Genomic DNA, 68,885 nt, shown 5'->3' on the forward strand with positions numbered 1-68,885 from the left:
TGGGGCTGCTTGCTTGTCTTGCCCCCTCAAACTTCAAACGTATCTTAGGTGGTCTGTGCCGGGCGCCTCCGTCAGCCCTGCTCCGAAAATGCGAACGTCTGCAGATAGTTCGCAGCCAGAAAGAGCTAGCCTGGAAAGCTGTTGCTCAGCCTCATCTGCCCATGGAACTGCTCGCACAGAGGTACAGAGACTGGTGCTGCTTGCTTGTCTTGTCCCCTCAAACTTCAAACGTATCTTTTGGCTCTTTGTGACGGGCGCCTTTGGCAGCCCTTCTCCGAAAATGCGAACGTCTGCAGATAGCTCTCAGGCAGAAAGAGCTAGCCTGGAAAGCTGTTGCTCAGCCTCATCTGCCCATGGCGCTGCTCGCACAGAGGCACAGAGACTGCGGCTGCTTGCTTGTCTTGCCCCCTCAAACTTCAAACGTAGATTAGGTGGTCCGTGCCGGGCGCTTCCAGCAGCCCTGCTAAGAAAATGCGAACGTCTGCAGATAGCTCGCAGGCAGAAAGTGCTATCCTGGAAAGCTGTTGCTCAGCCTCATCTGCCTATGGCACTGCTCGCACAGAGGCACAGAGACTGGGGCTGCTTGCTTGTCTTGTCCCCTCAAACTTCAAACGTAGCTTAGGTGGTCTGTGCCGGGTGTTTCCGGCAGTCCTGCTCCGAAAATGCGAACGTCTGCAGATAGCTCGCAGCCAGAAAGAGCTAGCCTGGAAAGCTGTTGCTCAGCCTCATATGCCCATGGCACTGCTCGCACAGAGGCACAGAGACTGGGGCTGCTTGCTTGTCTTGTCCCCTCAAACTTCAAACGTATCTTAGGTGGTCCGTGCCGGGCGCCTCCGGCAGCCCTGCTCCGAAAATGCGAATGTCTGCAGATAGCTCGCAGGCAGAAAGAGCTAGCCTGGAAAGCTGTTGCTCAGCCTCATCTGCCCATGACACTGCTCGCACAGAGGCACAGAGACTGGGGCTGCTTGCTTGTCTTGCCACCTCAAACTTCAAACGTATCTTAGGTGGTCTGTGCCGGGCGATTCCGGCAGCCCTGCTCTGAAAATGCGAACGTCTGCAGATAGCTCGCAGGCAGAAAGAGCTAGCCTGGAAAGCTGTTGCTCAACCTCATCTGGCCATGGCACTGCTCGCACAGAGGCACAGAGACTGGGGTGCTTGCTTGTCTTGCCCCCTCAAACTTCAAACGTAGCTTAGGTGGTCCGTGCCTGGCGCCTCCGGCAGCCATGCTCCGAAAATGCGAACGTCTGCAGATAGCTCGCAGGCAGAAAGAGCTAGCCTGGAAAGCTGTTGCTCAGCCTCATCTGCCCATGGTATTGCTCGCACAGAGGTACAGAGACTGGGGCTGCTTTCTTGTCTTGCTCCCTCAAACTTCAAACGTATCTTTTGGCTGTTTGTGCCGGGCGCCTTTGGCAGCCCTGCTCCGAAAATGCGAACGTCTGCAGATAGCTCTTAGGCAGAAAGAGCTAGCCTGGAAAGCTGTTGCTCAGCCTCATCTGCCCATGGCACTGCTCACACAGAGGCACAGAGACTGGGGCTGCTTGCTTGTCTTCCCCCTCAAACTTCAAACGTAGCTTAAGTGGTCCGTTTCGGGAGCCTTCGGCAGCCCTGCTCCGAAAATGCGAACGTCTGCAGATAGCTCGCAGGCAGAAAGAGCTAGCCTGGAAAGCTGTTGCTCAGCCTCATCTGCCCATGGCACTGCTCACACAGAGGCACAGAGACTGGGGCTGCTTGCTTGTCTTGTCCCCTCAAACTTCAAACGTATCTTTTTGGGCTGTTTGTGCCGGGCGCCCCCGGCAGCCCTGCTCTGAAAATGCGAACGTCTGCAGATATTTCGCAGCCAGAAAGAGCTAGCCTGGAAAGCTGTTGCTCAGCCTCATCTGCCCATGGCACTGCTCGCACAGAGGCACAGAGACTGGGGCTGCTTGCTTGTCTTGCCCCCTCAAACTTCAAACGTAGCTTAGGTGGTCCGTGCCGGGCGCCTCCGGCAGCCCTGCTCCGAAAATGCGAACGTCTGCAGATAGCTCGCAGGCAGAAAGAGCTAGCCTGGAAAGCTGTTGCTCAGCCTCATCTGCCCATGGCACTGCTCGCACAGAGGCACAGAGACTGGGGCTGCTTGCTTGTCTTGCCCCCTCAAACTTCAAACGTAGCTTAGGTGGTCTGTGCCGGGCGCCTCCGGCAGCCCTGCTCCGAAAATGCGAACGTCTGCAGATAGCTCTTAGGCAGAAAGAGCTAGCCTGGAAAGCTGTTGCTCAGCCTCATCTGCCCATGGCACTGCTCGCACAGAGGCACAGAGACTGGGGCTGCTTGCTTGTCTTCCCCCTCAAACTTCAAACGTAGATTAAGTGGCCCGTTTCGGGAGCCTTCGGCAGCCCTGCTCCGAAAATGCGAACGTCTGCAGATAGCTCGCAGGCAGAAAGAGCTAGCCTGGAAAGCTGTTGCTCAGCCTCATCTGCCCATGGCACTGCTCGCACAGAGGCACAGAGACTCGGGCTGCTTGCTTGTATTGTTCCATCAAACTTCAAACGTATCTTTTGGCTGTTTGTACCGGGCGACCCCGGCAACCCTGCTCTGAAAATGCGAACGTCTGCAGATAGTTCGCAGCCAGAAAGAGCTAGCCTGGAAAGCTGTTGCTCAGCCTCATCTGCCCATGGCACTGCTCGCACAGAGGCACAGAGACTGGGGCTGCTTGCTTGTCTTGCCCCCTCAAACTTCAAAAGTATCTTAGGTGGTCTGTGCCGGGCGCCTCCGGCAGCCCTGCTCCGAAAATGCGAACGTCTGCAGATAGCTCGCAGCCAGAAAGAGCTAGCCTGGAAAGCTGTTGCTCAGCCTCATCTGCCCATGGCACTGCTCGCACAGAGGCACAGAGACTGGGGCTGCTTGCTTTTCTTGCCCCCTCAAACTTCAAACGTAGCTTAGGTGGTCTGTGCCGGGCGCCTCCGGCAGCCCTACTCCGAAAATGCGAACGTCTGCAGATAGGTCTTAGGCAGAAAGAGCTAGCCTGGAAAGCTGTTGCTCAGCCTCATCTGCCCATGGCACTGCTCGCACAGAGGCACAGAGACTGGGGCTGCTTGCTTGTCTTGTTACCTCAAACTTCAAACGTATCTTTTGGCTGTTTGTGCCGGGCGCCTTTGGCAGCCCTGCTCCGAAAATGCGAACGTCTGCAGATAGCTCTTAGGCAGAAAGAGCTAGCCTGGAAAGCTGTTGCTCAGCCTCATCTGCCCATGGCACTGCTCACACAGAGGCACAGAGACTGGGGCTGCTTGCTTGTCTTGTCCCCTCAAACTTCAAACGTAGCTTAGGTGGTCCGTGCCGGGCGACTCCGGCAGCCCTGCTCTGAAAATGCGAACATCTGCAGATAGCTCTCAGGCAAAAAGAGCTAGCCTGGAGAGCTATTGCTCAGCCTCATCTGCACATGGCACTGCTCGCACAGAGGCACAGAGACTGGGGCTGCTTGCTTGTCTTGTCCCCTCAAACTTCAAACGTAGCTTAGGTGGTCCGTGCCGGGGGCTTGCGGCAGCCCTGCTCTGAAAATGCGAACGTCTGCAGACAGCTTGCAGCCAGAAAGAGCTAGCCTGGAAAGCTCTTGCTCAGCCTCATCTGCCCATGGCACTGCTCGCACAGAGGCACAGAGAATGGGGCTTCTTGCTTGTCTTGCCCCCTCAAACTCCAAATATAGTTTAGGTGGTACGTGCCAGGCGCTTCCAGCAGCCCTGCTCCGAAAATGCGAACGTCTGCAGATAGCTCGCAGGCAGAAAGAGCTAGCCTGGAAAGCTGTTGCTCAGCCTCATCTGCCCATGGCACTGCTCGCATAGAGGCACAGAGACTGGGGCTGCTTGCTTGTCTTGCCCCATCAAAATTCAAACGTAGCTTAGGTGGTCCGTGCTGGGCGCTTGCGGCAGACCTGCTCTGAAAATGCGAACGTCTGCAGACAGCTTGCAGCCAGAAAGAGCTAGCCTGGAAAGCTGTTGCTCAGCCTCATCTGCCCATGGCACTGCTCGCACAGAGGCACAGAGACTGGGGGTTCTTGCTTGTCTTGCCTCCTCAAACTTCAAACGTATCTTAGGTGTTCCATGCCGGGCGCTTCCGGCAGCCCTGCTTCGAAAATGCGAATGTCTGCAGATAGCTCGCAGGCAGAAAGAGCTAGCCTGGAAAGCTGTTGCTCAGCCTCATCTGCCCATGGCACTGCTCGCACAGAGGCACAGAGACTGGGGCTGCTTGCTTGTCTTGTCCCTTCAAACTTCAAATATATCTTAGGTGGTCCGTGCCGGGTGCTTACGGCAGCGCTTCTCCGAAAATGCGAACATCTGCAGATAGCTCGCAGGCAGAAAGAGCTAGCCTGGAAAGCTGTTGCTCAGCCTCATCTGCCCATGGCACTGCTCGCACAGAGGCACAGAGACTGGGGGTGCTTGCTTGTCTTGCCCCCTCAAACTTCAAACGTAGCTTAGGTGGTCTGTGCCGGGCGCCTCCGGCAGCCCTGCTCCGAAAATGCGAACGTCTGCAGATAGCTCGCAGGCAGAAAGAGCTAGCCTGGAAAGCTGTTGCTCAGCCTCATCTGCCCATGGCACTGCTTGCACAGAGGCACAGAGACTGGGGCTGCTTGCTTGTCTTGCTCCCTCAAACTTCAAACGTATCTTTTGGCTGTTTGTGCCGGGCGCCTTTGGCAGCCCTGCTCCGAAAATGCGAACGTCTGCAGATAGCTCTTAGGCAGAAAGAGCTAGCCTGGAAAGCTGTTGCTCAGCCTCATCTGCCCATGGCACTGCTCACACAGAGGCACAGAGACTGGGGCTGCTTGCTTGTCTTCCCCCTCAAACTTCAAACGTAGATTAGGTGGTCCGTTTCGGGAGCCTTCGGCAGCCCTGCTCCGAAAATGCGAACGTCTGCAGATAGCTCGCAGGCAGAAAGAGCTAGCCTGGAAAGCTGTTGCTCAGCCTCATCTGCCCATGGCACTGCTCGCACAGAGGCACAGAGACTGGGGCTGCTTGCTTGTCTTGTCCCCTCAAACTTCAAACGTAGCTTAGGTGGTCCGTGCCAGGCGCCTCCGGCAGCCCTGCTCTGAAAATGCGAACATCTGCAGATAGCTCTCAGGCAAAAAGAGCTAGCCTGGAGAGCTATTGCTCAGCCTCATCTGCACATGGCACTGCTCGCACAGAGGCACAGAGACTGGGGCTGCTTGCTTGTCTTGTCCCCTCAAACTTCAAACGTAGCTTAGGTGGTCCGTGCCGGGGGCTTGCGGCAGCCCTGCTCCGAAAATGCGAACGTCTGCAGACAGCTTGCAGCCAGAAAGAGCTAGCCTGGAAAGCTCTTGCTCAGCCTCATCTGCCCATGGCACTGCTCGCACAGAGGCACAGAGAATGGGGCTTCTTGCTTGTCTTGCCCCCTCAAACTCCAAATGTAGTTTAGGTGGTCCGTGCCGGGCGCTTCCAGCAGCCCTGCTCCGAAAATGCGAACGTCTGCAGATAGCTCGCAGGCAGAAAGAGCTAGCCTGGAAAGCTGTTGCTCAGCCTCATCTGCCCATGGCACTGCTCGCACAGAGGCACAGAGACTGGGGCTGCTTGCTTGTCTTGCCCCATCAAAATTCAAACGTAGCTTAGGTGGTCCGTGCCGGGCGCTTGCGGCAGCCCTGCTCTGAAAATGCGAACGTCTGCAGACAGCTTGCAGCCAGAAAGAGCTAGCCTGGAAAGCTGTTGCTCAGCCTCATCTGCCCATGGCACTGCTCGCACAGAGGCACAGAGACTGGGGCTTCTTGCTTGTCTTGCCCCCTCAAACTTCAAACGTATCTTAGGTGTTCCATGCCGGGCGCTTCCGGCAGCCCTGCTTCGAAAATGCGAATGTCTGCAGATAGCTCGCAGGCAGAAAGAGCTAGCCTGGAAAGCTGTTGCTCAGCCTCATCTGCCCATGGCACTGCTCGCACAGAGGCACAGAGACTGGGGCTGCTTGCTTGTCTTGTCCCCTCAAACTTCAAATATATCTTAGGTGGTCCGTGCCGGGTGCTTACGGCAGCGCTTCTGCGAAAATGCGAACATCTGCAGATAGCTCGCAGGCAGAAAGAGCTAGCCTGGAAAGCTGTTGCTCAGCCTCATCTGCCCATGGCACTGCTCGCACAGAGGCACAGAGACTGGGGCTGCTTGCTTGTCTTGCACCCTCAAACTTCAAACGTAGCTTAGGTGGTTCGTGCCGGGTGCTTGCGGCAGCCCTGCTAAGAAAATGCGAACGTCTGCAGATAGCTCGCAGGCAGAAAGTGCTATCCTGGAAAGCTGCTGCTCAGCCTCATCTGCCCATGGCACTGCTCGCACAGAGGCACAGAGACTGGGGCTGCTTGCTTGTCTTGCCCCCTCAAACTTCAAACGTAGCTTAGGTGGTCTGTGCCGGGCGCCTCCGGCAGCCCTGCTCCGAAAATGCGAACGTCTGCAGATAGCTCGCAGGCAGAAAGAGCTAGCCTGGAAAGCTGTTGCTCAGCCTCATCTGCCCATGGCACTGCTCGCACAGAGGCACAGAGACTGGGGGTGCTTGCTTGTCTTGCCCCCTCAAACTTCAAACGTAGCTTAGGTGGTCTGTGCCGGGCGCCTCCGGCAGCCCTGCTCCGAAAATGCGAACGTCTGCAGATAGCTCGCAGGCAGAAAGAGCTAGCCTGGAAAGCTGTTGCTCAGCCTCATCTGCCCATGGCACTGCTCGCACAGAGGCACAGAGACTGGGGCTGCTTGCTTGTCTTGTCCCCTCAAACTTCAAACGTAGCTTAGGTGGTCCGTGTCGGGGGCTTGCGGCAGCCCTGCTCCGAAAATGCGAACGTCTGCAGACAGCTTGCAGCCAGAAAGAGCTAGCCTGGAAAGCTCTTGCTCAGCCTCATCTGCCCATGGCACTGCTCGCACAGAGGCACAGAGAATGGGGCTTCTTGCTTGTCTTGCCCCTCAAACTCCAAATGTAGTTTAGGTGGTCCGTGCCGGGCGCTTCCAGCAGCCCTGCTCCGAAAATGCGAACGTCTGCAGATAGCTCGCAGGCAGAAAGAGCTAGCCTGGAAAGCTGTTGCTCAGCCTCATCTGCCCATGGCACTGCTCGCACAGAGGCACAGAGACTGGGGCTGCTTGCTTGTCTTGCCCCATCAAAATTCAAACGTAGCTTAGGTGGTCCGTGCCGGGCGCTTGCGGCAGCCCTGCTCTGAAAATGCGAACGTCTGCAGACAGCTTGCAGCCAGAAAGAGCTAGCCTGGAAAGCTGTTGCTCAGCCTCATCTGCCCATGGCACTGCTCGCACAGAGGCACAGAGACTGGGGCTTCTTGCTTGTCTTGCCCCCTCAAACTTCAAACGTATCTTAGGTGTTCCATGCCGGGCGCTTCCGGCAGCCCTGCTTCGAAAATGCGAATGTCTGCAGATAGCTCGCAGGCAGAAAGAGCTAGCCTGGAAAGCTGTTGCTCAGCCTCATCTGCCCATGGCACTGCTCGCACAGAGGCACAGAGACTGGGGCTGCTTGCTTGTCTTGTCCCCTCAAACTTCAAATATATCTTAGGTGGTCCGTGCCGGGTGCTTACGGCAGCGCTTCTGCGAAAATGCGAACATCTGCAGATAGCTCGCAGGCAGAAAGAGCTAGCCTGGAAAGCTGTTGCTCAGCCTCATCTGCCCATGGCACTGCTCGCACAGAGGCACAGAGACTGGGGCTGCTTGCTTGTCTTGCACCCTCAAACTTCAAACGTAGCTTAGGTGGTTCGTGCCGGGTGCTTGCGGCAGCCCTGCTAAGAAAATGCGAACGTCTGCAGATAGCTCGCAGGCAGAAAGTGCTATCCTGGAAAGCTGCTGCTCAGCCTCATCTGCCCATGGCACTGCTCGCACAGAGGCACAGAGACTGGGGCTGCTTGCTTGTCTTGCCCCCTCAAACTTCAAACGTAGCTTAGGTGGTCTGTGCCGGGCGCCTCCGGCAGCCCTGCTCCGAAAATGCGAACGTCTGCAGATAGCTCGCAGGCAGAAAGAGCTAGCCTGGAAAGCTGTTGCTCAGCCTCATCTGCCCATGGCACTGCTCGCACAGAGGCACAGAGACTGGGGCTGCTTGCTTGTCTTGCCCCCTCAAACTTCAAACGTAGCTTAGGTGGTCTGTGCCGGGCGCCTCCGGCAGCCCTGCTCCGAAAATGCGAACGTCTGCAGATAGCTCGCAGGCAGAAAGAGCTAGCCTGGAAAGCTGTTGCTCAGCCTCATCTGCCCATGGCACTGCTCGCACAGAGGCACAGAGACTGGGGCTGCTTGCTTGTCTTGCTCCCTCAAACTTCAAACGTATCTTTTGGCTGTTTGTGCCGGGCGCCTTTGGCAGCCCTGCTCCGAAAATGCGAACGTCTGCAGATAGCTCTTAGGCAGAAAGAGCTAGCCTGGAAAGCTGTTGCTCAGCCTCATCTGCCCATGGCACTGCTCACACAGAGGCACAGAGACTGGGGCTGCTTGCTTGTCTTGTCCCCTCAAACTTCAAACGTAGATTAGGTGGTCCGTGCCGGGCGCCTCCGGCAGCCCTGCTCTGAAAATGCGAACATCTGCAGATAGCTCTCAGGCAAAAAGAGCTAGCCTGGAGAGCTATTGCTCAGCCTCATCTGCACATGGCACTGCTCGCACAGAGGCACAGAGACTGGGGCTGCTTGCTTGTCTTGTCCCCTCAAACTTCAAACGTAGCTTAGGTGGTCCGTGCCGGGGGCTTGCGGCAGCCCTGCTCTGAAAATGCGAACGTCTGCAGACAGCTTGCAGCCAGAAAGAGCTAGCCTGGAAAGCTCTTGCTCAGCCTCATCTGCCCATGGCACTGCTCGCACAGAGGCACAGAGAATGGGGCTTCTTGCTTGTCTTGCCCCCTCAAACTCCAAATGTAGTTTAGGTGGTACGTGCCAGGCGCTTCCAGCAGCCCTGCTCCGAAAATGCGAACGTCTGCAGATAGCTCGCAGGCAGAAAGAGCTAGCCTGGAAAGCTGTTGCTCAGCCTCATCTGCCCATGGCACTGCTCGCATAGAGGCACAGAGACTGGGGCTGCTTGCTTGTCTTGCCCCATCAAAATTCAAACGTAGCTTAGGTGGTCCGTGCTGGGCGCTTGCGGCAGCCCTGCTCTGAAAATGCGAACGTCTGCAGACAGCTTGCAGCCAGAAAGAGCTAGCCTGGAAAGCTGTTGCTCAGCCTCATCTGCCCATGGCACTGCTCGCACAGAGGCACAGAGACTGGGGGTTCTTGCTTGTCTTGCCTCCTCAAACTTCAAACGTATCTTAGGTGTTCCATGCCGGGCGCTTCCGGCAGCCCTGCTTCGAAAATGCGAATGTCTGCAGATAGCTCGCAGGCAGAAAGAGCTAGCCTGGAAAGCTGTTGCTCAGCCTCATCTGCCCATGGCACTGCTCGCACAGAGGCACAGAGACTGGGGCTGCTTGCTTGTCTTGTCCCTTCAAACTTCAAATATATCTTAGGTGGTCCGTGCCGGGTGCTTGCGGCAGCGCTGCTCCGAAAATGCGAACATCTGCAGATAGCTCGCAGGCAGAAAGAGCTAGCCTGGAAAGCAGTTGCTCAGCCTCATCTGCCCATGGCACTGCTTGCACAGAGGCACAGAGACTGGGGCTGCTTGCTTGTCTTGCTCCCTCAAACTTCAAACGTATCTTTTGGCTGTTTGTGCCGGGCGCCTTTGGCAGCCCTGCTCCGAAAATGCGAACGTCTGCAGATAGCTCTTAGGCAGAAAGAGCTAGCCTGGAAAGCTGTTGCTCAGCCTCATCTGCCCATGGCACTGCTCACACAGAGGCACAGAGACTGGGGCTGCTTGCTTGTCTTCCCCCTCAAACTTCAAACGTAGATTAGGTGGTCCGTTTCGGGAGCCTTCGGCAGCCCTGCTCCGAAAATGCGAACGTCTGCAGATAGCTCGCAGGCAGAAAGAGCTAGCCTGGAAAGCTGTTGCTCAGCCTCATCTGCCCATGGCACTGCTCGCACAGAGGCACAGAGACTGGGGCTGCTTGCTTGTCTTGTCCCCTCAAACTTCAAACGTAGCTTAGGTGGTCCGTGCCAGGCGCCTCCGGCAGCCCTGCTCTGAAAATGCGAACATCTGCAGATAGCTCTCAGGCAAAAAGAGCTAGCCTGGAGAGCTATTGCTCAGCCTCATCTGCACATGGCACTGCTCGCACAGAGGCACAGAGACTGGGGCTGCTTGCTTGTCTTGTCCCCTCAAACTTCAAACGTAGCTTAGGTGGTCCGTGCCGGGGGCTTGCGGCAGCCCTGCTCCGAAAATGCGAACGTCTGCAGACAGCTTGCAGCCAGAAAGAGCTAGCCTGGAAAGCTCTTGCTCAGCCTCATCTGCCCATGGCACTGCTCGCACAGAGGCACAGAGAATGGGGCTTCTTGCTTGTCTTGCCCCCTCAAACTCCAAATGTAGTTTAGGTGGTCCGTGCCGGGCGCTTCCAGCAGCCCTGCTCCGAAAATGCGAACGTCTGCAGATAGCTCGCAGGCAGAAAGAGCTAGCCTGGAAAGCTGTTGCTCAGCCTCATCTGCCCATGGCACTGCTCGCACAGAGGCACAGAGACTGGGGGTGCTTGCTTGTCTTGCCTCATCAAAATTCAAACGTAGCTTAGGTGGTCCGTGCCGGGCGCTTGCGGCAACCCTGCTCTGAAAATGCGAACGTCTGCAGACAGCTTGCAGCCAGAAAGAGCTAGCCTGGAAAGCTGTTGCTCAGCCTCATCTGCCCATGGCACTGCTCGCATAGAGGCACAGAGACTGGGGCTGCTTGCTTGTCTTGCCCCATCAAAATTCAAACGTAGCTTAGGTGGTCCGTGCTGGGCGCTTGCGGCAGCCCTGCTCTGAAAATGCGAACGTCTGCAGACAGCTTGCAGCCAGAAAGAGCTAGCCTGGAAAGCTGTTGCTCAGCCTCATCTGCCCATGGCACTGCTCGCACAGAGGCACAGAGACTGGGGGTTCTTGCTTGTCTTGCCTCCTCAAACTTCAAACGTATCTTAGGTGTTCCATGCCGGGCGCTTCCGGCAGCCCTGCTTCGAAAATGCGAATGTCTGCAGATAGCTCGCAGGCAGAAAGAGCTAGCCTGGAAAGCTGTTGCTCAGCCTCATCTGCCCATGGCACTGCTCGCACAGAGGCACAGAGACTGGGGCTGCTTGCTTGTCTTGTCCCTTCAAACTTCAAATATATCTTAGGTGGTCCGTGCCGGGTGCTTGCGGCAGCGCTGCTCCGAAAATGCGAACATCTGCAGATAGCTCTTAGGCAGAAAGAGCTAGCCTGGAAAGCTGTTGCTCAGCCTCATCTGCCCATGGCACTGCTCACACAGAGGCACAGAGACTGGGGCTGCTTGCTTGTCTTGTCCCCTCAAACTTCAAACGTAGATTAGGTGGTCCGTGCCGGGCGCCTCCGGCAGCCCTGCTCTGAAAATGCGAACATCTGCAGATAGCTCTCAGGCAAAAAGAGCTAGCCTGGAGAGCTATTGCTCAGCCTCATCTGCACATGGCACTGCTCGCACAGAGGCACAGAGACTGGGGCTGCTTGCTTGTCTTGTCCCCTCAAACTTCAAACGTAGCTTAGGTGGTCCGTGCCGGGGGCTTGCGGCAGCCCTGCTCTGAAAATGCGAACGTCTGCAGACAGCTTGCAGCCAGAAAGAGCTAGCCTGGAAAGCTCTTGCTCAGCCTCATCTGCCCATGGCACTGCTCGCACAGAGGCACAGAGAATGGGGCTTCTTGCTTGTCTTGCCCCCTCAAACTCCAAATGTAGTTTAGGTGGTACGTGCCAGGCGCTTCCAGCAGCCCTGCTCCGAAAATGCGAACGTCTGCAGATAGCTCGCAGGCAGAAAGAGCTAGCCTGGAAAGCTGTTGCTCAGCCTCATCTGCCCATGGCACTGCTCGCATAGAGGCACAGAGACTGGGGCTGCTTGCTTGTCTTGCCCCATCAAAATTCAAACGTAGCTTAGGTGGTCCGTGCTGGGCGCTTGCGGCAGCCCTGCTCTGAAAATGCGAACGTCTGCAGACAGCTTGCAGCCAGAAAGAGCTAGCCTGGAAAGCTGTTGCTCAGCCTCATCTGCCCATGGCACTGCTCGCACAGAGGCACAGAGACTGGGGGTTCTTGCTTGTCTTGCCTCCTCAAACTTCAAACGTATCTTAGGTGTTCCATGCCGGGCGCTTCCGGCAGCCCTGCTTCGAAAATGCGAATGTCTGCAGATAGCTCGCAGGCAGAAAGAGCTAGCCTGGAAAGCTGTTGCTCAGCCTCATCTGCCCATGGCACTGCTCGCACAGAGGCACAGAGACTGGGGCTGCTTGCTTGTCTTGTCCCTTCAAACTTCAAATATATCTTAGGTGGTCCGTGCCGGGTGCTTGCGGCAGCGCTGCTCCGAAAATGCGAACATCTGCAGATAGCTCGCAGGCAGAAAGAGCTAGCCTGGAAAGCAGTTGCTCAGCCTCATCTGCCCATGGCACTGCTTGCACAGAGGCACAGAGACTGGGGCTGCTTGCTTGTCTTGCTCCCTCAAACTTCAAACGTATCTTTTGGCTGTTTGTGCCGGGCGCCTTTGGCAGCCCTGCTCCGAAAATGCGAACGTCTGCAGATAGCTCTTAGGCAGAAAGAGCTAGCCTGGAAAGCTGTTGCTCAGCCTCATCTGCCCATGGCACTGCTCACACAGAGGCACAGAGACTGGGGCTGCTTGCTTGTCTTCCCCCTCAAACTTCAAACGTAGATTAGGTGGTCCGTTTCGGGAGCCTTCGGCAGCCCTGCTCCGAAAATGCGAACGTCTGCAGATAGCTCGCAGGCAGAAAGAGCTAGCCTGGAAAGCTGTTGCTCAGCCTCATCTGCCCATGGCACTGCTCGCACAGAGGCACAGAGACTGGGGCTGCTTGCTTGTCTTGTCCCCTCAAACTTCAAACGTAGCTTAGGTGGTCCGTGCCAGGCGCCTCCGGCAGCCCTGCTCTGAAAATGCGAACATCTGCAGATAGCTCTCAGGCAAAAAGAGCTAGCCTGGAGAGCTATTGCTCAGCCTCATCTGCACATGGCACTGCTCGCACAGAGGCACAGAGACTGGGGCTGCTTGCTTGTCTTGTCCCCTCAAACTTCAAACGTAGCTTAGGTGGTCCGTGCCGGGGGCTTGCGGCAGCCCTGCTCCGAAAATGCGAACGTCTGCAGACAGCTTGCAGCCAGAAAGAGCTAGCCTGGAAAGCTCTTGCTCAGCCTCATCTGCCCATGGCACTGCTCGCACAGAGGCACAGAGAATGGGGCTTCTTGCTTGTCTTGCCCCCTCAAACTCCAAATGTAGTTTAGGTGGTCCGTGCCGGGCGCTTCCAGCAGCCCTGCTCCGAAAATGCGAACGTCTGCAGATAGCTCGCAGGCAGAAAGAGCTAGCCTGGAAAGCTGTTGCTCAGCCTCATCTGCCCATGGCACTGCTCGCACAGAGGCACAGAGACTGGGGGTGCTTGCTTGTCTTGCCTCATCAAAATTCAAACGTAGCTTAGGTGGTCCGTGCCGGGCGCTTGCGGCAACCCTGCTCTGAAAATGCGAACGTCTGCAGACAGCTTGCAGCCAGAAAGAGCTAGCCTGGAAAGCTGTTGCTCAGCCTCATCTGCCCATGGCACTGCTCGCATAGAGGCACAGAGACTGGGGCTGCTTGCTTGTCTTGCCCCATCAAAATTCAAACGTAGCTTAGGTGGTCCGTGCTGGGCGCTTGCGGCAGCCCTGCTCTGAAAATGCGAACGTCTGCAGACAGCTTGCAGCCAGAAAGAGCTAGCCTGGAAAGCTGTTGCTCAGCCTCATCTGCCCATGGCACTGCTCGCACAGAGGCACAGAGACTGGGGGTTCTTGCTTGTCTTGCCTCCTCAAACTTCAAACGTATCTTAGGTGTTCCATGCCGGGCGCTTCCGGCAGCCCTGCTTCGAAAATGCGAATGTCTGCAGATAGCTCGCAGGCAGAAAGAGCTAGCCTGGAAAGCTGTTGCTCAGCCTCATCTGCCCATGGCACTGCTCGCACAGAGGCACAGAGACTGGGGCTGCTTGCTTGTCTTGTCCCTTCAAACTTCAAATATATCTTAGGTGGTCCGTGCCGGGTGCTTGCGGCAGCGCTGCTCCGAAAATGCGAACATCTGCAGATAGCTCGCAGGCAGAAAGAGCTAGCCTGGAAAGCTGTTGCTCAGCCTCATCTGCCCATGGCACTGCTCGCACAGAGGCACAGAGACTGGGGGTGCTTGCTTGTCTTGCCCCCTCAAACTTCAAACGTAGCTTAGGTGGTCTGTGCCGAGCGCCTCCGGCAGCCCTGCTCCGAAAATGCGAACGTCTGCAGATAGCTCGCAGGCAGAAAGAGCTAGCCTGGAAAGCTGTTGCTCAGCCTCATCTGCCCATGGCACTGCTTGCACAGAGGCACAGAGACTGGGGCTGCTTGCTTGTCTTGCTCCCTCAAACTTCAAACGTATCTTTTGGCTGTTTGTGCCGGGCGCCTTTGGCAGCCCTGCTCCGAAAATGCGAACGTCTGCAGACAGCTTGCAGCCAGAAAGAGCTAGCCTGGAAAGCTCTTGCTCAGCCTCATCTGCCCATGGCACTGCTCGCACAGAGGCACAGAGAATGGGGCTTCTTGCTTGTCTTGCCCCCTCAAACTCCAAATGTAGTTTAGGTGGTCCGTGCCGGGCGCTTCCAGCAGCCCTGCTCCGAAAATGCGAACGTCTGCAGATAGCTCGCAGGCAGAAAGAGCTAGCCTGGAAAGCTGTTGCTCAGCCTCATCTGCCCATGGCACTGCTCGCACAGAGGCACAGAGACTGGGGCTGCTTGCTTGTCTTGCCCCATCAAAATTCAAACGTAGCTTAGGTGGTCCGTGCCGGGCGCTTGCGGCAGCCCTGCTCTGAAAATGCGAACGTCTGCAGACAGCTTGCAGCCAGAAAGAGCTAGCCTGGAAAGCTGTTGCTCAGCCTCATCTGCCCATGGCACTGCTCGCACAGAGGCACAGAGACTGGGGCTTCTTGCTTGTCTTGCCCCCTCAAACTTCAAACGTATCTTAGGTGTTCCATGCCGGGCGCTTCCGGCAGCCCTGCTTCGAAAATGCGAATGTCTGCAGATAGCTCGCAGGCAGAAAGAGCTAGCCTGGAAAGCTGTTGCTCAGCCTCATCTGCCCATGGCACTGCTCGCACAGAGGCACAGAGACTGGGGCTGCTTGCTTGTCTTGTCCCCTCAAACTTCAAATATATCTTAGGTGGTCCGTGCCGGGTGCTTACGGCAGCGCTTCTGCGAAAATGCGAACATCTGCAGATAGCTCGCAGGCAGAAAGAGCTAGCCTGGAAAGCTGTTGCTCAGCCTCATCTGCCCATGGCACTGCTCGCACAGAGGCACAGAGACTGGGGCTGCTTGCTTGTCTTGCACCCTCAAACTTCAAACGTAGCTTAGGTGGTTCGTGCCGGGTGATTGCGGCAGCCCTGCTAAGAAAATGCGAACGTCTGCAGATAGCTCGCAGGCAGAAAGTGCTATCCTGGAAAGCTGCTGCTCAGCCTCATCTGCCCATGGCACTGCTCGCACAGAGGCACAGAGACTGGGGCTGCTTGCTTGTCTTGCCCCCTCAAACTTCAAACGTAGCTTAGGTGGTCTGTGCCGGGCGCCTCCGGCAGCCCTGCTCCGAAAATGCGAACGTCTGCAGATAGCTCGCAGGCAGAAAGAGCTAGCCTGGAAAGCTGTTGCTCAGCCTCATCTGCCCATGGCACTGCTCGCACAGAGGCACAGAGACTGGGGCTGCTTGCTTGTCTTGCTCCCTCAAACTTCAAACGTATCTTTTGGCTGTTTGTGCCGGGCGCCTTTGGCAGCCCTGCTCCGAAAATGCGAACGTCTGCAGATAGCTCGCAGGCAGAAAGAGCTAGCCTGGAAAGCTGTTGCTCAGCCTCATCTGCCCATGGCACTGCTCGCACAGAGGCACAGAGACTGGGGCTGCTTGCTTGTCTTGCACCCTCAAACTTCAAACGTAGCTTAGGTGGTCCGTGCCGGGTGCTTGCTGCAGCCCTGCTAAGAAAATGCGAACGTCTGCAGATAGCTCGCAGGCAGAAAGAGCTATCCTGGAAAGCTGTTGCTCAGCCTCATCTGCTCATGGCACTGCTCGCACAGAGGCACAGAGACTGGGGCTGCTTGCTTGTCTTGCCCCCTCAAACTTCAAACGTAGCTTAGGTGGTCTGTGCCGGGCGCCTCCGGCAGCCCTGCTCCGAAAATGCGAACGTCTGCAGATAGCTCTTAGGCAGAAAGAGCTAGACTGGAAAGCTGTTGCTCAGCCTCATCTGCCCATGGCACTGCTCGCACAGAGGCACAGAGACTGGGGCTGCTTGCTTGTCTTGCTCCCTCAAATTTCAAACGTATCTTTTGGCTGTTTGTGCCGGGCGCCTTTGGCAGCCCTGCTCCGAAAATGCGAACGTCTGCAGATAGCTCGCAGGCAGAAAGAGCTAGCCTGGAAAGCTGTTGCTCAGCCTCATCTGCCCATGGCACTGCTCGCACAGAGGCACAGAGACTGGGGCTGCTTGCTTGTCTTGTCCCCTCAAACTTCAAACGTAGCTTAGGTGGTCCGTGCGAGGCGCCTCCGGCAGCCCTGCTCTGAAAATGCGAACATCTGCAGATAGCTCTCAGGCAAAAAGAGCTAGCCTGGAGAGCTATTGCTCAGCCTCATCTGCACATGGCACTGCTCGCACAGAGGCACAGAGACTGGGGCTGCTTGCTTGTCTTGTCCCCTCAAACTTCAAACGTAGCTTAGGTGGTCCGTGCCGGGGGCTTGCGGCAGCCCTGCTCCGAAAATGCGAACGTCTGCAGACAGCTTGCAGCCAGAAAGAGCTAGCCTGGAAAGCTCTTGCTCAGCCTCATCTGCCCATGGCACTGCTCGCACAGAGGCACAGAGAATGGGGCTTCTTGCTTGTCTTGCCCCCTCAAACTCCAAATGTAGTTTAGGTGGTCCGTGCCGGGCGCTTCCAGCAGCCCTGCTCCGAAAATGCGAACGTCTGCAGATAGCTCGCAGGCAGAAAGAGCTAGCCTGGAAAGCTGTTGCTCAGCCTCATCTGCCCATGGCACTGCTCGCACAGAGGCAAAGAGACTGGGGCTGCTTGCTTGTCTTGCCCCATCAAAATTCAAACGTAGCTTAGGTGGTCCGTGCCGGGCGCTTGCGGCAGCCCTGCTCTGAAAATGCGAACGTCTGCAGACAGCTTGCAGCCAGAAAGAGCTAGCCTGGAAAGCTGTTGCTCAGCCTCATCTGCCCATGGCACTGCTCGCACAGAGGCACAGAGACTGGGGCTTCTTGCTTGTCTTGCCCCCTCAAACTTCAAACGTATCTTAGGTGTTCCATGCCGGGCGCTTCCGGCAGCCCTGCTTCGAAAATGCGAATGTCTGCAGATAGCTCGCAGGCAGAAAGAGCTAGCCTGGAAAGCTGTTGCTCAGCCTCATCTGCCCATGGCACTGCTCGCACAGAGGCACAGAGACTGGGGCTGCTTGCTTGTCTTGTCCCCTCAAACTTCAAACATATATTAGGTGGTCCGTGCCGGGTGCTTACGGCAGCGCTTCTCCGAAAATGCGAACATCTGCAGATAGCTCGCAGGCAGATAGAGCTAGCCTGGAAAGCTGTTGCTCAGCCTCATCTGCCCATGGCACTGCTCGCACAGAGGCACAGAGACTGGGGCTGCTTGCTTGTCTTGCACCCTCAAACTTCAAACGTAGCTTAGGTGGTCCGTGCCGGACGCTTCCAGCAGCCCTGCTAAGAAAATGCGAACGTCTGCAGATAGCTAGCAGGCAGAAAGTGATATCCTGGAAAGCTGTTGCTCAGCCTCATCTGCCTATGGCACTGCTCGCACAGAGGCACAGAGACTGGGGCTGCTTGCTTGTCTTGTTACCTCAAACTTCAAACGTAGCTTAGGTGGTCTGTGCCGGGTGTTTCCGGCAGTCCTGCTCCGAAAATGCGAACGTCTGCAGATAGCTCACAGCCAGAAAGAGCTAGCCTGGAAAGCTGTTGCTCAGCCTCATCTGCCCATGGCACTGCTCGCACAGAGGCACAGAGACTGGGGCTGCTTTCTTGTCTTGCCCCCTCAAACTTCAAACGTACCTTAGGTGTTCCGTGCCGGGCACCTCCGGCAGCCCTGCTCTGAAAATGCGAACGTCTGCAGATATCTCGCAGGCAGAAAGAGCTAGCCTGGAAAACTGTTGCTCAGCCTCATCTGCCCATGGCACTGCTCGTACAGAGGCACAGAGACTGGGGCTGCTTGCTTGTCTTGTCCCCTCAAACTTCAAACGTAGCTTAGGTGGTCCGTGCCGGGCGCCTCCGGCAGGCCTGCTCCGAAAATGCGAACGTCTGCAGATAGCTCGCAGGCAGAAAGAGCTAGCCTGGAAAGCTGTTGCTCAGCCTCATCTGCCCATGGCACTGCTCGCACAGAGGCACAGAGACTCGGGCTGCTTGCTTGTCTTGTCCCCTCAAAATTCAAACGTATCTTTTGGCTGTTTGTGCCAGGCGCCCCCGGCAGCCCTGCTCTGAAAATGCGAACGTCTGCAGATAGTTCACAGCCAGAAAGAGCTAGCCTGGAAAGCTGTTGCTCAGCCTCATCTGCCCATGGCACTGCTTGCACAGAGGCACAGAGACTGGGGCTGCTTGCTTGTCTTGGCCCCTCAAACTTCAAACGTATCTTAGGTGGTCTGTTCCGGGCGCCTCTGGCAGCCCTGCTCTGAAAATGCGAACGTCTGCAGATAGCTCGCAGGCAGAAAGAGCTAGCCTGGAAAGCTGTTGCTCAGCCTCATCTGCCCATGGCACTGCTCGCACAGAGGCACAGAGACTCGGGCTGCTTGCTTGTCTTGTCCCCTCAAAATTCAAACGTATCTTTTGGCTGTTTGTGCCGGGCGCCCCCGGCAGCCCTGCTCTGAAAATGCGAACGTCTGCAGATAGTTCACAGCCAGAAAGAGCTAGCCTGGAAAGCTGTTGCTCAGCCTCATCTGCCCATGGCACTGCTTGCACAGAGGCACAGAGACTGGGGCTGCTTGCTTGTCTTGCCCCCTCAAACTTCAAACGTATCTTAGGCGGTCTGTGCCGAGCGCCTCCGGCAGCCCTGCTCTGAAAATGCGAACGTCTGCAGATAGCTCGCAGGCAGAAAGAGCTAGCCTGGAAAGCTGTTGCTCAGCCTCATCTGCCCATGGCACTGCTCGCACAGAGGCACAGAGACTCGGGCTGCTTGCTTGTCTTGTCCCCTCAAAATTCAAACGTATCTTTTGGCTGTTTGTGCCGGGCGCCCCCGGCAGCCCTGCTCTGAAAATGCGAACGTCTGCAGATAGTTCACAGCCAGAAAGAGCTAGCCTGGAAAGCTGTTGCTCAGCCTCATCTGCCCATGGCACTGCTTGCACAGAGGCACAGAGACTGGGGCTGCTTGCTTGTCTTGCCCCCTCAAACTTCAAACGTAGCTTAGGTGGTCTGTGCCGGGCGCCTCCGGCAGCCCTGCTCCGAAAATGCGAACGTCTGCAGATAGCTCGCAGGCAGAAAGAGCTAGCCTGGAAAGCTGTTGCTCAGCCTCATCTGCCCATGGCACTGCTCGCACAGAGGCACAGAGACTGGGGCTGCTTGCTTGTCTTGCTCCCTCAAACTTCAAACGTATCTTTTGGCTCTTTGTGACGGGCGCCTTTGGCAGCCCTGCTCCGAAAATGCGAACGTCTGCAGATAGCTCTTAGGCAGAAAGAGCTAGCCTGGAAAGCTATTGCTCAGCCTCATCTGCCCATGGCACTGCTCACACAGAGGCACAGAGACTGGGGCTGCTTGCTTGTTTTCCCCCTCAAACTTCAAACGTAGATTAGGTGGTCCATTTCAGGAGCCTTCGGCAGCCCTGCTCTGAAAATGCGAACGTCTGCAGACAGCTTGCAGCCAGAAAGAGCTAGCCTGGAAAACTGTTGCTCAGCCTCATCTGCCCATGGCACTGCTCGCACAGAGGCACAGAGACTAGGTCTGCTTTCTTGTCTTGCCCCCTCAAACTTCAAACGTACCTTAGGTGGTCCGTGCCGGGCGCCTCCGGCAGCCCTGCTCTGAAAATGCGAACGTCTGCAGATATCTCGCAGGCAGAAAGAGCTAGCCTGGAAAACTGTTGCTCAGCCTCATCTGCCCATGGCACTGCTCGCACAGAGGCACAGAGACTGGGGCTGCTTGCTTGTCCTGTCCCCTCAAACTTCAAACGTAGCTTAGGTGGTCTGTGCCGGGTGTTTCCGGCAGTCCTGCTCCGAAAATGCGAACGTCTGCAGATAGCTCACAGCCACAAAGAGCTAGCCTGGAAAGCTGTTGCTCAGCCTCATCTGCCCATGGCACTGCTCGCACAGAGGCACAGAGACTGGGGCTGCTTGCTTGTCTTGCCCCCTCAAACTTCAAACGTAGCTTAGGTGGTCCGTGCCGGGCGCCTCCGGCAGCCCTGCTCTGAAAATGCGAACGTCTGCAGATAGCTCGCAGGCAGAAAGAGCTAGCCTGGAAAGCTGTTGCTCAGCCTCATCTGCCCATGGCACTGCTCGTACAGAGGCACAGAGACTGGGGCTGCTTGCTTGTCTTGCCCCCTCAAACTTCAAACGTAGCTTAGGTGTTCCGTGCCGGGCGCCTCCGGCAGCCCTGCTCCGAAAATGCGAATGTCTGCAGATAGCTCGCAGGCAGAAAGAGCTAGCCTGGAAAGCTGTTGCTCAGCCTCATCTGCCCATGGCACTGCTCGCACAGAGGCACAGAGACTGGGGCTGCTTGCTTGTCTTGTCCCCTCAAACTTCAAATATATCTTAGGTGGTCCGTGCCGGGTGCTTACGGCAGCGCTTCTCCGAAAATGCGAACATCTGCAGATAGCTCGCAGGCAGAAAGAGCTAGCCTGGAAAGCTGTTGCTCAGCCTCATCTGCCCATGGCACTGCTCGCACAGAGGCACAGAGACTGGGGCTGCTTGCTTGTCTTGCACCCTCAAACTTCAAACGTAGCTTAGGTGGTCCGTGCCGGACGCTTCCAGCAGCCCTGCTAAGAAAATGCGAACGTCTGCAGATAGCTAGCAGGCAGAAAGTGCTATCCTGGAAAGCTGTTGCTCAGCCTCATCTGCCTATGGCACTGCTCGCACAGAGGCACAGAGACTGGGGCTGCTTGCTTGTCTTGTTACCTCAAACTTCAAACGTAGCTTAGGTGGTCTGTGCCGGGTGTTTCCGGCAGTCCTGCTCCGAAAATGCGAACGTCTGCAGACAGCATGCAGCCAGAAAGAGCTAGCCTGTAAAGCTGTTGCTCAGCCTCATCTGCCCATGGCACTGCTCGTACAGAGGCACAGAGACTGAGGCTGCTTGCTTGTCTTGTCCCCTCAAACTTCAAACGTAGCTTAGGTGGTCCGTGCCGGGCGCCTCCGGCAGCCCTGCTCCGAAAATGCGAACGTCTGCAGATAGCTCGCAGGCAGAAAGAGCTAGCCTGGAAAGCTGTTGCTCAGCCTCATCTGCCCATGGCACTGCTCGCACAGAGGCACAGAGACTGGGGCTGCTTGCTTGTCTTGTCCCCTCAAAATTCAAACGTATCTTTTGGCTGTTTGTGCCGGGCGCCCCCGGCAGCCCTGCTCTGAAAATGCGAACGTCTGCAGATAGTTCGCAGCCAGAAAGAGCTAGCCTGGAAAGCTGTTGCTCAGCCTCATCTGCCCATGGCACTGCTTGCACAGAGGCACAGAGACTGGGGCTGCTTGCTTGTCTTGCCCCCTCAAACTTCAAACGTATCTTAGGTGGTCTGTTACGGGCGCCTCCGGCAGCCCTGCTCCGAAAATGCGAACGTCTGCAGATAGCTCGCAGGCAGAAAGAGTTAGCCTGGAAAGCTGTTGCTCAGCCTCATCTGCCCATGGCACTGCTCGCACAGAGGCACAGAGACTGGGGCTGCTTGCTTGTCTTGCCCCCTCAAACTTCAAACGTAGCTTAGGTGGTCTGTGCCGGGCGCCTCCGGTAGCCCTGCTCCGAAAATGCGAACGTCTGCAGATAGTTCGCAGGCAGAAAGAGCTAGCCTGGAAAGCTGTTGCTCAGCCTCATCTGCCCATGGCACTGCTCGCACAGAGGCACAGAGACTGGGGCTGCTTGCTTGTCTTGCTCCCTCAAACTTCAAACGTATCTTTTGGCTGTTTGTGCCGGGCGCCTTTGGCAGCCCTGCTCCGAAAATGCGAACGTCTGCAGATAGCTCTTAGGCAGAAAGAGCTAGCCTGGAAAGCTGTTGCTCAGCCTCATCTGCCCATGGCACTGCTCACACAGAGGCACAGAGACTGGGGCTGCTTGCTTGTTTTCCCCCTCAAACTTCAAACGTAGATTAGGTGGTCCGTTTCGGGAGCCTTCGGCAGCCCTGCTCTGAAAATGCGAACATCTGCAGACAGCTTGCAGCCAGAAAGAGCTAGCCTGGAAAACTGTTGCTCAGCCTCATCTGCCCATGGCACTGCTCGCACAGAGGCACAGAGACTAGGTCTGCTTTCTTGTCTTGCCCCCTCAAACTTCAAACGTACCTTAGGTGGTCCGTGCCGGGCGCCTCCGGCAGCCCTGCTCTGAAAATGCGAACGTCTGCAGATATCTCGCAGGCAGAAAGAGCTAGCCTGGAAAACTGTTGCTCAGCCTCATCTGCCCATGGCACTGCTCGCACAGAGGCACAGAGACTGGGGCTGCTTGCTTGTCTTGTCCCCTCAAACTTCAAACGTAGCTTAGGTGGTCTGTGCCGGGTGTTTCCGGCAGTCCTGCTCCGAAAATGCGAACGTCTGCAGATAGCTCGCAGGCAGAAAGAGCTAGCCTGGAAAGCTGTTGCTCAGCCTCATCTGCCCATGGCACTGCTCGCACAGAGGCACAGAGACTGGGGCTGCTTGCTTGTCTTGTCCCCTCAAACTTCAAACGTAGCTTAGGTGTTCCGTGCCGGGCGCCTCCGGCAGCCCTGCTCCGAAAATGCGAATGTCTGCAGATAGCTCGCAGGCAGAAAGAGCTAGCCTGGAAAGCTGTTGCTCAGCCTCATCTGCCCATGGCACTGCTCGCACAGAGGCACAGAGACTGGGGCTGCTTGCTTGTCTTGCCACCTCAAACTTCAAACGTATCTTAGGTCGTCTGTGCCGGGCGATTCCGGCAGCCCTGCTCTGAAAATGCGAACGTCTGCAGATAGCTCGCAGGCAGAAAGAGCTAGCCTGGAAAGCTGTTGCTCAGCCTCATCTGTCCATGGCACTGCTCGCACAGAGGCACAGAGACTGGGGTGCTTGCTTGTCTTGCCCCCTCAAACTTCAAACGTAGCTTAGCTGGTCCGTGCCTGGCGCCTCCGGCAGCCATGCTCCGAAAATGCGAACGTCTGCAGATAGCTCGCAGGCAGAAAGAGCTAGCCTGGAAAGCTGTTGCTCAGCCTCATCTGCCCATGGAACTGCTCGCACAGAGGTACAGAGACTGGGGCTGCTTGCTTGTCTTGCCCCCTCAAACTTCAAACGTATCTTTTGGCTCTTTGTGACGGGCGCCTTTGGCAGCCCTGCTTCGAAAATGCGAACGTCTGCAGATAGCTCTCAGGCAGAAAGAGTTAGCCTGGAAAGCTGTTGCTCAGCCTCATCTGCCCATGGCACTGCTCGCACAGAGGCACAGAGACTGGGGCTGCTTGCTTGTCTTGCCCCCTCAAACTTCATACGTTGATTAGGTGGTCCGTGCCAGGCGCTTCCGGCAGCCCTGCTCTGACAATGCGAACGTCTGCAGATAGCTCGCAGCCAGAAAGAGCTAGCCTGGAAAGCTATTGCTCAGCGTCATCTGCCCATGGCACTGCTCGCACAGAGGCACAGAGACTGGGTCTGCTTCCTTGTCTTGCCTCCTCAAACTTCAAACGTACCTTAGATGGTCCGTGCCGGGCGCCTCCGGCAGCCCTGCTCTGAAAATGCGAACGTCTGCAGATATCTCGCAGGCAGAAAGAGTTAGCCTGGAAAGCTGTTGCTCAGCCTCATCTGCCCATGGCGCTGCTCGCACAGAGGCACAGAGACTGGGGCTGCTTGCTTGTCTTGCACCCTCAAACTTCAAACATGGCTTAGGTGGTCCGTGCCAGGCACTTCCGGCAGCCCTGCTCTGAAAATGCGAACGTCTGCAGATAGCTCGCAGCCAGAAAGAGCTAGCCTGGAAAACTGTTGCTCAGCCTCATCTGCCCATGGCACTGCTCGCACAGAGGCACAGAGACTAGGTCTGCTTTCTTGTCTTGCCCCCTCAAACTTCAAACGTACCTTAGGTGGTCCGTGCCGGGCGCCTCCGGCAGCCCTGCTCTGAAAATGCGAACGTCTGCAGATATCTCGCAGGCAGAAAGAGCTAGCCTGGAAAACTGTTGCTCAGCCTCATCTGCCCATGGCACTGCTCGCACAGAGGCACAGAGACTGGGGTGCTTGCTTGTCTTGTCCCCTCAAACCTCAAACGTAGCTTAGGTGGTCCGTGCCGGGCGCCTCCGGCAGCCCTGCTCTGAAAATGCGAACGTCTGCAGATAGCTCGCAGGCAGAAAGAGCTAGCCTGGAAAGCTGTTGCTCAGCCTCATCTGCCCATGGCACTGCTCGCACAGAGGCACAGAGACTCGGGCTGCTTGCTTGTCTTGTCCCCTCAAATTTCAAACGTATCTTTTGGCTGTTTGTGCCGGGCGCCCCCGGCAGCCCTGCTCTGAAAATGCGAAAGTCTGCAGATAGTTCACAGCCAGAAAGAGCTAGCCTGGAAAGCTGTTGCTCAGCCTCATCTGCCCATGGCACTGCTTGCACAGAGGCACAGACACTGGGGCTGCTTGCTTGTCTTGCCCCCTCAAACTTCAAACGTATCTTAGGTGGTCTATTCCGGGCGCCTCCGGCAGCCCTGCTCCGAAAATGCGAACGTCTGCAGATAGCTCGCAGCCAGAAAGAGCTAGCCTGGAAAGCTGTTGCTCAGCCTCATCTGCCCATGGCACTGCTCGCACAGAGGCACAGAGACTGGGGTGCTTGCTTGTCTTGTACCCTCAAACTTCAAACGTAGCTTAGGTGGTCCGTGCCGGGCGCCTCCTGCAGCCCTGCACCGAAAATGCGAACGTCTGCAGATAGGTCGCAGGCAGAAAGAGCTAGCCTGGAAAGCTGTTGCTCAGCCTCATCTGCCCATGGCACTGCTCGCACAGAGGCACAGAGACTGGGGCTGCTTGCTTGTCTTGCCCCCTCAAACTTCAAACGTAGCTTTTGGCTGTTTGTGCCGGGCGCCTTTGGCAGCCCTGCTCCGAAAATGCGAACGTCTGCAGATAGCTCTTAGGCAGAAAGAGCTAGCCTGGAAAGCTGTTGCTCAGCCTCATCTGCCCATGGCGCTGCTCGCACAGAGGCACAGAGACTGGGGTGCTTGCTTGTCTTGCCCCCTCAAACTTCAAACGTTGCTTAGGTGGTCCGTGCCAGGCGCTTCCGGCAGCCCTGCTCTGAAAATGCGAACGTCTGCAGATAGCTCGCAGCCAGAAAGAGCTAGCCTGGAAAGCTGTTGCTCAGCCTCATCTGCCCATGGCACTGCTCGCACAGAGGCACAGAGACTAGGTCTGCTTGCTTGTCTTGCCCCCTCAAACTTCAAACGTAGCTTAGGTTGTCCGTGCCGGGCGCCTCCGGCAGCCCTGCTCCGAAAATGCGAACGTCTGCAGAAAACTCGCAGGCAGAAAGAGCTAGCCTGGAAAGCTATTGCTGAGCCCCATCTGCCCATGGCACTGCTCGCACAGAGGCACAGAGACTGGGGCTGCTTGCTTGTCTTGCCCCCTCAAACTTCAAACGTATCTTAGGCGGTCTGTGCCGAGCGCCTCCGGCAGCCCTACTCCGAAAATGCGAACGTCTGCAGATAGCTCTTAGGCAGAAAGAGCTAGCATGGAAAGCTGTTGCTCAGCCTCATCTGCCCATGGCACTGCTCGCACAGAGGCACAGAGATGGTGCTGCTTGCTTGTCTTGCCCTCTCAAACTTCAAACGTAGCTTAGGTGGTCCGTGCCGGGCGCCTCCGGCAGCCCTTCTCCGAAAATGCGAACGTCTGCAGATAGCTCGCAGGCAGAAAGAGCTAGGCTGGAAAACTGTTGCTCAGCCTCATCTGCCCATGGCACTGCTCGCACAGAGGTACAGAGACTGGGGCTGCTTGCTTGTCTTGCCCCCTCAAACTTCAAACGTATCTTTTGGCTGTTTGTGCAGGGCGCCTCCGGCAGCCCTGCTGCAAAAATGCGAACGTCTGCAGATAGCTCGCAGGCAGAAAGAGCTAGCCTGGAAAACTGTTGCTCAGCCTCATCTGCCCATGGCACTGCTCGCACAGAGGCACAGAGACTGGGGTGCTTGCTTGTCTTGTACCCTCAAACTTCAAACGGAGCTTAGGTGGTCCGTGCCGGGCGCCTCCGGCAGCCCTGCTCCGAAAATGCGAACATCTGCAGATAGCTCGCAGGCAGAAAGAGCTAGCCTGGAAAGCTGTTGCTCAGCCTCATCTGCCCATGGCACTGCTCGCACAGAGGCACAGAGACTGGGGCTGCTTGCTTGTCTTCTCCCCTCAAACTTCAAACGTATCTTTTGGCTGTTTGTGCCGGGTGCCCCCGGCAGCCCTGCTCTGAAAATGCGAACGTCTGCAGATAGTTCGCAGCCAGAAAGAGCTAGCCTGGAAAGATGTTGCTCAGCCTCATCTGCCCATGGCACTGCTCGCACAGAGGCACAGAGACTGGGGCTGCTTGTTTGTCTTGTCCCCTCAAACTTCAAAAGTATCTTAGGTGGTCTGTGCCGTGCGCCTCCGGCAGCCCTGCTCTGAAAATGCGAACGTCTGCAGATATCTCGCAGGCAGAAAGAGCTAGCCTGGAAAGCTGTTGCTCAGCCTCATCTGCCCATGGCACTGCTCGCACAGAGGCACAGAGACTGGGGTGCTTGCTTGTCTTGTCCCCTCAAACTTCAAACGTAGCTTAGGTGGTCCGTGCCTGGCGCCTCCGGCAGCCATGCTCCGAAAATGCGAACGTCTGCAGATAGCTCGCAGGCAGAAAGAGCTAGCCTGGAAAGCTGTTGCTCAGCCTCATCTGCCCATGGAACTGGTCGCACAGAGGTACAGAGACTGGGGCTGCTTGCTTCTCTTGTCCCCTCAAACTTCAAACGTATCTTTTGGCTCTTTGTGACGGGTACGTTTGGCAGCCCTTCTCCGAAAATGCGAACGTCTGCAGATAGCTCTCAGGCAGAAAGAGTTAGCCTGGAAAGCTGTTGCTCAGCCTCATCTGCCCATGGCGCTGCTCGCACAGAGGCACAGAGACTGGGGCTGCTTGCTTGTCTTGCACCCTCAAACTTCAAACATGGCTTAGGTGGTCCGTGCCAGGCACTTCCGGCAGCCCTGCTCTGAAAATGCGAACGTCTGCAGATAGCTCGCAGGCAGAAAGAGCTAGCCTGGAAAACTGTTGCTCAGCCTCATCTGCCCATGGCACTGCTCGCACAGAGGCACAGAGACTAGGTCTGCTTTCTTGTCTTGCCCCCTCAAACTTCAAACGTACCTTAGGTGGTCCGTGCCGGGCGCCTCCGGCAGCCCTGCTCTGAAAATGCGAACGTCTGCAGATATCTCGCAGGCAGAAAGAGCTAGCCTGGAAAACTGTTGCTCAGCCTCATCTGCCCATGGCACTGCTCGCACAGAGGCACAGAGACTGGGGTGCTTGCTTGTCTTGTCCCCTCAAACTTCAAACGTAGCTTAGGTGGTCCGTGCCGGGCGCCTCCGGCAGCCCTGCTCCAAAAATGCGAACGTCTGCAGATAGCTCGCAGGCAGAAAGAGCTAGCCTGGAAAGCTGTTGCTCAGCCTCATCTGCCCATGGCACTGCTCGCACAGAGGCACAGAGACTCGGGCTGCTTGCTTGTCTTGTCCCCTCAAATTTCAAACGTATCTTTTGGCTGTTTGTGCCGGGCGCCCCCGGCAGCCCTGCTCTGAAAATGCGAAAGTCTGCAGATAGTTCACAGCCAGAAAGAGCTAGCCTGGAAAGCTGTTGCTCAGCCTCATCTGCCCATGGCACTGCTTGCACAGAGGCACAGACACTGGGGCTGCTTGCTTGTCTTGCCCCCTCAAACTTCAAACGTATCTTAGGTGGTCTATTCCGGGCGCCTCCGGCAGCCCTGCTCCGAAAATGCGAACGTCTGCAGATAGCTCGCAGCCAGAAAGAGCTAGCCTGGAAAGCTGTTGCTCAGCCTCATCTGCCCATGGCACTGCTCGCACAGAGGCACAGAGACTGGGGCTGCTTGCTTGTCTTGCCCCCTAAAACTTCAAACGTAGCTTAGGTGGTCTGTGCCGGGCGCCTCCGCAGCCATGCTCCAAAAATGCGAACGTCTGCAGATAGCTCGCAGGCAGAAAGAGCTAGCCTGGAAAGCTGTTGCTCAGCCTCATCTGCCCATGGCACTGCTCGCACAGAGGCACAGAGACTGGGGCTGCTTGCTTGTCTTGCTCCCTCAAACTTCAAACGTATCTTTTGGCTGTTTGTGCCGGGCGCCTTTGGCAGCCCTGCTCTGAAAATGCGAACGTCTGCAGATAGCTCTTAGGCAGAAAGAGCTAGCCTGGAAAGCTGTTGCTCAGCCTCATCTGCCCATGGCACTGCTCACACAGAGGCACAGAGACTGGGGCTGCTTGCTTGTCTTCCCCCTCAAACTTCAAACGTAGATTAGGTGGTCCGTGTCGGGAGCCTTCGGCAGCCCTGCTCTGAAAATGCGAACGTCTGCAGACAGCTTGCAGCCAGAAAGAGCTAGCCTGGAAAACTGTTGCTCAGCCTCATCTGCCCATGGCACTGCTCGCACAGAGGCACAGAGACTAGGTCTGCTTTCTTGTCTTGCCCCCTCAAACTTCAAACGTACCTTAGGTGGTCCGTGCCGGGCGCCTCTGGCAGCCCTGCTCTGAAAATGCGAACGTCTGCAGATATCTCGCAGGCAGAAAGAGCTAGCCTGGAAAACTGTTGCTCAGCCTCATCTGCCCATGGCACTGCTCGCACAGAGGCACAGAGACTGGGGTGCTTGCTTGTCTTGTCCCCTCAAACTTCAAACGTAGCTTAGGTGGTCCGTGCCGGGCGCCTCCGGCAGCCCTGCTCCGAAAATGCGAACGTCTGCAGATAGCTCGCAGGCAGAAAGAGCTAGCCTGGAAAGCTGTTGCTCAGCCTCATCTGCCCATGGCACTGCTCGCACAGAGGCTCAGAGACTGGGGCTTCTTGCTTGTCTTGTCCCCTCAAACTTCAAACGTATCTTTTGGCTGTTTGTGCCGGGCGCCCCCGGCAGCCCTGCTCCGAAAATGCGAACGTCTGCAGATAGCTCGCAGGCAGAAAGAGCTAGCCTGGAAAGCTGTTGCTCAGCCTCATCTGCCCATGGCACTGCTCGCACAGAGGCACAGAGACTAGGTCTGCTTTCTTGTCTTGCCCCCTCAAACTTCAAACGTAGCTTAGGTGGTCCGTGCCGTGCGCAAACGGTAGCCCTGCTCTGAAAAAGCGAACATCTGCAGATAGCTCTCAGGCAAAAAGAGCTAGCCTGGAGAGCTATTGCTCAGCCTCATCTGCCCATGGCACTGCCCGTACAGAGGCACAGAGACTGGGGCTGCTTGCTTGTCTTGCCCCCTCAAACTTCAAAAGTATCTTAGGTGGTCTGTGCCGGGCGCCTCCGGCAGCCCTGCTCTGAAAATGCGAACGTCTGCAGATAGCTCGCAGGCAGAAAGAGCTAGCCTGGAAAGCTGTTGCTCAGCCTCATCTGCCCATGGCACTGCTCGCACAGAGGCACAGAGACTGGGGTGCTTGCTTGTCTTGTCCCCTCAAACTTCAAACGTAGCTTAGGTGGTCCGTGCCAAGCGCCTCCTGCAGCCCTGCACCGAAAATGCGAACGTCTGCAGATAGGTCGCAGGCAGAAAGAGCTAGCCTGGAAAGCTGTTGCTCAGCCTCATCTGCCCATGGCACTGCTCGCACAGAGGCACAGAGACTGGGGCTGCTTGCTTGTCTTGCCCCCTCAAACTTCAAACGTAGCTTTTGGCTGTTTGTGCCGGGCGCCTTTGGCAGCCCTGCTCCGAAAATGCGAACGTCTGCAGATAGCTCTTAGGCAGAAAGAGCTAGCCTGGAAAGCTGTTGCTCAGCCTCATCTGCCCATGGCGCTGCTCGCACAGAGGCACAGAGACTGGGGTGCTTGCTTGTCTTGCCCCCTCAAACTTCAAACGTAGCTTAGGTGGTCCGTGCCGGGCGCCTCCGGCAGCCATGCTCCGAAAATGCGAACGTCTGCAGATAGCTCGCAGGCAGAAAGAGCTAGCCTGGAAAGCTGTTGCTCAGCCTCATCTGCCCATGGAACTGCTCGCACAGAGGTACAGAGACTAGGGCTGCTTGCTTGTCTTGTCCCCTCAAACTTCAAACGTATCTTTTGGCTCTTTGTGACGGGCGCCTCCGGCAGCCCTGCTCCAAAAATGCGAACGTCTGCAGATAGCTCTTAGGCAGAAAGAGCTAGCCTGGAAAGCTGTTGCTCAGCCTCATCTGCCCATGGCGCTGCTCGCACAGAGGCACAGAGACTGGGGCTGCTTGCTTGTCTTGCCCCCTCAAACTTCAAAAGTATATTAGGTGGTCTGTGCCGGGCGCCTCCGGCAGCCCTGCTCTGAAAATGCGAACGTCTGCAGATAGCTCGCAGGCAGAAAGAGCTAGCCTGGAAAGCTGTTGCTCAGCCTCATCTGCCCATGGCACTGCTCGCACAGAGGCACAGAGACTGGGGTGCTTGCTTGTCTTGTCCCCTCAAACTTCAAACGTAGCTTAGGTGGTCCGTGCCGGGCGCCTCCTGCAGCCCTGCACCGAAAATGCGAACGTCTGCAGATAGGTCGCAGGCAGAAAGAGCTAGCCTGGAAAGCTGTTGCTCAGCCTCATCTGCCCATGGCACTGCTCGCACAGAGGCACAGAGACTGGGGCTGCTTGCTTGTCTTGCCCCCTCAAACTTCAAACGTAGCTTTTGGCTGTTTGTGCCGGGCGCCTTTGGCAGCCCTGCTCCGAAAATGCGAACGTCTGCAGATAGCTCTTAGGCAGAAAGAGCTAGCCTGGAAAGCTGTTGCTCAGCCTCATCTGCCCATGGCGCTGCTCGCACAGAGGCACAGAGACTGGGGTGCTTGCTTGTCTTGCCCCCTCAAACTTCAAACGTAGCTTAGGTGGTCCGTGCCGGGCGCCTCCGGCAGCCATGCTCCGAAAATGCGAACGTCTGCAGATAGCTCGCAGGCAGAAAGAGCTAGCCTGGAAAGCTGTTGCTCAGCCTCATCTGCCCATGGAACTGCTCGCACAGAGGTACAGAGACTAGGGCTGCTTGCTTGTCTTGTCCCCTCAAACTTCAAACGTATATTTTGGCTCTTTGTGACGGGCGCCTCCGGCAGCCCTGCTCCAAAAATGCGAACGTCTGCAGATAGCTCTTAGGCAGAAAGAGCTAGCCTGGAAAGCTGTTGCTCAGCCTCATCTGCCCATGGCGCTGCTCGCACAGAGGCACAGAGACTGGGGCTGCTTGCTTGTCTTGCCCCCTCAAACTTCAAACGTTGCTTAGGTGGTCCGTGCCAGGCGCTTCCGGCAGCCCTGCTCTGAAAATGCGAACGTCTGCAGATAGCTCGCAGCCAGAAAGAGCTAGCCTGGAAAGCTGTTGCTCAGCCTCATCTGCCCATGGCACTGCTCGCACAGAGGCACAGAGACTAGGTCTGCTTGCTTGTCTTGCCCCCTCAAACTTCAAACGTAGCTTAGGTGGTCCGTGCCGGGCGCCTCCGGCAGCCCTGCTCCGAAAATGCGAACGTCTGCAGAAAACTCGCAGGCAGAAAGAGCTAGCCTGGAAAACTGTTGCTCAGCCTCATCTGCCCATGGCACTGCTCGCACAGAGGCACAGAGACTGGGGCTGCTTGCTTGTCTTGCCCCCTCAAACTTCAAACGTATCTTAGGCGGTCTGTGCCGAGCGCCTCCGGCAGCCCTACTCCGAAAATGCGAACGTCTGCAGATAGCTCTTAGGCAGAAAGAGCTAGCATGGAAAGCTGTTGCTCAGCCTCATCTGCCCATGGCACTGCTCGCACAGAGGCACAGAGATGGTGCTGCTTGCTTGTCTTGCCCTCTCAAACTTCAAACGTAGCTTAGGTGGTCCGTGCCGGGCGCCTCCGGCAGCCCTTCTCCGAAAATGCGAACGTCTGCAGATAGCTCGCAGGCAGAAAGAGCTAGGCTGGAAAACTGTTGCTCAGCCTCATCTGCCCATGGCACTGCTCGCACAGAGGTACAGAGACTGGGGCTGCTTGCTTGTCTTGCCCCCTCAAACTTCAAACGTATCTTTTGGCTGTTTGTGCAGGGCGCCTCCGGCAGCCCTGCTGCAAAAATGCGAACGTCTGCAGATAGCTCGCAGGCAGAAAGAGCTAGCCTGGAAAGCTGTTGCTCAGCCTCATCTGCCCATGGCACTGCTCGCACAGAGGCACAGAGACTGGGGCTGCTTGCTTGTCTTGTCCCCTCAAACTTCAAACGTATCTTAGGTGGTCTGTTCCGGGCGCCTCCGGCAGCCCTGCTCCGAAAATGCGAACGTCTGCAGATAGCTCGCAGGCAGAAAGAGCTAGCCTGGAAAGCTGTTGCTCAGCCTCACCTGCCCATGGCACTGCTCGCACAGAGGCACAGAGACTGGGGCTGCTTGCTTGTCTTGCCCCCTCAAACTTCAAAAGTATCTTAGGTGGTCTGTGCCGGGCGCCTTTGGCAGCCCTGCTCTGAAAATGCGAACGTCTGCAGATAGCTCGCAGGCAGAAAGAGTTAGCCTGGAAAGCTGTTGCTCAGCCTCATCTGCCCATGGCACTGCTCGCACAGAGGCACAGAGACTGGGGCTGCTTGCTTGTCTTGTCCCCTCAAACTTCAAACGTAGCTTAGGTGGTCCGTGCCGGGAGCAAACGGTAGCCCTGCTCTGAAAATGCGAACATCTGCAGATAGCTCTCAGGCAAAAAGAGCTAGCCTGGAGAGCTATTGCTCAGCCTCATCTGCCCATGGCACTGCCCGCACAGAGGCAAAGAGACTGGGGCTGCTTCCTTGTCTTACCCCCTCAAACTTCAAACGTTGCTTAGGTGGTCCGTGCCGGGTTCTCCTCCGACAGCCCTGCTTTGAAAATGCGAACGTCTGCAGACAGCTTGCAGCCAGAAAGAGCTAGCCTGGAAAGCTCTTGCTCAGCCTCATCTGCCCATGGCACTGCTCGCACAGAGGCACAGAGATGGTGCTGCTTGCTTGTCTTGCCCTCTCAAACTTCAAACGTAGCTTAGGTGGTCCGTGCCGGGCGCCTCCGGCAGCCCTGCTCCGAAAATGCGAACGTCTGCAGATAGCTCGCAGGCAGAAAGAGCTAGGCTGGAAAACTGTTGCTCAGCCTCGTCTGCCCATGGCACTGCTCGCACAGAGGTACAGAGACTGGGGCTGCTTGCTTGTCTTGCCCCCTCAAACTTCAAACGTATCTTTTGGCTGTTTGTGCAGGGCGCCTCCGGCAGCCCTGCTGCAAAAATGCGAACGTCTGCAGATAGCTCGCAGGCAGAAAGAGCTAGCCTGGAAAGCTGTTGCTCAGCCTCATCTGCCCATGGCACTGCTCGCACAGAGGCACAGAGACTGGGGCTGCTTGCTTGTCTTGTCCCCTCAAACTTCAAACGTATCTTAGGTGGTCTGTTACGGGCGCCTCCGGCAGCCCTGCTCTGAAAATGCGAACGTCTGCAGATAGCTCGCAGGCAGAAAGAGCTAGCCTGGAAAGCTGTTGCTCAGCCTCACCTGCCCATGGCACTGCTCGCACAGAGGCACAGAGACTGGGGCTGCTTGCTTGTCTTGCCCCCTCAAACTTCAAAAGTATCTTAGGTGGTCTGTGCCGGTCGCCTCCGGCAGCCCTGCTCTGAAAATGCGAACGTCTGCAGATAGCTCGCAGGCAGAAAGAGCTAGCCTGGAAAGCTGTTGCTCAGCCTCATCTGCCCATGGCACTGCTCGCACAGAGGCACAGAGACTGGGGTGCTTGCTTGTCTTGTCCCCTCAAACTTCAAACGTAGCTTAGGTGGTCCATGCCGGGCGCCTCCTGCAGCCCTGCACCGAAAATGCGAACGTCTGCAGATAGCTCGCAGGCAGAAAGAGCTAGCCTGGAAAGCTGTTGCTCAGCCTCATCTGCCCATGGCACTGCTCGCACAGAGGCACAGAGACTGGGGCTGCTTGCTTGTCTTGCCCCCTCAAACTTCAAACGTAGCTTTTGGCTGTTTGTGCCGGGCGCCTTTGGCAGCCCTGCTCCGAAAATGCGAACGTCTGCAGATAGCTCTTAGGCAGAAAGAGCTAGCCTGGAAAGCTGTTGCTCAGCCTCATCTGCCCATGGAACTGCTCGCACAGAGGCACAGAGACTAGGGCTGCTTGCTTGTCTTGTCCCCTCAAACTTCAAACGTATCTTTTGGCTCTTTGTGACGGGCGCCTTTGGCAGCCCTGCTCCGAAAATGCGAACGTCTGCAGATAGCTCGCAGGCAGAAAGAGCTAGCCTGGAAAGCTGTTGCTCAGCCTCATCTGCCCATGGCGCTGCTCGCACAGAGGCACAGAGACTGGGGCTGCTTGCTTGTCTTGCCCCCTCAAACTTCAAACGTTGCTTAGGTGGTCCGTGCCAGGCGTTTCCGGCAGCCCTGCTCTGAAAATGCGAACGTGTGCAGATCGCTCGCAGCCAGAAAGAGCTAGCCTGGAAAGCTGTTGCTCAGCCTCATCTGCCCATGGCACTGCTCGCACAGAGGCACAGAGACTAGGTCTGCTTGCTTGTCTTGCCCCCTCAAACTTCAAACGTAGCTTAGGTGGTCCGTGCCGGGCGCCTCCGGCAGCCCTGCTCCGAAAATGCGAACGTCTGCAGATAACTCGCAGGCAGAAAGAGTTAGCCTGGAAAGCTGTTGCTCAGCCTCATCTGCCCATGGCGCTGCTCGCACAGAGGCACAGAGACTGGGGCTGCTTGCTTGTCTTGCCCCCTCAAACTTCAAACGTTGCTTAGGTGGTCCGTGCCATGCGCTTCCGGCAGCCCTGCTCTGAAAATGCAAACGTCTGCAGATAGCTCTTAGGCAGAAAGAGCTAGCCTGGAAAGCTGTTGCTCAGCCTCATCTGCCCATGGCACTGCTCGCACAGAGGCACAGAGATGGTGCTGCTTGCTTGTCTTGCCCTCTCAAACTTCAAACGTAGCTTAGGTGGTCCGTGCCGGGCGCCTCCGGCAGCCCTTCTCCGAAAATGCGAACGTCTGCAGATAGCTCGCAGGCAGAAAGAGCTAGGCTGGAAAACTGTTGCTCAGCCTCATCTGCCCATGGCACTGCTCGCACAGAGGTACAGAGACTGGGGCTGCTTGCTTGTCTTGCCCCCTCAAACTTCAAACGTATCTTTTGGCTGTTTGTGCAGGGCGCCTCCGGCAGCCCTGCTGCAAAAATGCGAACGTCTGCAGATAGCTCGCAGGCAGAAAGAGCTAGACTGGAAAGCTGTTGCTCAGCCTCATCTGCCCATGGCACTGCTCGCACAGAGGCACAGAGACTGGGGCTGCTTGCTTGTCTTGTCCCCTCAATCTTCAAACGTATCTTAGGTGGTCTGTTCCGGGCGCCTCCGGCAGCCCTGCTCCGAAAATGCGAACGTCTGCAGATAGCTCGCAGGCAGAAAGAGCTAGCCTGGAAAGCTGTTGCTCAGCCTCACCTGCCCATGGCACTGCTCGCACAGAGGCACAGAGACTGGGGCTGCTTGCTTGTCTTGCCCCCTCAAACTTCAAAAGTATCTTAGGTGGTCTGTGCCGGGCGCCTTTGGCAGCCCTGCTCTGAAAATGCGAACGTCTGCAGATAGCTCGCAGGCAGAAAGAGCTAGCCTGGAAAGCTGTTGCTCAGCCTCATCTGCCCATGGCACTGCTCGCACAGAGGCACAGAGACTGGGGCTGCTTGCTTGTCTTGTCCCCTCAAACTTCAAACGTAGCTTAGGTGGTCCGTGCCGGGCGCAAACGGTAGCCCTGCTCTGAAAATGCGAACATCTGCAGATAGCTCTCAGGCAAAAAGAGCTAGCCTGGAGAGCTATTGCTCAGCCTCATCTGCCCATGGCACTGCCCGCACAGAGGCAAAGAGACTGGGGCTGCTTCCTTGTCTTACCCCCTCAAACTTCAAACGTTGCTTAGGTGGTCCGTGCCGGGTTCTCCTCCGACAGCCCTGCTTTGAAAATGCGAACGTCTGCAGACAGCTTGCAGCCAGAAAGAGCTAGCCTGGAAAGCTCTTGCTCAGCCTCATCTGCCCATGGCACTGCTCGCACAGAGGCACAGAGACTGGGGCTGCTTGCTTGTCTTGTCCCCTCAAACTTCAAACGTAGCTTAGGTGGTCCATGCCGGGCGCCTCCTGCAGCCCTGCACCGAAAATGCGAACGTCTGCAGATAGCTCGCAGGCAGAAAGAGCTAGCCTGGAAAGCTGTTGCTCAGCCTCATCTGCCCATGGCACTGCTCGCACAGAGGCACAGAGACTGGGGCTGCTTGCTTGTCTTGCCCCCTCAAACTTCAAACGTAGCTTTTGGCTGTTTGTGCTGGGCGCCTTTGGCAGCCCTGCTCCGAAAATGCGAACGTCTGCAGATAGCTCTTAGGCAGAAAGAGCTAGCCTGGAAAGCTGTTGCTCAGCCTCATCTGCCCATGGAACTGCTCGCACAGAGGCACAGAGACTAGGGCTGCTTGCTTGTCTTGTCCCCTCAAACTTCAAACGTATCTTTTGGCTCTTTGTGACGGGCGCCTTTGGCAGCCCTGCTCCGAAAATGCGAACGTCTGCAGATAGCTCGCAGGCAGAAAGAGCTAGCCTGGAAAGCTGTTGCTCAGCCTCATCTGCCCATGGCGCTGCTCGCACAGAGGCACAGAGACTGGGGCTGCTTGCTTGTCTTGCCCCCTCAAACTTCAAACGTTGCTTAGGTGGTCCGTGCCAGCCGCTTCCGGCAGCCCTGCTCTGAAAATGCGAACGTCTGCAGATAGCTCGCAGACAGAAAGAGCTAGCCTGGAAAGCTGTTGCTCAGCCTCATCTGCCCATGGCACTGCTCGCACAGAGGCACAGAGACTAGGTCTGCTTGCTTGTCTTGCCCCCTCAAACTTCAAACGTAGCTTAGGTGGTCCGTGCCGGGCGCCTCCGGCAGCCCTGCTCCGAAAATGCGAACGTCTGCAGATAACTCGCAGGCAGAAAGAGCTAGCCTGGAAAACTGTTGCTGAGCCCCATCTGCCCATGGCACTGCTCGCACAGAGGCACAGAGACTGGGGCTGCTTGCTTGTCTTGCCCCCTCAAACTTCAAACGTATCTTAGGCGGTCTGTGCCGGGCGCCTCCGGCAGCCCTGCTCTGAAAATGCGAACGTCTGCAGATATCTCGCAGGCAGAAACAGTTAGCCTGGAAAACTGTTGCTCAGCCTCATCTGCCCATGGCACTGCTCGCACAGAGGCACAGAGACTGGGGTGCTTGCTTGTCTTGTACCCTCAAACTTCAAACGTAGCTTAGGTGGTCCGTGCCGGGCGCCTCCGGCAGCCCTGCTCCGAAAATGCGAACGTCTGCAGATAGCTCGCAGGCAGAAAGAGCTAGCCTGGAAAGCTGTTGCTCAGACTCATCTGCCCATGGCACTGCTCGCACAGAGGCAGAGACTGGGGCTGCTTGCTTGTCTTGTCCCCTCAAACTTCAAACGTATATTTTGGCTGTTTTTGCCGGGCGCCCCCGGCAGCCCTGCTCTGAAAATGCGAACGTCTGCAGATAGCTCGCAGGCAGAAAGAGCTAGCCTGGAAAGCTGTTGCTCAGCCTCATCTGCCCATGGCGCTGCTCGCACAGAGGCACAGAGACTGGGGTGCTTGCTTGTCTTGCCCCCTCAAACTTCAAACGTAGCTTAGGTGGTCCGTGCCGGGCGCCTCCGGCAGCCATGCTCCGAAAATGCGAACGTCTGCAGATAGCTCGCAGCCAGAAAGAGCTAGCCTGGAAAGCTGTTGCTCAGCCTCATCTGCCCATGGAACTGCTCGCACAGAGGTACAGAGACTGGGGCTGCTTGCTTGTCTTGTCCCCTCAAACTTCAAACGTATCTTTTGGCTCTTTGTGACGGGCGCCTTTGGCAGCCCTGCTCCGAAAATGCGAACGTCTGCAGATAGCTCTCAGGCAGAAAGAGTTAGCCTGGAAAGCTGTTGCTCAGCCTCATCTGCCCATGGCGCTGCTCGCACAGAGGCACAGAGACTGGGGCTGCTTGCTTGTCTTGCCCCCTCAAACTTCAAACGTTGCTTAGGTGGTCCGTGCCAGGCGCTTCCGGCAGCCCTGCTCTGAAAATGCGAACGTCTGCAGATAGCTCGCAGCCAGAAAGAGCTAGCCTGGAAAGCTGTTGCTCAGCCTCATCTGCCCATGGCACTGCTCGCACAGAGGCACAGAGACTGGGGCTGCTTGCTTGTCTTTCCCCCTCAAACTTCAAAAGTATCTTCGGCGGTCTGTGCCGGGCGCCTCCGGCAGCCCTGCTCTGAAAATGCGAACGTCTGCAGATATCTCGCAGGCAGAAACAGCTAGCCTGGAAAACTGTTGCTCAGCCTCATCTGCCCATGGCACTGCTCGCACAGAGGTACAGAGACTGGGGCTGCTTGCTTGTCTTGCCCCCTCAAACTTCAAACGTATCTTTTGGCTATTTGTGCATGGCGCCTCCGGCAGCCCTGCTCCGAAAAATGCGAACGTCTGCAGATAGCTCGCAGGCAGAAAGAGCTAGCCTGGAAAGCTGTTGCTCAGCCTCATCTGCCCATGGCACTGCTCGCACAGAGGCACAGAGACTGGGGCTGCTTGCTTGTCTTGTCCCCTCAAACTTCAAACGTATATTTTGGCTGTTTGTGCCGGGCGCCTCCGGCAGCCCTGCTCTGAAAATGCGAATGTCTGCAGATAGCTCTTAGGCAGAAAGAGCTAGCCTGGAAAGCTATTGCTCAGCCTCATCTGCCCATGGCGCTGCTCGCACAGAGGCACAGAGACTGGGGTGCTTGCTTGTCTTGCCCCCTCAAACTTCAAACGTAGCTTAGGTGGTCCGTGCCGGGCGCCCCCGGCAGCCCTGCTCTGAAAATGCGAATGTCTGCAGATAGCTCTTAGGCAGAAAGAGCTAGCCTGGAAAGCTGTTGCTCAGCCTCATCTGCCCATGGAACTGCTCGCACAGAGGTACAGAGACTGGGGCTGCTTGCTTGTCTTGTCCCCTCAAACTTCAAAAGTATCTTTTCGCTCTTTGTGACGGGCGCCTTTGGCAGCCCTGCTCCGAAAATGCGAACGTCTGCAGATAGCTCTCAGGCAGAAAGGGTTAGCCTGGAAAGCTGTTTCTCAGCCTCATCTGCCCATGGCGCTGCTCGCACAGAGGCACAGAGACAGGGGTGCTTGCTTGTCTTGTCCCCTCAAACTTCAAACGTAGCTTAGGTGGTCCGTGCCGGGCGCCTCCTGCAGCCCTGCACCGAAAATGCGAACGTCTGCAGATAGCTCGCAGCCAGAAAGAGCTAGCCTGGAAAGCTGTTGCTCAGCCTCATCTGCCCATGGCACTGCTCGCACAGAGGCACAGAGACTGGGGCTGCTTGCTTGTCTTGTCCCCTCAAACTTCAAACGTAGCTTAGGTGGTCTGTGCCGGGCGCCTCCGGCAGCCCTGCTCCGAAAATGCGAACGTCTGCAGATAGCTCGCAGGCAGAAAGATCTAGGCTGGAAAACTGTTGCTCAGCCTCATCTGCCCATGGCACTGCTCGCACAGAGGTACAGAGACTGGGGCTGCTTGCTTGTCTTGCCCCCTCAAACTTCAAACGTATCTTTTGGCTATTTGTGCATGGCGCCTCCGGCAGCCCTGCTGCAAAAATGCGAACGTCTGCAGATAGCTCGCAGGCAGAAAGAGCTAGCCTGGAAAGCTGTTGCTCAGCCTCATCTGCCCATGGCACTGCTCGCACAGAGGCACAGAGACTGGGGCTGCTTGCTTGTCTTGTCCTCTCAAACTTCAAACGTATCTTAGGTGGTCTGTTACGGGCGCCTCCGGCAGCCCTGCTCCGAAAATGCGAACGTCTGCAGATAGCTCGCAGGCAGAAAGAGCTAGCCTGGAAAGCTGTTGCTCAGCCTCACCTGCCCATGGCACTGCTCGCACAGAGGCACAGAGACTGGGGCTGCTTGCTTGTCTTGCCCCTCAAACTTCAAACGTAGCTTAGGTGGTCTATGCCGGGTGCCTCCGGCAGCCCTGCTCTGAAAATGCGAACGTCTGCAGATAGCTCGCAGGCAGAAAGAGCTAGCCTGGAAAGCTGTTGCTCAGCCTCATCTGCCCATGGCACTGCTCGCACAGAGGCACAGAGACTGGGGTGCTTGCTTGTCTTGTCCCCTCAAACTTCAGACGTAGCTTAGGTTGTCCGTGCCGGGCGCTTCCGGCAGCCCTGCACAGAAAATGCGAACGTCTGCAGATAGCTCGCAGGCAGAAAGAGCTAGCCTGGAAAGCTGTTGCTCAGCCAAATCTGCCCATGGCACTGCTCGCACAGAGGCACAGAGACTGGGACTGCTTGCTTGTCTTGCCCCCTCAAACTTCAAAAGTATCTTTTGGCTGTTTGTGCCGGGCGCCTCCGGCAGCCCTGCTCCGAAAATGCGAACGTCTGCAGATAGCTCGCAGGTAGAAAGAGCTAGCCTGGAAAGCTGTTGCTCAGCCTCATCTGCCCATGGCGCTGCTCGCACAGAGGCACAGAGACTGGGGTGCTTGCTTGTCTTGCCCCCTCAAACTTCAAACGTATCTTAGGTGGTCCGTGCCGGGCGCCTCCGGCAGCCATGCTCCGAAAATGCGAACATCTGCAGATAGCTCGCAGGCAGAAAGAGCTAGCATGGAAAGCTGTTGCTCAGCCTCATCTGCACATGGAACTGCTCGCACAGAGGTACAGAGACTGGGGTGCTTGCTTGTCTTGTACCCTCAAACTTCAAACGTAGCTTAGGTGGTCCGTGCCGGGCGCCTCCGGCAGCCCTGCTCCGAAAATGCGAACGTCTGCAGATAGCTCGCAGGCAGAAAGAGCTAGGCTGGAAAACTGTTGCTCAGCCTCATCTGCCCATGGCACTGCTCGCACAGAGGCAGAGACTGGGGCTGCTTGCTTGTCTTGCCCCCTCAAACTTCAAACGTTGCTTAGGTGGTCCGTGCCAGGCGCTTCCGGCAGCCCTGCTCTGAAAATGCGAACGTCTGCAGATAGCTCGCAGCCAGAAAGAGCTAGCCTGGAAAGCTGTTGCTCAGCCTCATCTGCCCATGGCACTGCTCGCACAGAGGCACAGAGACTGGGGTGCTTGCTTGTCTTGTCCCCTCAAACTTCAAACGTAGCTTAGGTGGTCCGTGCCGGGCGCTTTTGGCAGCCCTGCTCCGAAAATGCGAACGTCTGCAGATAGCTCGCAGGCATAAAGAGCTAGCCTGGAAAGCTGTTACTCAGCCTCATCTGCCCATGGCACTGCTCGCACAGAGGCACAGAGACTGGGGCTGCTTGCTTGTCTTTCCCCCTCAAACTTCAAACGTAGCTTAGGTGTTCCGTGCCGTCCGCCTCCAGCAGCCCTGCTCTGAAAATGCGAACGTCTGCAGATAGCTCGCAGGCAGAAAGAGCTAGCCTGGAAAACTGATGCTCAGCCTCATCTGCCCATGGCACTGCTCGCACAGAGGCACAGAGACTGGGGCTGCTTGCTTGTCTTGTCCCCTCAAACATCAAAAGTATCTTATGTGGTCCGTGCCGGGCGCCTCCGCAGACATGCTCCAAAAATGCGAACGTCTGCAGATAGCTCGCAGGCAGAAAGAGCTAGCCTGGAAAGCTGTTGCTCAGCCTCATCTGCCCATGGCACTGCTCGCACAGAGGCACAGAGACTGGGGCTGCTTGCTTGTCTTGTCCCCTCAAACTTCAAACGTAGCTTAGGTGGTCCGTGCCGAGTGCTTCCGTGAGAACTGCTCTAAAAATGCGAACGTCTGCAGATAGCTCGCAGGCAGAAAGAGCTAGCCTGGAAAGCTGTTGCTCAGCCTCATCTGCCCATGGCACTGCTCGCACAGAGGCACAGAGACTGGGGCTGCTTGCTTGTCTTGCCCCCTCAAACTTTAAACGTAGCTTAGGTGGTCCGTGCCGGGCGCTTCCGGCAGCCCTGCTCCGAAAATGCGAACATCTGCAGATAGCTCGCAGGCAGAAAGAGCTAGCCTGGAAAGCTGTTGCTCAGCCTCATCTGCCCATGGCACTGCTCGCACAGAGGCACAGAGACTGGGGCTGCTTGCTTGTCTTGCCCCCTCAAACTTCAAACGTAGCTTAGATGGTCCGTGCCGGGAGCCTGAGGCAGCCCTGCTCCGAAAATGCGAACGTCTGCAGATAGCTCGCAGGCAGAAAGAGCTAGCCTGGAAAGCTGTTGCTCAGCCTCATCTGCCCATGGCACTGCTCGCACAGAGGCACAGAGAGAGGGGCTGCTTGCTTGTCTTGTTTCCTCAAACTTCAAACGTAGCTTAGGTGGTCCGTGCCGGGCGCCTTTGGCAGCCCTGCTCCGAAAATGCGAACGTCTGAAGATAGCTCGCAGGCAGAAAGAGCTAGCCTGGAAAGCTGTTACTCAGCCTCATCTGCCCATGGCACTGCTCGCACAGAGGCACAGAGACTGGGGCTGCTTGCTTGTCTTGTCCCCTCAAACTTCAAACGTAGCTTAGGTGTTCCGTGCCGTCCGCCTCCAGCAGCCCTGCTCCAAAAATGCGAACGTCTGCAGATAGCTCGCAGGCAGAAAGAGCTAGCCTGGAAAACTGATGCTCAGCCTCATCTGCCCATGGCACTGCTCGCACAGAGGCACAGAGACTGGGGCTGCTTGCTTGTCTTGTCCCCTCAAACATCAAAAGTAGCTTAGGTGGTCCGTGCCAGGCGCCTCCGCAGCCATGCTCCAAAAATGCGAACGTCTGCAGATAGCTCGCAGGCAGAAAGAGCTAGCCTGGAAAGCTGTTGCTCAGCCTCATCTGCCAATGGCACTGCTCGCACAGAGGCACAGAGACTGGGGCTGCTTGCTTGTCTTGCCCCCTCAAACTTCAAACGTAGCTTAGGTGTTCCGTGCCGTCCGCCTCCGGCAGCCCTGCTCCAAAAATCGAACGTCTGCAGCTAGCTCGCAGGCAGAAAGAGCTAGCCTGGAAAGCTGTTGCTCAGCCTCATCTGCCCATGGCACTGCTCGCACAGAGGCACAGAGACTGGGGCTGCTTGCTTGTCTTGTCCCCTCAAACTTCAAACGTAGCTTAGGTGGTCCGTGCCGGGCGCTTCCAGCAGCCCTGCTCCGAAAATGCGAACGTCTGCAGATAGCTCGCAGGCAGAAAGAGCTAGCCTGGAAAGCTGTTGCTCAGCCTCATCTGCCCATGGCACTGCTCGCACAGAGGCACAGAGATGGGGGCTGCTTGCTTCTCTTGTTTCCTCAAACTTCAAACGTAGCTTAGGTGGTCCGTGCCGGGCGCCTTTGGCAGCCCTGCTCCGAAAATGCGAACGTCTGCAGATAGCTCGCAGGCATAAAGAGCTAGCCTGGAAAGCTGTTACTCAGCCTCATCTGCCCATGGCACTGCTCGCACAGAGGCACAGAGACTGGGGCTGCTTGCTTGTCTTGCCCCCTCAAACTTCAAACGTAGCTTAGGTGTTCCGTGCCGTCCGCCTCCAGCAGCCCTGCTCAAAAATGCGAACGTCTGCAGATAGCTCGCAGGCAGAAAGAGCTAGCCTGGAAAACTGTTGCTCAGCCTCATCTGCCCATGGCACTGCTCGCACAGAGGCACAGAGACTGGGGCTGCTTGCTTGTCTTGTCCCCTCAAACATCAAAAGGAGCTTAGGTGGTCCGTGCCGGGCGCCTCCGCAGCCATGCTCCAAAAATGCGAACGTCTGCAGATAGCTCGCAGGCAGAAAGAGCTAGCCTGGAAAGCTGTTGCTCAGCCTCATCTGCCCATGGCACTGCTCGCACAGAGGCACAGAGACTGGGGCTGCTTGCTTGTCTTGTCCTCTCAAACTTCAAACGTAGCTTAGGTGGTCCGTGCCGGGCGCTTCCAGCAGCCCTGCTCCGAAAATGCGAACGTCTGCAGATAGCTCGCAGGCAGAAAGAGCTAGCCTGGAAAGCTGTTGCTCAGCCTCATCTGCCCATGGCACTGCTCGCACAGAGGCACAGAGACTGGGGCTGCTTGCTTGTTTTGCCCCCTCAATCTTCAAACGTATCTTTTGGATGTTTGTGCCGGGTGTCTTTGGCAGCCCTGCTCCGAAAATGCGAACGTCTGCAGATAGCTCGCAGGCAGAAAGAGCTAGCCTGGAAAGCTGTTGCTCAGCCTCATCTGCCAATGGCACTGCTCGCACATGGCACAGAGACTGGGGCTGCTTGCTTGTCTTGCCCCCTCAAACTTCAAACGTAGCTTAGGTGTTCCGTGCCGTCCGCTTCCGGCAGCCCTGCTCCAAAAATGCGAACGTCTGCAGCTAGCTCGCAGCCAGAAAGAGCTAGCCTGGAAAGCTGTTGCTCAGCCTCATCTGCCCATGGCACTGCTCGCACAGAGGCACAGAGACTGGGGCTGCTTGCTTGTCTTGTCCCCTCAAACTTCAAACGTAGCTTAGGTGGTCCGTGCCGGGCGCTTCCAGCAGCCCTGCTCCGAAAATGCGAACGTCTGCAGATAGCTCGCAGGCAGAAAGAGCTAGCCTGGAAAGCTGTTGCTCAGCCTCATCTGCCCATGGCACTGCTCGCACAGAGGCACAGAGACTGGGGCTGCTTGCTTGTCTTGCCCCCTCAAACTTGAAACGTAGCTTAGATGGTCCGTGCCGGGAGCCTGAGGCAGCCCTGCTCCGAAAATGCGAACGTCTGCAGATAGCTCGCAGGCAGAAAGAGCTAGCCTGGAAAGCTGTTGCTCAGCCTCATCTGCCCATGGCACTGCTCGCACAGAGGCACAGAGATGGGGGCTGCTTGCTTCTCTTGTTTCCTCAAACTTCAAACGTAGCTTAGGTGGTCCGTGCCGGGCGCCTTTGGCAGCCCTGCTCCGAAAATGCGAACGTCTGCAGATAGCTCGCAGGCATAAAGAGCTAGCCTGGAAAGCTGTTACTCAGCCTCATCTGCCCATGGCACTGCTCGCACAGAGGCACAGAGACTGGGGCTGCTTGCTTGTCTTGCCCCCTCAAACTTCAAACGTAGCTTAGGTGTTCCGTGCCGTCCGCCTCCAGCAGCCCTGCTCAAAAATGCGAACGTCTGCAGATAGCTCGCAGGCAGAAAGAGCTAGCCTGGAAAACAGTTCCTCAGCCTCATCTGCCCATGGCACTGCTCGCACAGAGGCACAGAGACTGGGGCTGCTTGCTTGTCTTGTCTCATCAAACATCAAAAGGAGCTTAGGTGGTCCGTGCCGGGCGCCTCCGCAGCCATGCTCCAAAAATGCGAACGTCTGCAGATAGCTCGCAGGCAGAAAGAGCTAGCCTGGAAAGCTGTTGCTCAGCCTCATCTGCCCATGGCACTGCTCGCACAGAGGCACAGAGACTGGGGCTGCTTGCTTGTCTTGTCCCCTCAAACTTCAAACGTAGCTTAGGTGGTCTGTGCTGGGCGCCTCCGGCAGCCCTACTCCGAAAATGCAAACGTCTGCAGATAGCTCGCAGGCAGAAAGAGCTAGCCTGGAAAGCTGTTGCTCAGCCTCATCTGCCCATGGCACTGCTCGCACAGAGGCACAGAGACTGGGGCTGCTTACTTGTTTTGCCCCCTCAATCTTCAAACGTATCTTTTGGATGTTTGTGCCGGGTGTCTTTGGCAGCCCTGCTCCGAAAATGCGAACGTCTGCAGATAGCTCGCAGGCAGAAAGAGCTAGCCTGGAAAGCTGTTGCTCAGCCTCATCTGCCCATGGCACTGCTCGCACAGAGGCACAGAGACTGGGGTGCTTGCTTGTCTTGTCCCCTCAAACTTCAAACGTAGCTTAGGTGGTCCGTGCCGGGCGCCTCCGGCAGCCCTGCTCCGAAAATGCGAACGTCTGCAGATAGCTCGCAGCCAGAAAGAGCTAGCCTGGAAAGCTGTTGCTCAGCCTCATCTGCCCATGGCACTGCTCGCACAGAGGCACAGAGACTGGGGCTGCTTGCTTGTTTTGCCCCCTCAATCTTCAAACGTATCTTTTGGATGTTTGTGCCGGGTGTCTTTGGCAGCCCTGCTCCGAAAATGCGAACGTCTGCAGATAGCTCGCAGGCAGAAAGAGCTAGCCTGGAAAGCTGTTGCTCAGCCTCATCTGCCCATGGCACTGCTCGCACAGAGGCACAGAGACTGGGGCTGCTTGCTTGTCTTGCTCCCTCAAACTTCAAACGTATCTTTTGGCTGTTTGTGCGGTCCGCCTCCGGCAGCCCTGCTCCAAAAATGCGAACGTCTGCAGCTAGCTCGCAGCCAGAAAGAGCTAGCCTGGAAAGCTGTTGCTCAGCCTCATCTGCCCATGGCACTGCTCGCACAGAGGCACAGAGACTGGGGCTGCTTGCTTGTCTTGTCCCCTCAAACTTCAAACGTAGCTTAGGTGGTCCGTGCCGGGCGCTTCCAGCAGCCCTGCTCTGAAAATGCGAACGTCTGCAGATAGCTCGCAGGCAGAAAGAGCTAGCCTGGAAAGCTGTTGCTCAGCCTCATCTGCCCATGGCACTGCTCGCACAGAGGCACAGAGACTGGGGCTGCTTGCTTGTCTTGCCCCCTCAAACTTCAAAAGTAGCTTAGGTGGTCTGTGCCGGGCGCTTCCGGCAGCCCTGCTCCGAAAATGCGAACATCTGCAGATAGCTCGCAGCCAGAAAGAGCTAGCCTGGAAAGCTGTTGCTCAGCCTCATCTGCCCATGGCACTGCTCGCACAGAGGCACAGAGACTGGGGCTGCTTGCTTGTCTTGTCCCCTCAAACTTCAAACGTAGCTTAGTTGGTCCGTGCCGGGCGCCTCCGGCAGCCCTGCTCTGAAAATGCGAACGTCTGCAGATAGCTCGCAGCCAGAAAGAGCTAGCCTGGAAAACTGTTGCTCAGCCTCATCTGCCCATGGCACTGCTCGCACAGAGGCACAGAGACTGGGGTGCTTGCTTGTCTTGTCCCCTCAAACTTCAAACGTAGCTTAGGTGGTCCGTGCCGGGCGCCTCCGGCAGCCCTGCTCCGAAAATGCGAACGTCTGCAGATAGCTCGCAGGCAGAAAGAGCTAGCCTGGAAAGCTGTTGCTCAGCCTCATCTGCCCATGGCACTGCTCGCACAGAGGCACAGAGACTCGGGCTGCTTGCTTGTCTTGTCCCCTCAAAATTCAAACGTATCTTTTGGCTGTTTGTGCCGGGCGCCCCCGGCAGCCCTGCTCTGAAAATGCGAACGTCTGCAGATAGTTCGCAGCCAGAAAGAGCTAGCCTGGAAAGCTGTTGCTCAGCCTCATCTGCCCATGGCACTGCTTGCACAGAGGCACAGAGACTGGGGCTGCTTGCTTGTCTTGCCCCCTCAAACTTCAAACGTAGCTTAGGTGGTCTGTTCCGGGCGCCTCCGGCAGCCCTGCTCCGAAAATGCGAACGTCTGCAGATAGCTCGCAGCCAGAAAGAGCTAGCCTGGAAAGCTGTTGCTCAGCCTCATCTGCCCATGGCACTGCTCGCACAGAGGCACAGAGACTGGGGCTGCTTGCTTGTCTTGCCCCCTCAAACTTCAAACGTAGCTTAGGTGGTCTGTGCCGGGCGCCTCCGGCAGCCCTGCTCCGAAAATGCGAACGTCTGCAGATAGCTCGCAGGCAGAAAGAGTTAGCCTGGAAAGCTGTTGCTCAGCCTCATCTGCCCATGGCACTGCTCGCACAGAGGCACAGAGACTGGGGCTGCTTGCTTGTCTTGCCCCCTCAAACTTCAAAAGTAGCTTAGGTGGTCCGTGTCGGGCGCTTCCGGCACCCTGCTCCAAAAATGCGAACATCTGCAGATAGCTCGCAGGCAGAAAGAGCTAGCCTGGAAAGCTGTTGCTCAGCCTCATCTGCCCATGGCACTGCTCGCACAGAGGCACAGAGACTGGGGCTGCTTGCTTGTCTTGCCCCCTCAAACTTGAAACGTAGCTTAGATGGTCCGTGCCGGGCGCTTCCGGCAGCCCTGCTCTGAAAATGCGAACATCTGCAGATAGCTCGCAGGCAGAAAGAGCTAGCCTGGAAAGCTGTTGCTCAGCCTCATCTGCCCATGGCACTGCTCGCACAGAGGCACAGAGACTGGGGCTGCTTGCTTGTCTTGTCCCCTCAAACTTCAAACGTAGCTTAGGTGGTCCGTGCCGGGCGCCTCCGGCAGCCCTGCTCCGAAAATGCGAACGTCTGCAGATAGCTCTTAGGCAGAAAGAGCTAGCCTGGAAAGCTGTTGCTCAGCCTCATCTGCCCATGGCACTGCTCACACAGAGGCACAGAGACTGGGGCTGCTTGCTTGTCTTCCCCCTCAAACTTCAAACGTAGATTAGGTGGTCCGTTTCGGGAGCCTTCGGCAGCCCTGCTCTGAAAATGCGAACGTCTGCAGACAGCTTGCAGCCAGAAAGAGCTAGCCTGGAAAGCTGTTGCTCAGCCTCATCTGCCCATGGCACTGCTCGCACAGAGGCACAGAGACTAGGTCTACTTTCTTGTCTTGCCCCCTCAAACTTCAAACGTACCTTAGGTGGTCCGTGCCGGGCGCCTCCGGCAGCCCTGCTCTGAAAATGCGAACGTCTGCAGATATCTCGCAGGCAGAAATAGCTAGCCTGGAAAACTGTTGCTCAGCCTCATCTGCCCATGGCACTGCTCGCACAGAGGCACAGAGACTGGGGCTGCTTGCTTGTCTTGTTACCTCAAACTTCAAACGTAGCTTAGGTGGTCTGTGCCGGGTGTTTCCGGCAGTCCTGCTCCGAAAATGCGAACGTCTGCAGATAGCTCACAGCCAGAAAGAGCTAGCCTGGAAAGCTGTTGCTCAGCCTCATCTGCCCATGGCACTGCTCGCACAGAGGCACAGAGACTGGGGCTGCTTGCTTGTCTTGTCCCCTCAAACTTCAAACGTAGCTTAGGTGTTCCGTGCCGGGCGCCTCCGGCAGCCCTGCTCCGAAAATGCGAATGTCTGCAGATAGCTCGCAGGCAGAAAGAGCTATCCTGGAAAGCTGTTGCTCAGCCTCATCTGCCCATGGCACTGCTCGTACAGAGGCACAGAGACTGGGGCTGCTTGCTTGTCTTGCCCCCTCAAACTTCAAACGTAGCTTAGGTGTTCTGTGCCGGGCGCCTCCGGCAGCCCTGCTCCGAAAATGCGAATGTCTGCAGATAGCTCGCAGGCAGAAAGAGCTAGCCTGGAAAGCTGTTGCTCAGCCTCATCTGCCCATGGCACTGCTCGCACAGAGGCACAGAGACTGGGGCTGCTTGCTTGTCTTGTCCCCTCAAACTTCAAACGTAGCTTAGGTGGTCCGTGCCGGGCGCCTCCGGCAGCCCTGCTCCAAAAATGCGAATGTCTGCAGATAGCTCGCAGGCAGAAAGAGCTAGCCTGGAAAGCTGTTGCTCAGCCTCATCTGCCCATGGCACTGCTCGCACAGAGGCACAGAGACTGGGGCTGCTTGCTTGTCTTGCCACCTCAAACTTCAAACGTATCTTAGGTCGTCTGTGCCGGGCGATTCCGGCAGCCCTGCTCTGAAAATGCGAACGTCTGCAGATAGCTCGCAGCCAGAAAGAGCTAGCCTGGAAAGCTGTTGCTCAGCCTCATCTGCCCATGGCACTGCTCGCACAGAGGCACAGAGACTAGGTCTGCTTCCTTGTCTTGCCCCCTCAAACTTCAAACGTACCTTAGGTGGTCCGTGCCGGGCGCCTCCGACAGCCCTGCTCTGAAAATGCGAACGTCTGCAGATATCTCGCAGGCAGAAAGAGCTAGCCTGGAAAACTGTTGCTCAGCCTCATCTGCCCATGGCACTGCTCGCACAGAGGCACAGAGACTGGGGTGCTTGCTTGTCTTGTACCCTCAAACTTCAAACGTAGCTTAGGTGGTCCGTGCCGGGCGCCTCCGGCAGCCCTGCTCCGAAAATGCGAACATCTGCAGATAGCTCGCAGGCAGAAAGAGCTAGCCTGGAAAGCTGTTGCTCAGCCTCATCTGCCCATGGCACTGCTCGCACAGAGGCACAGAGACTGGGGCTGCTTGCTTGTCTTGTCCCCTCAAACTTCAAACGTATCTTTTGGCTGTTTGTGCCGGGCGCCTTTGGCAGCCCTGCTCCGAAAATGCGAACGTCTGCAGATAGCTCTTAGGCAGAAAGAGCTAGCCTGGAAAGCTGTTGCTCAGCCTCATCTGCCCATGGCACTGCTCGCACAGAGGCACAGAGACTGGGGCTGCTTGCTTCTCTTGTTTCCTCAAACTTCAAACGTATCTTTTGGCTGTTTGTGCCGGGCGCCTTTGGCAGCCCTGCTCCGAAAATGCGAACGTCTGCAGATAGCTCTTAGGCAGAAATAGCTAGCCTGGAAAGCTGTTGCTCAGCCTCATCTGCCCATGGCACTGCTCACACAGAGGCACAGAGACTGGGGCTGCTTGCTTGTCTTCCCCCTCAAACTTCAAACGTAGATTAGGTGGTCCGTTTCGGGAGCCTTCGGCAGCCCTGCTCTGAAAATGCGAACGTCTGCAGACAGCTTGCAGGCAGAAAGAGCTAGCCTGGAAAGCTGTTGCTCAGCCTCATCTGCCCATGGCACTGCTCGCACAGAGGCACAGAGACTAGGTCTGCTTTCTGGTCTTGCCCCCTCAAACTTCAAACGTACCTTAGGTTGGTGCGTGCCGGGCGCCTCCGGCAGCCCTGCTCTGAAAATGCGAACGTCTGCAGATATCTCGCAGGCAGAAATAGCTAGCCTGGAAAACTGTTGCTCAGCCTCATCTGCCCATGGCACTGCTCGCACAGAGGCACAGAGACGGGGGCTGCTTGCTTGTCTTGTTACCTCAAACTTCAAACGTAGCTTAGGTGGTCTGTGCCGGGTGTTTCCGGCAGTCCTGCTCCGAAAATGCGAACGTCTGCAGATAGCTCACAGCCAGAAAGAGCTAGCCTGGAAAGCTGTTGCTCAGCCTCATCTGCCCATGGCACTGCTCGCACAGAGGCACAGAGACTGGGGCTGCTTGCTTGTCTTGTCCCCTCAAACTTCAAACGTAGCTTAGGTGTTCCGTGCCGGGCGCCTCCGGCAGCCCTGCTCCGAAAATGCGAATGTCTGCAGATAGCTCGCAGGCAGAAAGAGCTAGCCTGGAAAGCTGTTGCTCAGCCTCATCTGCCCATGGCACTGCTCGTACAGAGGCACAGAGACTGGGGCTGCTTGCTTGTCTTGCCCCCTCAAACTTCAAACGTAGCTTAGGTATTCCGTGCCGGGCGCCTCCGGCAGCCCTGCTCCGAAAATGCGAATGTCTGCAGATAGCTCGCAGGCAGAAAGAGCTAGCCTGGAAAGCTGTTGCTCAGCCTCATCTGCCCATGGCACTGCTCGCACAGAGGCACAGAGACTGGGGCTGCTTGCTTGTCTTGTCCCCTCAAACTTCAAACGTATCTTTTGGCTGTTTGTGCCGGGTGCCCCCGGCAGCCCTGCTCTGAAAATGCGAACGTCTGCAGATAGTTCGCAGCCAGAAAGAGCTAGCCTGGAAAGCTGTTGCTCAGCCTCATCTGCCCATGGCACTGCTCGCACAGAGGCACAGAGACTGGGGCTGTTTGCTTGTCTTGCCCCCTCAAACTTCAAAAGTATCTTAGGTGGTCTGTGCCGTGCGCCTCCGGCAGCCCTGCTCTGAAAATGCGAACGTCTGCAGATAGCTCGCAGGCAGAAAGAGCTAGCCTGGAAAGCTGTTGCTCAGCCTCATCTGCCCATGGCACTGCTCGCACAGAGGCACAGAGACTGGGGGGCTTGCTTGTCTTGTCCCCTCAAACTTCAAACGTAGCTTAGGTGGTCCGTGCCTGGCGCCTCCGGCAGCCATGCTCCGAAAATGCGAACGTCTGCAGATAGCTCGCAGGCAGAAAGAGCTAGCCTGGAAAGCTGTTGCTCAGCCTCATCTGCCCATGGAACTGCTCGCACAGAGGTACAGAGACTGGGGCTGCTTGCTTCTCTTGTCCCCTCAAACTTCAAACGTATCTTTTGGCTCTTTGTTACGGGTACCTTTGGCAGCCCTTCTCCGAAAATGCGAACGTCTGCAGATAGCTCTCAGGCAGAAAGAGTTAGCCTGGAAAGCTGTTGCTCAGCCTCATCTGCCCATGGCGCTGCTCGCACAGAGGCACAGAGACTGGGGCTGCTTGCTTGTCTTGCCCCCTCAAACTTCAAACGTTGCTTAGGTGGTCCGTGCCAGGCACTTCCGGCAGCCCTGCTCTGAAAATGCGAACGTCTGCAGATAGCTCGCAGCCAGAAAGAGCTAGCCTGGAAAACTGTTGCTCAGCCTCATCTGCCCATGGCACTGCTCGCACAGAGGCACAGAGACTAGGTCTGCTTTCTTGTCTTGCCCCCTCAAACTTCAAACGTACCTTAGGTGGTCCGTGCCGGGCGCCTCCGGCAGCCCTGCTCTGAAAATGCGAACGTCTGCAGATATCTCGCAGGCAGAAAGAGCTAGCCTGGAAAGCTGTTGCTCAGCCTCATCTGCCCATGGCACTGCTCGCACAGAGGCACAGAGACTGGGGCTGCTTGCTTGTCTTGCTCCCTCAAACTTCAAACGTATCTTTTGGCTGTTTGTGCCGGGCGCCTTTGGCAGCCCTGCTCTGAAAATGCGAACGTCTGCAGATATCTCGCAGGCAGAAATAGCTAGCCTGGAAAACTGTTGCTCAGCCTCATCTGCCCATGGCACTGCTCGCACAGAGGCACAGAGACTGGGGCTGCTTGCTTGTCTTGTTACCTCAAACTTCAAACGTAGCTTAGGTGTTCTGTGCCGGGTGTTTCCGGCAGTCCTGCTCCGGAAATGCGAACGTCTGCAGATAGCTCACAGCCAGAAAGAGCTAGCCTGGAAAGCTGTTGCTCAGCCTCATCTGCCCATGGCACTGCTCGCACAGAGGCACAGAGACTGGGGCTGCTTGCTTGTCTTGTCCCCTCAAACTTCAAACGTAGCTTAGGTGTTCCGTGCCGGGCACCTCCGGCAGCCCTGCTCTGAAAATGCGAACGTCTGCAGATATCTCGCAGGCAGAAATAGCTAGCCTGGAAAACTGTTGCTCAGCCTCATCTGCCCATGGCACTGCTCGCACAGAGGCACAGAGACTGGGGCTGCTTGCTTGTCTTGTTACCTCAAACTTCAAACGTAGCTTAGGTGGTCTGTGCCGGGTGTTTCCGGCAGTCCTGCTCCGAAAATGCGAACATCTGCAGATAGCTCACAGCCAGAAAGAGCTAGCCTGGAAAGCTGTTGCTCAGCCTCATCTGCCCATGGCACTGCTCGCACAGAGGCACAGAGACTGGGGCTGCTTGCTTGTCTTGTCCCCTCAAACTTCAAACGTAGCTTAGGTGTTCCGTGCCGGGCGCCTCCGGCAGCCCTGCTCCGAAAATGCGAACGTCTGCAGATAGCTCGCAGGCAGAAAGAGCTAGCCTGGAAAGCTGTTGCTCAGCCTCATCTGCCCATGGCACTGCTCGTACAGAGGCACAGAGACTGGGGCTGCTTGCTTGTCTTGCCCCCTCAAACTTCAAACGTAGCTTAGGTATTCCGTGCCGGGCGCCTCCGGCAGCCCTGCTCCGAAAATGCGAATGTCTGCAGATAGCTCGCAGGCAGAAAGAGCTAGCCTGGAAAGCTGTTGCTCAGCCTCATCTGCCCATGGCACTGCTCGCACAGAGGCACAGAGACTGGGGCTGCTTGCTTGTCTTGTCCCCTCAAACTTCAAACGTATCTTTTGGCTGTTTGTGCCGGGTGCCCCCGGCAGCCCTGCTCTGAAAATGCGAACGTCTGCAGATAGTTCGCAGCCAGAAAGAGCTAGCCTGGAAAGCTGTTGCTCAGCCTCATCTGCCCATGGCACTGCTCGCACAGAGGCACAGAGACTGGGGCTGCTTGCTTGTCTTGCCCCCTCAAACTTCAAAAGTATCTTAGGTGGTCTGTGCCGTGCGCCTCCGGCAGCCCTGCTCTGAAAATGCGAACGTCTGCAGATAGCTCGCAGGCAGAAAGAGCTAGCCTGGAAAGCTGTTGCTCAGCCTCATCTGCCCATGGCACTGCTCGCACAGAGGCACAGAGACTGGGGTGCTTGCTTGTCTTGTCCCCTCAAACTTCAAACGTAGCTTAGGTGGTCCGTGCCTGGCGCCTCCGGCAGCCATGCTCCGAAAATGCGAACGTCTGCAGATAGCTCGCAGGCAGAAAGAGCTAGCCTGGAAAGCTGTTGCTCAGCCTCATCTGCCCATGGAACTGCTCGCACAGAGGTACAGAGACTGGGGCTGCTTGCTTCTCTTGTCCCCTCAAACTTCAAACGTATCTTTTGGCTCTTTGTGACGGGTACCTTTGGCAGCCCTTCTCCGAAAATGCGAACGTCTGCAGATAGCTCTCAGGCAGAAAGAGTTAGCCTGGAAAGCTGTTGCTCAGCCTCATCTGCCCATGGCGCTGCTCGCACAGAGGCACAGAGACTGGGGCTGCTTGCTTGTCTTGCCCCCTCAAACTTCAAACGTTGCTTAGGTGGTCCGTGCCAGGCACTTCCGGCAGCCCTGCTCTGAAAATGCGAACGTCTGCAGATAGCTCGCAGCCAGAAAGAGCTAGCCTGGAAAACTGTTGCTCAGCCTCATCTGCCCATGGCACTGCTCGCACAGAGGCACAGAGACTAGGTCTGCTTTCTTGTCTTGCCCCCTCAAACTTCAAACGTACCTTAGGTGGTCCGTGCCGGGCGCCTCCGGCAGCCCTGCTCCAAAAATGCGAACGTCTGCAGATAGCTCGCAGGCAGAAAGAGCTAGCCTGGAAAGCTGTTGCTCAGCCTCATCTGCCCATGGCACTGCTCGCACAGAGGCACAGAGACTGGGGCTGCTTGCTTGTCTTGCCCCCTCAAACTTCAAACGTATCTTAGGTGGTCTGTTCCGGGCGCCTCCGGCAGCCCTGCTCCGAAAATGCGAACGTCTGCAGATAGCTCGCAGCCAGAAAGAGCTAGCCTGGAAAGCTGTTGCTCAGCCTCATCTGCCCATGGCACTGCTCGCACAGAGGCACAGAGACTGGGGCTGCTTGCTTGTCTTGCCCCCTCAAACTTCAAACGTAGCTTAGGTGGTCTGTGCAGGGCGCCTCCGGCAGCACTGCTCCGAAAATGCGAACGTCTGCAGATAGCTCGCAGGCAGAAAGAGCTAGCCTGGAAAGCTGTTGCTCAGCCTCATCTGCCCATGGCACTGCTCGCACAGAGGCACAGAGACTGGGGCTGCTTGCTTGTCTTGCTCCCTCAAACTTCAAACGTATCTTTTGGCTGTTTGTGCCGGGCGCCTTTGGCAGCCCTGCTCTGAAAATGCGAACGTCTGCAGATATCTCGCAGGCAGAAATAGCTAGCCTGGAAAACTGTTGCTCAGCCTCATCTGCCCATGGCACTGCTCGCACAGAGGCACAGAGACTGGGGCTGCTTGCTTGTCTTGTTACCTCAAACTTCAAACGTAGCTTAGGTGGTCTGTGCCGGGTGTTTCCGGCAGTCCTGCTCCGAAAATGCGAACGTCTGCAGATAGCTCACAGCCAGAAAGAGCTAGCCTGGAAAGCTGTTGCTCAGCCTCATCTGCCCATGGCACTGCTCGCACAGAGGCACAGAGACTGGGGCTGCTTGCTTGTCTTGTCCCCTCAAACTTCAAACGTAGCTTAGGTGTTCCGTGCCGGGCGCCTCCGGCAGCCCTGCTCCGAAAATGCGAACGTCTGCAGATAGCTCACAGCCAGAAAGAGCTAGCCTGGAAAGCTGTTGCTCAGCCTCATCTGCCCATGGCACTGCTCGCACAGAGGCACAGAGACTGGGGCTGCTTGCTTGTCTTGTCCCCTCAAACTTCAAACGTAGCTTAGGTGTTCCGTGCCGGGCGCCTCCGGCAGCCCTGCTCCGAAAATGCGAATGTCTGCAGATAGCTCGCAGGCAGAAAGAGCTAGCCTGGAAAGCTGTTGCTCAGCCTCATCTGCCCATGGCACTGCTCGCACAGAGGCACAGAGACTGGGGCTGCTTGCTTGTCTTGCCCCCTCAAACTTCAAACGTAGCTTAAGTGTTCCGTGCCGGGCGCCTCCGGCAGCCCTGCTCCAAAAATGCGAATGTCTGCAGATAGCTCGCAGGCAGAAAGAGCTAGCCTGGAAAGCTGTTGCTCAGCCTCATCTGCCCATGGCACTGCTCGCACAGAGGCACAGAGACTGGGGCTGCTTGCTTGTCTTGCCACCTCAAACTTCAAACGTATCTTAGGTCGTCTGTGCCGGGCGATTCCGGCAGCCCTGCTCTGAAAATGCGAACGTCTGCAGATAGCTCGCAGGCAGAAAGAGCTAGCCTGGAAAGCTGTTGCTCAGCCTCATCTGCCCATGGCACTGCTCGCACAGAGGCACAGAGACTGGGGTGCTTGCTTGTCTTGTCCCCTCAAACTTCAAACGTAGCTTAGGTGGTCCGTGCCGGGCGCCTCCGGCAGCCATGCTCCGAAAATGCGAACGTCTGCAGATAGCTCGCAGGCAGAAAGAGCTAGCCTGGAAAGCTGTTGCTCAGCCTCATCTGCCCATGGAACTGCTCGCACAGAGGTACAGAGACTGGGGCTGCTTCCTTGTCTTGCCCCCTCAAACTTCAAACGTATCTTTTGGCTCTTTGTGATGGGCGCCTCGGGCAGCCCCGCTTCGAAAATGCGAACGTCTGCAGATAGCTCGCAGGCAGAAAGAGCTAGCCTGGAAAGCTGTTGCTCAGCCTCATCTGTCCATGGCACTGCTCGCACAGAGGCACAGAGACTGGGGCTGCTTGCTTGTCTTGCCCCCTCAAACTTCAAACGTTGCTTAGGTGGTCCGTGCCAGGCGCTTCCGGCAGCCCTGCTCTGAAAATGCGAACGTCTGCAGATAGCTCGCAGCCAGAAAGAGCTAGCCTGGAAAGCTGTTGCTCAGCCTCATCTGCCCATGGCGCTGCTCGCACAGAGGCACAGAGACTAGGTCTGCTTCCTTGTCTTGCCCCCTCAAACTTCAAACGTACCTTAGGTGGTCCGTGCCGGGCGCCTCCGGCAGCCCTGCTCTGAAAATGCGAACGTCTGCAGATATCTCGCAGGCAGAAAGAGCTAGCCTGGAAAACTGTTGCTCAGCCTCATCTGCCCATGGCACTGCTCGCACAGAGGCACAGAGACTGGGGTGCTTGCTTGTCTTGTACCCTCAAACTTCAAACGTAGCTTAGGTGGTCCGTGCCGGGCGCCTCCGGCAGCCCTGCTCCGAAAATGCGAACATCTGCAGATAGCTCGCAGGCAGAAAGAGCTAGCCTGGAAAGCTGTTGCTCAGCCTCATCTGCCCATGGCACTGCTCGCACAGAGGCACAGAGACTGGGGCTGCTTGCTTGTCTTGTCCCCTCAAACTTCAAACGTATCTTTTGGCTGTTTGTGCCGGGTGCCCCCGGCAGCCCTGCTCTGAAAATGCGAACGTCTGCAGATAGTTCGCAGCCAGAAAGAGCTAGCCTGGAAAGCTGTTGCTCAGCCTCATCTGCCCATGGCACTGCTCGCACAGAGGCACAGAGACTGGGGCTGCTTGCTTGTCTTGCCCCCTCAAACTTCAAAAGTATCTTAGGTGGTCTGTGCCGTGCGCCTCCGGCAGCCCTGCTCTGAAAATGCGAACGTCTGCAGATAGCTCGCAGGCAGAAAGAGCTAGCCTGGAAAGCTGTTGCTCAGCCTCATCTGCCCATGGCACTGCTCGCACAGAGGCACAGAGACTGGGGTGCTTGCTTGTCTTGTCCCCTCAAACTTCAAACGTAGCTTAGGTGGTCCGTGCCTGGCGCCTCCGGCAACCATGCTCCGAAAATGCGAACGTCTGCAGATAGCTCGCAGGCAGAAAGAGCTAGCCTGGAAAGCTGTTGCTCAGCCTCATCTGCCCATGGAACTGCTCGCAAAGAGGTACAGAGACTGGGGCTGCTTGCTTGTCTTGCCCCCTCAAACTTCAAACGTATCTTAGGTGGTCTGTTCCGGGCGCCTCCGGCAGCCCTGCTCCGAAAATGCGAACGTCTGCAGATAGCTCGCAGGCAGAAAGAGCTAGCCTGGAAAGCTGTTGCTCAGCCTCATCTGCCCATGGCACTGCTCGCACAGAGGCACAGAGACTGGGGCTGCTTGCTTGTCTTGCCCCCTCAAACTTCAAACGTAGATTAGGTGGTCCGTTTCGGGAGCCTTCGGCAGCCCTGCTCTGAAAATGCGAACGTCTGCAGACAGCTTGCAGCCAGAAAGACCTAGCCTGGAAAACTGTTGCTCAGCCTCATCTGCCCATGGCACTGCTCGCACAGAGGCACAGAGACTAGGTCTGCTTTCTTGTCTTGTCCCCTCACACATCAAAAGTAGCTTAGGTGGTCCGTGCCGGGCGCCTCCGGCAGCCCTGCTCCGAAAATGCGAACGTCTGCAGATAGCTCGCAGGCAGAAAGAGCTAGCCTGGAAAGCTGTTGCTCAGCCTCATCTGCCCATGGCACTGCTCGCACAGAGGCACAGAGACTGGGGCTGCTTGCTTGTTTTGCCCCCTCAGTCTTCAAACGTATCTTTTGGATGTTTGTGCCGGGTGTCTTTGGCAGCCCTGCTCCGAAAATGCGAACGTCTGCAGATAGCTCGCAGGCAGAAAGAGCTAGCCTGGAAAGCTGTTGCTCAGCCTCATCTGCCAATGGCACTGCTCGCACATGGCACAGAGACTGGGGCTGCTTGCTTGTCTTGCCCCCTCAAACTTCAAACGTAGCTTAGGTGTTTCGTGCCGTCCGCCTCCGGCAGCCCTGCTCCAAAAATGCGAACGTCTGCAGCTAGCTCGCAGCCAGAAAGAGCTAGCCTGGAAAGCTGTTGCTCAGCCTCATCTGCCCATGGCACTGCTCGCACAGAGGCACAGAGACTGGGGCTGCTTGCTTGTCTTGTCCCCTCAAACTTCAAACGTAGCTTAGGTGGTCCGTGCCGGGCGCTTCCAGCAGCCCTGCTCCGAAAATGCGAACGTCTGCAGATAGCTCGCAGGCAGAAAGAGCTAGCCTGGAAAGCTGTTGCTCAGCCTCATCTGCCCATGGCACTGCTCGCACAGAGGCACAGAGACTGGGGCTGCTTGCTTGTCTTGCCCCCTCAAACTTCAAAAGTAGCTTAGGTGGTCCGTGCCGGGCGCTTCCGGCAGCCCTGCTCCAAAAATGCGAACATCTGCAGATAGCTCGCAGGCAGAAAAGCTAGCCTGGAAAGCTGTTTCTCAGCCTCATCTGCCCATGGCACTGCTCGCACAGAGGCACAAAGACTGGGGCTGCTTGCTTGTCTTGCCCCCTCAAACTTGAAACGTAGCTTAGATGGTCCGTGCCGGGCGCTTCCGGCAGCCCTGCTCCGAAAATGCGAACATCTGCAGATAGCTCGCAGGCAGAAAGAGCTAGCCTGGAAAGCTGTTGCTCAGCCTCATCTGCCCATGGCACTGCTCGCACAGAGGCACAGAGACTGGGGCTGCTTGCTTGTCTTGTTCCCTCAAACTTCAAACGTAGCTTAGGTGGTCCGTGCCGGGCGCCTCCGGCAGCCCTGCTCCGAAAATGCGAACGTCTGCAGATAGCTCGCAGGCAGAAAGAGCTAGCCTGGAAAACTGTTGCTCAGCCTCATCTGCCCATGGCACTGCTCGCACAGAGGCACAGAGACTGGGGTGCTTGCTTGTCTTGTCCCCTCAAACTTCAAACGTAGCTTAGGTGGTCCGTGCGGGGCGCCTCCGGCAGCCCTGCTCCGAAAATGCGAACGTCTGCAGATAGCTCGCAGGCAGAAAGAGCTAGCCTGGAAAGCTGTTGCTCAGCCTCATCTGCCCATGGCACTGCTCGCACAGAGGCACAGAGACTCGGGCTGCTTGCTTGTCTTGCCCCCTCAAACTTCAAACGTAGCTTAGGTGGTCTGTGCCGGGCGCCTCCGGCAGCCCTGCTCCGAAAATGCGAACGTCTGCAGATAGCTCGCAGGCAGAAAGAGCTAGCCCGGAAAGCTGTTGCTCAGCCTCATCTGCCCATGGCACTGCTCGCACAGAGGCACAGAGACTGGGGCTGCTTGCTTGTCTTGCTCCCTCAAACTTCAAACGTATCTTTTGGCTGTTTGTGCCGGGCGCCTTTGGCAGCCCTGCTCCGAAAATGCGAACGTCTGCAGATAGCTCTTAGGCAGAAAGAGCTAGCCTGGAAAGCTGTTGCTCAGCCTCATCTGCCCATGGCACTGCTCACACAGAGGCACAGAGACTGGGGCTGCTTGCTTGTCTTCCCCCTCAAACTTCAAACGTAGATTAGGTGGTCCGTTTCGGGAGCCTTCGGCAGCCCTGCTCCGAAAATGCGAACGTCTGCAGACAGCTTGCAGCCAGAAAGAGCTAGCCTGGAAAACTGTTGCTCAGCCTCATCTGCCCATGGCACTGCTCGCACAGAGGCACAGAGACTAGGTCTGCTTTCTTGTCTTGCCCCCTCAAACTTCAAACGTACCTTAGGTGGTCCGTGCCGGGCGCTTCCGGCAGCCCTGCTCTGAAAATGCGAACGTCTGCAGATATCTCGCAGGCAGAAAGAGCTAGCCTGGAAAACTGTTTCTCGGCCTCATCTGCCCATGGCACTGCTCGCACAGAGGCACAGAGACTGGGGCTGCTTGCTTGTCTTGCCACCTCAAACTTCAAACGTAGCTTAGGTGTTCCGTGCCGGGCGCCTCCGGCAGCCCTGCTCCGAAAATGCGAATGTCTGCAGATAGCTCGCAGGCAGAAAGAGCTAGCCTGGAAAGCTGTTGCTCATCCTCATCTGCCCATGGCACTGCTCGCACAGAGGCACAGAGACTGGGGCTGCTTGCTTGTCTTGTCCCCTCAAACTTCAAACGTAGCTTAGGTGTTCCGTGCCGGGCGCCTCCGGCAGCCCTGCTCCGAAAATGCGAATGTCTGCAGATAGCTCGCAGGCAGAAAGAGCTAGCCTGGAAAGCTGTTGCTCAGCCTCATCTGCCCATGGCACTGCTCGCACAGAGGCACAGAGACTGGGGCTGCTTGCTTGTCTTGCCACCTCAAACTTCAAACGTATCTTAGGTCGTCTGTGCCGGGCGATTCCGGCAGCCCTGCTCTGAAAATGCGAACGTCTGCAGATAGCTCGCAGGCAGAAAGAGCTAGCCTGGAAAGCTGTTGCTCAGCCTCATCTGTCCATGGCACTGCTCGCACAGAGGCACAGAGACTGGGGTGCTTGCTTGTCTTGCCCCCTCAAACTTCAAACCAAGCTTAGCTGGTCCGTGCCTGGCGCCTCCGGCAGCCATGCTCCGAAAATGCGAACGTCTGCAGATAGCTCGCAGGCAGAAAGAGCTAGCCTGGAAAGCTGTTGCTCAGCCTCATCTGCCCATGGAACTGCTCGCACAGAGGTACAGAGACTGGGGCTGCTTTCTTGTCTTGCCCCCTCAAACTTCAAACGTATCTTTTGGCTCTTTGTGACGGGCGCCTCGGGCAGCCCCGCTTCGAAAATGCGAACGTCTGCAGATAGCTCGCAGGCAGAAAGAGCTAGCCTGGAAAGCTGTTGCTCAGCCTCATCTGCCCATGGCACTGCTCGCACAGAGGCACAGAGACTGGGGCTGCTTGCTTGTCTTGCCCCCTCAAACTTCAAACGTAGCTTAGGTGGTCTGTGCCGGGCGCCTCCGGCAGCCCTGCTCCGAAAATGCGAACGTCTGCAGATAGCTCGCAGGCAGAAAGAGCTAGCCTGGAAAGCTGTTGCTCAGCCTCATCTGCCCATGGCACTGCTCGCACAGAGGCACAGAGACTGGGGCTGCTTGCTTGTCTTGCTCCCTCAAACTTCAAACGTATCTTTTGGCTGTTTGTGCCGGGCGCCTTTGGCAGCCCTGCTCCGAAAATGCGAACGTCTGCAGATAGCTCTTAGGCAGAAAGAGCTAGCCTGGAAAGCTGTTGCTCAGCCTCATCTGCCCATGGCACTGCTCACACAGAGGCACAGAGACTGGGGCTGCTTGCTTGTCTTCCCCCTCAAACTTCAAACGTAGATTAGGTGGTCCGTTTCGGGAGCCTTCGGCAGCCCTGCTCTGAAAATGCGAACGTCTGCAGACAGCTTGCAGCCAGAAAGAGCTAGCCCGGAAAACTGTTGCTCAGCCTCATCTGCCCATGGCACTGCTCGCACAGAGGCACAGAGACTAGGTCTGCTTTCTTGTCTTGCCCCCTCAAACTTCAAACGTTGCTTAGGTGGTCCGTGCCGGGCGCCTCCGGCAGCCCTGCTCTGAAAATGCGAACGTCTGCAGATATCTCGCAGGCAGAAAGAGCTAGCCTGGAAAACTGTTGCTCAGCCTCATCTGCCCATGGCACTGCTCGCACAGAGGCACAGAGACTGGGGCTGCTTGCTTGTCTTGTTACCTCAAACTTCAAATGTAGCTTAGGTGGTCTGTGCCGGGTGTTTCCGGCAGTCCTGCTCCGAAAATGCGAACGTCTGCAGACAGCTCACAGCCAGAAAGAGCTAGCCTGGAAAGCTGTTGCTCAGCCTCATCTGCCCATGGCACTGCTCGCACAGAGGCACAGAGACTGGGGCTGCTTGCTTGTCTTGTCCCCTCAAACTTCAAACGTAGCTTAGGTGTTCCCTGCCGGGCGCCTCCGGCACCCCAGCTCCGAAAATGCGAATGTCTGCAGATAGCTCGCAGGCAGAAAGAGCTAGCCTGGAAAGCTGTTGCTCAGCCTCATCTGCCCATGGCACTGCTCGTACAGAGGCACAGAGACTGGGGCTGCTTGCTTGTCTTGCTCCCTCAAACTTCAAACGTAGCTTAGGTGTTCCGTGCCGGGCGCCTCCGGCAGCCCTGCTCCGAAAATGCGAATGTCTGCAAATAGCTCGCAGGCAGAAAGAGCTAGCCTGGAAAGCTGTTGCTCAGCCTCATCTGCCCATGGCACTGCTCGCACAGAGGCACAGAGACTGGGGCTGCTTGCTTGTCTTGTCCCCTCAAACTTCAAACGTAGCTTAGGTGTTCCGTGCCGGGCGCCTCCGGCAGCCCTGCTCCGAAAATGCGAATGTCTGCAGATAGCTCGCAGGCAGAAAGAGCTAGCCTGGAAAGCTGTTGCTCAGCCTCATCTGCCCATGGCACTGCTCGCACAGAGGCACAGAGACTGGGGCTGCTTGCTTGTCTTGCCACCTCAAACTTCAAACGTATCTTAGGTCGTCTGTGCCGGGCGATTCCGGCAGCCCTGCTCTGAAAATGCGAACGTCTGCAGATAGCTCGCAGGCAGAAAGAGCTAGCCTGGAAAGCTGTTGCTCAGCCTCATCTGCCCATGGCACTGCTCGCACAGAGGCACAGAGACTGGGGTGCTTGCTTGTCTTGTCCCCTCAAACTTCAAACGTAGCTTAGGTGGTCCGTGCCGTGCGCCTCCGGCAGCCATGCTCCGAAAATGCGAACGTCTGCAGATAGCTCGCAGGCAGAAAGAGCTAGCCTGGAAAGCTGTTGCTCAGCCTCATCTGCCCATGGCACTGCTCGCACAGAGGTACAGAGACTGGGGCTGCTTACTTGTCTTGTCCACTCAAACTTCAAACGTATCTTTTGGCTCTTTGTGACGGGTACCTTTGGCAGCCCTTCTCCGAAAATGCGAACGTCTGCAGATAGCTCTCAGGCAGAAAGAGTTAGCCTGGAAAGCTGTTGCTCAGCCTCATCTGCCCATGGCGCTGCTCGCACAGAGGCACAGAGACTGGGGCTGCTTGCTTGTCTTGCCCCCTCAAACTTCAAACGTTGCTTAGGGGGTCCGTGCCAGGCACTTCCGGCAGCCCTGCTCTGAAAATGCAAACGTCTGCAGATAGCTCGCAGGCAGAAAGAGCTAGCCTGGAAAGCTGTTGCTCAGCCTCATCTGCCCATGGCACTGCTCACACAGAGGCACAGAGACTGGGGCTGCTTGCTTGTCTTCCCCGTCAAACTTCAAACGTAGATTAGGTGTTCCGTTTCGGGAGCCTTCGGCAGCACTGCTCTGAAAATGCGAATGTCTGCAGACAGCATGCAGCCAGAAAGAGCTAGCCTGTAAAGCTGTTGCTCAGCCTCATCTGCCCATGGCACTGCTCGCACAGAGGCACAGAGACTAGGTCTGCTTTCTTGTCTTGCCCCCTCAAACTTCAAACGTACCTTAGGTGGTCCGTGCCGGGTACTTCCGGCAGCCCTGCTCCGAAAATGCGAACGTCTGCAGATAGCTCACAGGCAGAAAGAGCTAGCCTGGAAAACTGTTGCTCAGCCTCATCTGCCCATGGCACTGCTCACACAGAGGCACAGAGACTGGGGCTACTTGCTTGTCTTCCCCCTCAAACTTCAAACGTAGATTAGGTGGTCCGTTTCGGGAGCCTTCGGCAGCCCTGCTCCGAAAATGCGAATGTCTGCAGATAGCTCGCAGGCAGAAAGAGCTAGCCTGGAAAGCTGTTGCTCAGCCTCATCTGCCCATGGCACTGCTCGCACAGAGGCACAGAGACTGGGGCTGCTTGCTTGTCTTGTCCCCTCAAACTTCAAAAGTAGCTTAGGTGGTCCGTGCCGGGCGCCAACGGTAGCCCTGCTCTGAAAATGCGAACATCTGCAGATAGCTCTCAGGCAAAAAGAGCTAGCCTGGAGAGCTATTGCTCAGCCTCATCTGCCCATGGCACTGCCCGCACAGAGGCACAGAGACTGGGGCTGCTTGCTTGTCTTGCCCCCTCAAACTTCAAACGTTGCTTAGGTGGTCCGTGCCGGGTTCTCCTCCGACAGCCCTGCTTTGAAAATGCGAATGTCTGCAGACAGCTTGCAGCCAGAAAGAGCTAGCCTGGAAAGCTCTTGCTCAGCCTCATCTGCCCATGGCACTGCTCGCACAGAGGCACAGAGATGGTGCTGCTTGCTTGTCTTGCCCTCTCAAACTTCAAACGTAGATTAGGTGGTCCGTTTCGGGAGCCTTCGGCAGCACTGCTCTGAAAATGCGAACGTCTGCAGACAGCATGCAGCCAGAAAGAGCTAGCCTGTAAAGCTGTTGCTCAGCCTCATCTGCCCATGGCACTGCTCGCACAGAGACACAGAGACTAGGTCTGCTTTCTTGTCTTGCCCCCTCAAACTTCAAACGTACCTTAGGTGGTCCGTGCCGGGCGCCTCCGGCAGCCCTGCTCCGAAAATGCGAACATCTGCAGATAGCTCTCAGGCAAAAAGAGCTAGCCTGGAGAGCTGTTGCTCAGCCTCATCTGCCCATGGCACTGCTCGCACAGAGGCACAGAGACTGGGGCTGCTTGCTTGTCTTGCCCCCTCAAACTTCAAACGTTGATTAGGTGGTCCGTGCCAGGCGCTTCCGGCAGCCCTGCTCTGAAAATGCGAACGTCTGCAGATAGCTCGCAGGCAGAAAGAGCTAGCCTGGAAAGCTGTTGCTCAGCCTCATCTGCCCATGGCACTGCTCGCACAGAGGCACAGAGACTAGGTCTGCTTCCTTGTCTTGCCCCCTCAAACTTCAAACGTACCTTAGATGGTCCGTGCCGGGCGCCTCCGGCAGCCCTGCTCTGAAAATGCGAACGTCTGCAGATATCTCGCAGGCAGAAAGAGCTAGCCTGGAAAACTGTTTCTCAGCCTCATCTGACCATGGCACTGCTCGCACAGAGGCACAGAGACTGGGGTGCTTGCTTGTCTTGTACCCTCAAACTTCAAACGTAGCTTAGGTGGTCCGTGCCGGGCGCCTCCGGCAGCCCTGCTCCGAAAATGCGAACATCTGCAGATAGCTCGCAGGCAGAAAGAGCTAGCCTGGAAAGCTGTTGCTCAGCCTCATCTGCCCATGGCACTGCTCGCACAGAGGCACAGAGACTGGGGCTGCTTGCTTGTCTTGTCCCCTCAAACTTCAAACGTATCTTTTGGCTGTTTGTGCCGGGTGCCCCCGGCAGCCCTGCTCTGAAAATGCGAACGTCTGCAGATAGTTCGCAGCCAGAAAGAGCTAGCCTGGAAAGCTGTTGCTCAGCCTCATCTGCCCATGGCACTGCTCGCACAGAGGCACAGAGACTGGGGCTGCTTGCTTGTCTTGCCACCTCAAACTTCAAAAGTATCTTAGGTGGTCTGTGCCGTGCGCCTCCGGCAGCCCTGCTCTGAAAATGCGAACGTCTGCAGATAGCTCGCAGGCAGAAAGAGCTAGCCTGGAAAGCTGTTGCTCAGCCTCATCTGCCCATGGCACTGCTCGCACAGAGGCACAGAGACTGGGGTGCTTGCTTGTCTTGTCCCCTCAAACTTCAAACATAGCTTAGGTGGTCCGTGCCTGGCGCCTCCGGCAGCCATGCTCCGAAAATGCGAACGTCTGCAGATAGCTCGCAGGCAGAAAGAGCTAGCCTGGAAAGCTGTTGCTCAGCCTCATCTGCCCATGGCACTGCTCGCACAGAGGCACAGAGACTGGGGCTGCTTGCTTGTTTTGCCCCCTCAATCTTCAAACGTATCTTTTGGATGTTTGTGCCGGGTGTCTTTGGCAGCCCTGCTCCGAAAATGCGAACGTCTGCAGATAGCTCGCAGGCAGAAAGAGCTAGCCTGGAAAGCTGTTGCTCAGCCTCATCTGCCAATGGCACTGCTCGCACATGGCACAGAGACTGGGGCTGCTTGCTTGTCTTGCCCCCTCAAACTTCAAACGTAGCTTAGGTGTTCCGTGCCGTCCGCCTCCGGCAGCCCTGCTCCAAAAATGCGAACGTCTGCAGCTAGCTCGCAGCCAGAAAGAGCTAGCCTGGAAAGCTGTTGCTCAGCCTCATCTGCCCATGGCACTGCTCGCACAGAGGCACAGAGACTGGGGCTGCTTGCTTGTCTTGTCCCCTCAAACTTCAAACGTAGCTTAGGTGGTCCGTGCCGTCCGCCTCCGGCAGCCCTGCTCCAAAAATGCGAACGTCTGCAGATAGCTCGCAGGCAGAAAGAGCTAGCCTGGAAAGCTGTTGCTCAGCCTCATCTGCCCATGGCACTGCTCGCACAGAGGCACAGAGACTGGGGCTGCTTGCTTGTCTTGCCCCCTCAAACTTCAAAAGTAGCTTAGGTGGTCCGTGCCGGGCGCTTCCGGCAGCCCTGCTCCAAAAATGCGAACATCTGCAGATAGCTCGCAGGCAGAAAAGCTAGCCTGGAAAGCTGTTGCTCAGCCTCATCTGCCCATGGCACTGCTCGCACAGAGGCACAAAGACTGGGGCTGCTTGCTTGTCTTGCCCCCTCAAACTTGAAACGTAGCTTAGGTGGTCTGTGCCGGGCGCTTCCGGCAGCCCTGCTCCGAAAATGCGAACATCTGCAGATAGCTCGCAGGCAGAAAGAGCTAGCCTGGAAAGCTGTTGCTCAGCCTCATCTGCCCATGGCACTGCTCGCACAGAGGCACAGAGACTGGGGCTGCTTGCTTGTCTTGTTCCCTCAAACTTCACACGTAGCTTAGGTGGTCCGTGCCGGGCGCCTCCGGCAGCCCTGCTCCGAAAATGCGAACGTCTGCAGATAGCTCGCAGGCAGAAAGAGCTAGCCTGGAAAGCTGTTGCTCAGCCTCATCTGCCCATGGCACTGCTCGCACAGAGGCACAGAGACGGGGGCTGCTTGCTTGTCTTGTCCCCTCAAAATTCAAACGTATCTTTTGGCTGTTTGTGCCGGGCGCCCCCGGCAGCCCTGCTGTGAAAATGCGAACGTCTGCAGATAGTTCGCAGCCAGAAAGAGCTAGCCTGGAAAGCTGTTGCTCAGCCTCATCTGCCCATGGCACTGCTCGCACAGAGGCACAGAGACTGGGGCTGCTTGCTTGTCTTGCTCCCTCAAACTTCAAACGTATCTTTTGGCTGTTTGTGCCGGGCGCCTTTGGCAGCCCTGCTCCGAAAATGCGAACGTCTGCAGATAGCTCTTAGGCAGAAAGAGCTAGCCTGGAAAGCTGTTGCTCAGCCTCATCTGCCCATGGCACTGCTCACACAGAGGCACAGAGACTGGGGCTGCTTGCTTGTCTTCCCCCTCAAACTTCAAACGTAGATTAGGTGGTCCGTTTCGGGAGCCTTCGGCAGCCCTGCTCCGAAAATGCGAACGTCTGCAGACAGCTTGCAGCCAGAAAGAGCTAGCCTGGAAAACTGTTGCTCAGCCTCATCTGCCCATGGCACTGCTCGCACAGAGGCACAGAGACTAGGTCTGCTTTCTTGTCTTGCCCCCTCAAACTTCAAACGTACCTTAGGTGGTCCGTGCCGGGCGCTTCCGGCAGCCCTGCTCTGAAAATGCGAACGTCTGCAGATATCTCGCAGGCAGAAAGAGCTAGCCTGGAAAACTGTTTCTCGGCCTCATCTGCCCATGGCACTGCTCGCACAGAGGCACAGAGACTGGGGCTGCTTGCTTGTCTTGCCCCCTCAAACTTCAAACGTAGCTTAGGTGTTCCGTGCCGGGCGCCTCCGGCAGCCCTGCTCCGAAAATGCGAATGTCTGCAGATAGCTCGCAGGCAGAAAGAGCTAGCCTGGAAAGCTGTTGCTCATCCTCATCTGCCCATGGCACTGCTCGCACAGAGGCACAGAGACTGGGGCTGCTTGCTTGTCTTGTCCCCTCAAACTTCAAACGTAGCTTAGGTGTTCCGTGCCGGGCGCCTCCGGCAGCCCTGCTCCGAAAATGCGAATGTCTGCAGATAGCTCGCAGGCAGAAAGAGCTAGCCTGGAAAGCTGTTGCTCAGCCTCATCTGCCCATGGCACTGCTCGCACAGAGGCACAGAGACTGGGGCTGCTTGCTTGTCTTGCCACCTCAAACTTCAAACGTATCTTAGGTCGTCTGTGCCGGGCGATTCCGGCAGCCCTGCTCTGAAAATGCGAACGTCTGCAGATAGCTCGCAGGCAGAAAGAGCTAGCCTGGAAAGCTGTTGCTCAGCCTCATCTGTCCATGGCACTGCTCGCACAGAGGCACAGAGACTGGGGTGCTTGCTTGTCTTGCCCCCTCAAACTTCAAACCAAGCTTAGCTGGTCCGTGCCTGGCGCCTCCGGCAGCCATGCTCCGAAAATGCGAACGTCTGCAGATAGCTCGCAGGCAGAAAGAGCTAGCCTGGAAAGCTGTTGCTCAGCCTCATCTGCCCATGGAACTGCTCGCACAGAGGTACAGAGACTGGGGCTGCTTTCTTGTCTTGCCCCCTCAAACTTCAAACGTATCTTTTGGCTCTTTGTGACGGGCGCCTCGGGCAGCCCCGCTTCGAAAATGCGAACGTCTGCAGATAGCTCGCAGGCAGAA

This window comes from Opisthocomus hoazin, chromosome 10 (assembly GCF_030867145.1).
Source record: "Opisthocomus hoazin isolate bOpiHoa1 chromosome 10, bOpiHoa1.hap1, whole genome shotgun sequence".
Lineage (NCBI taxonomy): Eukaryota > Metazoa > Chordata > Aves > Opisthocomiformes > Opisthocomidae > Opisthocomus > Opisthocomus hoazin.